The sequence below is a fragment of the Syngnathus typhle genome, linkage group LG1 (genome assembly GCF_033458585.1).
Source record: "Syngnathus typhle isolate RoL2023-S1 ecotype Sweden linkage group LG1, RoL_Styp_1.0, whole genome shotgun sequence".
Lineage (NCBI taxonomy): Eukaryota > Metazoa > Chordata > Actinopteri > Syngnathiformes > Syngnathidae > Syngnathus > Syngnathus typhle.
The window spans coordinates 11,968,153-12,030,147 of record NC_083738.1 but is presented as its reverse complement, the minus strand read 5'-3'; the positions used below and the strand labels follow the sequence as shown (position 1 = coordinate 12,030,147).

At 40.3% G+C, this 61,995-nt stretch overlaps 1 protein-coding gene across 4 annotated transcripts; it reads left to right on the top strand.

Moving 5' to 3' along the window:
* Positions 1-1,514: 1,514 nt before the first annotated feature.
* On the top strand, positions 1,515-36,385 carry klhl4 (kelch-like family member 4). 4 transcript variants are annotated; one of them, XM_061284457.1, is made up of 12 exons: positions 8,921-9,334; positions 11,480-11,846; positions 19,549-19,716; positions 20,382-20,518; positions 20,933-21,129; positions 27,467-27,679; positions 28,241-28,427; positions 28,505-28,729; positions 30,284-30,446; positions 32,884-33,096; positions 34,797-34,968; positions 35,213-36,385. In XM_061284457.1, exons 1-12 carry the CDS (start codon positions 9,244-9,246, stop codon positions 35,270-35,272), a joined length of 2,193 nt encoding a protein of 730 aa, XP_061140441.1. In that variant the 5' UTR covers positions 8,921-9,243; the 3' UTR covers positions 35,273-36,385. The 4 variants fall into 4 exon arrangements, with proteins under 4 accessions (XP_061140347.1, XP_061140441.1, XP_061140355.1 ...); XM_061284363.1 differs by lacking the exons at positions 8,921-9,334; positions 11,480-11,846 and adding an exon at positions 1,515-1,657; XM_061284319.1 differs by lacking the exon at positions 8,921-9,334 and having other exon boundaries at positions 11,179-11,846.
* Positions 36,386-61,995: the final 25,610 nt, after the last annotated feature.

Genomic DNA, 61,995 nt, shown 5'->3' with positions numbered 1-61,995 from the left:
ATCTCTCTATGGTACACGACATTAGGCGCACTTGTGATAACTAATTAGACTCTAATTATTAGAGCCAATACAAATAGTGTATTTGTAATCAATCCAGTGGCATTTAAGTGCAAAACACAACAGCAATTAACAAAAAATATCAGCAAACTAAAAACACAACAGCAATTAAATAATCACAACAACAAAGAAGAAGCAATAAGGAAAAAAAAACAATAACTAATGATACACAAACTAACTAAGCAAAAACAAATCAGTAAACACAACAGCACATTAATAGAAGCTACAGCAAATAATCACACGTAATGATATTTTCCTCCCCTCAGGAGGAATGTGGTGAGATCGCGCTCATTACTGATATGAAGAGAGGGACAGCTATAATTCCTGTTGATGAGCCATAGCTGGGCGAGCCTGCATAAGGGTATATTGTACTGCTGTCCTTGTCCCATTTTCTGTTTGGAGGTCTGTTGGTATTCTCATTGGGATGACACCAAGACTCAGACCTGAGCTTCAAGAAGGGCACATAAAATGCACAGGGACCCTAATTAGTAATACCCTACAGTCAAATATTCTTGCACAATGCACTTTGCTACCACTGCTGGCAAGTACGTATTTCCATAGACATTTACAGTACATATACCAGTGGTTCTTAGGGTTTGGTGAGTCGGTCTCAGGGTTTCGAAAGAGCCTCCACTGAGGAGGTCCAAACAAACCTGATTTATCGTGTAAACTCTGATTTGACAGTATGTATTTTGTTGTGAGTTCATGCATTGTGTTGGTTTTGTTCTTTGAACAAGGTGATGTTCATGCATGGCTCATTTTGTGCGCCAGTAAGAAACATCTATGTCTTGAATTAAAAAAAAAAAAGAAAAATCACTAACGAGGGGTTCGGTGAATTCGCATATGAAGCTGGTGGGGTTCGGTACCTCCAACAAGGTTAAGAACCACTGACATATACAGTAAATAGATGACCCCACCGTGAGTATGTAGTTTCCACAGTTGTAGCTATTGATACAGGCAATGTGAAGCAATTTGTGAAGATGCCTCATACACTTGCTGCTTGGAGATGTACTCTGTATCATCAAGCCAGAAGTCATTGGATTAATGGCTCAGGTCAGTGTACCAGACACTACTGGAGATATAAACAGAGGCTCAGAGGGGTTGAACTTTTTCCATTGCTGGTGCCTCCCTTAATGACCTTCTGCTAAACGTTAGGAAAGCAAGCCCCTTCGCTGTCTGTCTCTTGTCTCAAAACACATTTATATATTCGTTGGCTATCAACTCAGCATTGTATTGTTTTATTGTCTTTACTTTATTAATTTGTTGTTCGATCTATCTTTGTTTTCAAGTTAGATTTTTCTGTACAGTACTTTCTACGCCTCAATGGTTGTTTTAGTGTTCGGTGAATAAAGTTAAATTGCATTTAGCTGCGTGTTCAGTGAAAGAAGCATTAGACCTCAAATACAAGACAATCCTTGCATGATTCTTGTGACTCTATACAGAGAAAGGAAGGAACTGCTTCCTTTGAAAGAGGAAAGTGCCCCCCTTTCCTTTGTGGAGAAGCAAGCATTTGTGTGCTGTAGGAGAAGACAAAGAGTACCGCGCAGTTGTGATGGTATTGCATCTAAAAGTTTGTTTCAAACGTTGAATCCATTTTCAGGTAAGATAATATATTACTTGATAATAACTTCAGAGTAGACAGAACATATGGAGCATTCTTGTCATCACTGCTGGGCCAAACATTGTTACTGTGTGTGGTTATGTACCTTTACCTTTTCACAGATTGATAAAGTGAATTCTAATTATTGGTACTACTATAATGACTAGCCTATCAACTGTACTATGACCCATACCATCTTCGGTTATAAAAAAAAAATGTTAGGCCACCTTTGTTTCATGACTTTTCTGTTCACTTTAAATGTTGCAAGGTAGGTGACAATGACAAGAAAACTAGCTCATAAGACTTTACTCATCGTTTTCCATAGTTTTCTAAATAGCGTTCTTAAAACAATAGCGATGGAGTTGTGGTGCCAATAACATTGACTTTTATGCATTCCATGTTTTGTTAGCGTAGGTGAAGCACAAAGTAGTAATATGTAAGGAGTAAGTAGTAATAAGATCTCAGATCACTTTAGCCACTATCCGACAAAGCGTATTAGTACTATGTTTTCCCGTGGGAGGAATATAGTGTATGGCAATGGGTTTTAGCACATAAGTGTTACATGTGACATCATGTGTCTTGTGGAGTGCAGCCAGATGGTGTCCTTGACTCCTGTGTGCATTGAAGATATGACCCAATGTTATGACTCGCTTCTATATATGAGGTCGTATTTCATTCAAATCGACTTGTGTTGTCAGAATATAATGAGACAAAATAGTTTATTTGTTATGAGTATGACAATGTGAATGCATTTATTGAACAAGTTGACATCGTTCTAAAGGAATAGGGCCATTTCGTTGCATATACAGTTGTGCCCATGCATTGTCTCTGGCAATGAGATTACAGTTTGTTGGTTCTGTCTGTATCGTGTAATTTTTCTGCTTATCACAAATAGATTGACAATATACCCTACCCTTTTATTGAATCATGTTTTCTTATCAGAGAGGCCTTTCCTCTGGTTGCAGAAAATGCTGCTTACCACAATGTGGTCTAACAAGCTCTTTGTTATCGGCTCAACCTTAGCAGAGGTCTGTGCTCTATTCTGGTTATATACTTCAAAACAAGTAATAAAACACATAGGCGATCTGACTGGAATTGCCAAAGTTGCTGACACAATGTGCCTTGACTTTAGTGCAAGCACAATAAAACGTAGTCAAGATGGACAAATCATTACTTTGGGTGCTAAAACCAAGGTAATTACCTTTTTATGGCTGTGATTTAATTGTTTTTGAAAGATTCCTCAATCCTGATTATTTACTCTTCTGCCATTAATTACACTTAATGAGCATGGCACCGCATTGCATCACATAATTCATAACTGTAAGAATAATAATAATAAAAAATACTCGTTTTAGCCTGTGTTGTTTTCATGTCATTGGCGTATTTTATTGCAAAACAGTCAAGATCAAAAGGTAAAGAAGGTAAGGTGAGTTCCACTTGCACAGTGAAAAAGAAAAATCTTGTGCCTGGTAAAAGGAAAGAGTAAAAACCCTGCAGGGATTTAAGCATACCTGGGATACTCACACCCTGTCATGCATTTCATCACTTTCAATTACCAGGATTCAATTGGGAACAGATTGTGTATGTGGTCCCCCTTGGGCTCCAAAATAACATAATAATCTGTTTTCATGGGTAGATAGTGCACTAATTAATAATTTATTGTTTTGACCTTTGACTGCATATAAAAAACATGTTTTTAACCCGGGCACAAACATTTTACTGGCTACTATGAAGATTGTATTACACACACTTATTTAAATTATTCTACTCTGTGAATAATTGACTTAGCAATTTGTTTTTGTCTATACGTATTGTATATTTGCAAGGTATTTTTCAGGGGAAAAATATAAAACTGTTTTATTTTGTGCTGTGACAGTCAACCATGCATACTTTTCATCTTACTGTAGGGTTTTGTGATAGCATTTCTATTTGAAAATGTATTAGAACAAAAAAGTATAGCTTTACAGGGACCTTTTTCTTGGTCCAAGAATTATTAGACCTCTCCAAAGATTAATACATGACATATATTTGGCCTGAAATTTGTAACAATAGCAAGCATCACATTAAATCACCCTTTTTACAGCACAAAACCATTAGGGAGCATAGTTGTGTGGTATCTATAGACTGCTATGATAAGCTACGATGCAGAGCTGGGCGTTCCGTCCCAGTGACGGAATGGTCCGTCTGTCCGTCATGGACAGCCAATTTGCAAGTAAACGACAAGAGAAGAAAAAGTTGAACAAATGGACCGTCTACGGATAAGGTGTTTTTTCGTCTGTCTGGCATGGCACATTTATCTGTAATTGATCCGCCGATCACACAATTAGTACATTTACGTTGACTGGAGGAAAGGTGGTGGGGAGGTGGCGGAGAGCACGGGCACTGGGTATGCACCAACATTTCTGTTCTTCTACTTATTTTTGTCATATGAATGCTGTTTTTTAAGGAGGTTATTTGTAATCAGGAAATAGATGCAATCCACAGACTGTGAACAGAATATGATTTACAGATATTGTCAATGTTTGTATAATTACCCCATTAAATTACCTTAGCATGGGGGCTTAATCCGATGCCAGTGGACACAGGAGTTGGTTACAAATAACCTTTTCGTTGCTAATGCCCACACACTCATAAGGTGGGAGGCGGCGGAGCGGAGGCGGACGAGAGCCTTCGAGGTGGCAAATTGAAGCCGTTTGAGTACAAGTTTGCCCTTTCATCTCTGCTACTAGTGCCTGTTTTTATAGTTCACAACAAAAAAGACTGTTTCCATTTTCATGATTTACATTAAGTAACCTGCACCTCACTATAAAACATAAACATAATGATGTTGATAGGGACGTCAGGAGCAGAAAATGTAGAAAAAGGCTCTTACACAAGTGAAATGCAGTCAGAGAGAGTTCTCGCTACCTTAATTGTGCATTTAGAAGAGCTTAAGTATGCAGTTTATTCTCAACACTATTCCCAGTTTAAATTTGACATACTTGAGGCTGTTTTGAGGGCTATATATAAGGCATGGAGCTCATTTTTAAACATTGACTTGTTAAAAAAACAACAACAACATACATATCTATATATATTTATATATGTATAGCTGGTTAGCACGTCCGCCTCGAAGTTCAGAGGGTGCCGGTTTGATTCCACGTCCGGCCCTCCCTGTGTGGAGTCTGCATGTTCTGCTCGTGCCTGTGTGGGTTTTATCCGGGCACTCTGGTTTCCTCCCACATCCCAAAAACATGCATGGTAGGCTGATTGAGCACTCCAAATTGCCGGTAGGTGTGAGTGCGAGTGAAAATGTTTTTTTGTCTCTGTGTGCCCTGCTATTGGCTGGCAACCAGTTCAGGGTGTCCCCTGTCTACTGCCCAATGACTGCTGGGATAGGCCCCAGCACGCCCGCGACCCCCATGGGGACAAGTGGTACAGAAAATGGATGGATGGATATATTGTTGCAACTTATTATAAGCCGCACCAGCTAAAATTAAGGGAGAATCATGTTTTGTCCATATATAAGCCGCACCGAACTATAAGCCGCAGGTGTTTTAATGTTTACGTAATTACCATTTGTAAGAGAATGTACACAAAGAAGATTGTCAGGAAAGAGATTGTTCTTTGGAGACGCATACCTTTTATTAACAATGTTTATTGACAGAGATGAAGGAGCTCTGCAAACATACAAACGTATAAATCTCAACCAACACGACCATAATAAAATTAATGTGCAGGGAACATTAGCAACACAGAACTAATAATAAATAAAACGGGATCACGTACAGGGGTAAAGTTGGCAATGCGATACGAGCTACACGTATAGCTCCGGAGAAGACATGACCGGGAAATAAATGCTGAAAAGGGTGACACAACAAGATGTTATCAACAATAGCCCAGTGCCCTCTAGTGGCAGGAGGAAACCTCTACAGTACATGAGCAGCTCTATTTCCTTCATTAGGAGCCAAATTGACTGCCTTTAACTTAAAAGCATTATCATATGCATTTCTTTTGTCCCCCATAATGAGGGTTTGTGTATCACTGTCATCTGTTGGCGCTAGTTCTTTGACAGTTTACCAACTTGAGGGTGAAATGGCAGTTAAGGCTGCTTTCTACTAGGAAATCCAGCTTCCTACTAATGTAGCGAGTGGTATGACAAAAAGAATGCCTACATTCATTCTTAGGTCCTAATGGCTGCTCTTTCCAGTTGAAATGGGACATTTCTCACACATACATAGTATACAGTACGCTTGAACCTGATCGTCCCAACAGAATGCTTCCACAAACTTGTTTGTTTTCATGAATTTCATGGTCCTCCAACTTACCTTTATATGCCCCCATTGAAGTGGTTTATTCACAAGAATGGTCGGTTCTTGAAATGTAAATGAGTGCTCTGAAGCTTTGACAGGCAGCTCAATGACCTTGAGTGTTCATCAATTTATTTATTTATTTTTGCTGTTCTCAAAGGGGGCTTCCAAGTCAGTGGAGGGGAATATTTATCTGCATGGTTACATTCACGGAGAAAACCCACAACCTCACTTTCTCCACAGCGACACCACTAACACTCCCTCATGGGACTGTGTTTGATGTGAGAGTCACAGCAGATGTGCACAGATGCATGATGCATTTTGGTTTGTTGCGTTGTGTATACACAAGGCACATGAACAAAACTGGTGCACTTCTGTTATAGAAAAGCCCTTCAATAGTGGTCCCCAAGTTGCTTCTTGGTTATAATGGTGGTCCCTTGGACAAAAACAGTTGAAAACCCCTGACTTAACAATATGTGCTATTGTTAATACTGATATTCATCTTTGTGAAGACACTGGTCATGTAAATGAGTTCTCACAATATTTAGGAAACAGAAACATATATGCAACAATATTTTCATAAATCTCTGATAGTGTTCACATTTTAAATGATTCTAAAACATTCCTAGAAAATCACAATGTCCTACCACTGGTGAGCTATTTTTTAGAACAGCCCGCACTACTCTTGCGGGTTGTATATCAGGAGTTATCAATGTAGCATCCATGGGCACTAGGTAGCACATGGGCACCACGTTGGTAACCCTTGCTAAGCATGGCAAACTCTACAAAGGATGCTGCTATTACCATAAGCAGCCATGCAGTAAGCTGTTTAAGCAGGAAACACCTTACTGTGTTCAGGTGTGGCCTCATCATCCTGGAGTAGAAAGCCTTCTCTCTCTCTCTCTCTCTCTCTCTCTCTCTCTCTCTCTCTCTCTCTCTCTCTCTCTCTCTCTCTCTCTCTCTCTCTCTCTCTCTCTCTCTCTCTCACACACACACACACACACACACACACGCACGCACGCAGACACACACACACACACACACACACACACACACACACACACACTGAGCAGAGTCAGGGGTGACATTACTGTCTACAAGTGTGTACCATATTCTTTGGACTAAAAGTCGCTCCGGAGTACAAGTCGCATCAGGCATAAAATGCACAATAAAGGGGAAAAAACATACTACCGTGATTTTCGGACTATAAGTCGCTCCGGCGTATAAGTCGCACCAGCCATAAAATGCCCAAAAATGTGAAAAAAAACATATATAAGTCGCTCCGGAGTACAAGTCGCAATTTGGGGGGCAATTTATTTGACAAAATCCAACACCAAGAACAAACATGAACGAGCAACAACAGGTTAAACGACACGGTATGCTAACGTGACAAACACAAACGAGGAGCTGAGAACGGGCCTGACGTAACATTGTTATTTAAAAAAAACTATCACATAAATAACACGTTTATAAAACCATCTGTGTCACTCCAATTCATTAAATCCATCGATCGTCCTTTGTCAACAATGCCGTGTGCCGCGCCGCAGTTCAAATTATTCCACAGGCCCATACAACGATATATAAACTATATTTTAAATAACTATCACATAAACAACAATATTATCAAACCATTTGTGTCACTCCAAATCATTAAATCCATCGATCAAATTTCTCGTCCTTTATGTCATACTGGTGACAGAGGACATGTCCAGAGCTTTAGTGTTAATTACTTTATTTGATTTTTTCTCTCTGTTTTTCATGTTTTGAATATGTTCAAGATAAAGATATCAAGGCATGTGAAGTAATCAACTATACGAAAAATAACATGTGAAGTGGTCAACTATACTTGTAAGTAAGTGATGTGTTAATGATCAAGTAAAAATTTGTGAAAAAAAACATATATAAGTTGCCCCTGAGTATAAGTCGCCCCCCCACCCAAACTATGAAAAAAAAACCCGCGACTTATAGTCCGAAAATCATGGTATATAAGTCGCACCGGAGTTTAAGTAGCATTTTGGGGGAAATTTATTTGACAAAATCCAACACCAAGTACAGACATGAACCAGCTAAAACTGGCTAAACGATACAGTATGCTAACGTGACATAAACACAAAAGAGGAGCTGAGAATGGGCCAGACGTAACAATAAAACCATCTGTGTCACTCCAAATCAATGAACTCATCGATCGAATTCTTCGTCCTTTCTGTAAACAACGCCGTGTGTGCAGCGCATCAGTTAGTGAACCGATTCTAAAGATTGAGTTCTTAAAACTGGAATGTCAGATTTTTGTTTTCATGCCCAAAAAATAAAAACAAGGAATAAAACACCAGACAAGTTTTAACAGGTTTTAATGTTTTTTAAAATAATAATAATAATAAAAGTAAATTTCAAACCAGCAATCTAATGTGAAATTGCAGTAGATATATTGGATAACAATATTTAAGCGTATATATGCATACACGTTATTTAAAAACTAGTATAAGTGTTATAAAATCAAGATTACCCAAAGAGAAGCATCATCTCCCCGTTGTTGCATAACGGCACATCCCTTCATGCAATAAAGTTAGCCGTTAGGTTGGAATAAACGTGCATAAAAGAAGTGGTGTTTCAGGGAGTGTTTTTTTCTTTCCTTGGCAAATCTACATTCTGGCTTGCATAGTTCACGCCAGGAGACGCAACACGTTCACTGACTGATCTGTTGATGCACGAGAAGGCAGTTCACCCATTAACTCGTTCGCGAACGGGAAAGTCAGGATTCGTTCCCTCACTGATCCGTTCTCGAGATAAACTGGAAATGCAAATCACTCACTCACTGACTCGGTTGGGAACGGGAAATGCAATTCAAGGCATTCTCTGTCAAACAGACATGCAGAGAGAGAGAAGGGGAGAGAAAGGGGGTAGAGAGAGAAACATGGGTGGTAAAGGGGAGGGAGTATGGATCTTGCATGTGCATTAACTCAGCTCCAGCGGTGCTGCAGCAGCAGCAGCAGCAGCACTAGCAGCAGCAGCAGCAACAGCACAGGAGGCAACGAGAGAGAGGAAGGCATAGGCGGAGAGTTGGAGGGAGGCTGCTTAGAATAAAAGCTGCAGAGGACCGCTCCACATCACTAAAAGAACAATAGAGGTGTAAGAGAGGAGGGAGTTGGGGGGGTGGCCATGAGTGGAGTGAGACAATAACGGAGTAGAAGAGGCATCCTGTAGTCAGTGAGGACTGAAACCGAGGCTCCTGTCTTGTCTGCTCTCCATGTTTTTGGGCACGCACCGTACCATTGCCCTCGTCTCCAAAGCCAGGGGAGAATGTCGGGGAAGAAGGAATTTGATGTGAAGCAGATCCTCAGGCTCCGCTGGCGCTGGTTCAGCCACTCGTCCCAAGGTTCGGCAGGAAGCGGTAGTGTCGGCGGGATAGGAGGTTACATTCAGCAGGATGGCACCGACCACAGGGGGACCCCGGTCCAGGGCCGGCTCAAGAGCCATTCCCGGGAAAGGGGTGGAGGAGGACTTAGGAAGTCAAGCAGCCCGGCCCACAGTATCCTGGCGCCGACGCCGGGACCCACTCCCATCAGTGTCAGAGCGGGTCAGCATTCATGGCAGCAACAACAGCAACACACCGTGCCGGGCCTTCAGGTCAATGAGGACACGTTCAAGAGGGCTTCCTCACCCAGCACCACCAGGAAGGAGGACCCCAACACGGGCAAAGAAGATGTAAAGAGCAGCAAGGAAGAACCTGCAGAGATGGAGGCCAGAGAGAGGTACCATTGTTGACCTCACAGCCCATGTGTTCATGTAGTGCAACTTGAGTCACTTGCATACGCTCACTCCACAACACCTGCACAATCTAATGCATTTTGGTTAAAAAAGCACAGTTAAAAAGATCTGACATTACTGAGATTCAGAAACATGTTTCTTATTGTGGTTGTTGCGCGGAGCGGTGTAGATAGAAGTGTCTTACAATGAAAGCTAATTCTAATATTTTCTCTCTCTACAAGCATGGTCAAACACAAACACAAGTGGTACAGTAAGCCTGTTTGTTTGGAGTCACAGGTTCAAGATCTGGTGTGGATAGAAAAATATGGAAATTAGACTGGTTGGTGGAGGGCAGCCAGTTTACTTTGTGAGACCCCCCCTTGAGTAATGCAGCCTCTTCATTTTGACATCCCTCCACAAGCTACCCTACGTATGGCAAAATATTGTACTGTAAATGAAAATGCTTTTCTGAACTGTGCTGATTAAGTCGAAGCATCAATGTATCCAAAAAGGGCCTTTGGGGAACTTTGATTAGCTGAAGAGTGTATGCTGTGCATGTTAGCTTTGCTTTGAAGTGTTTGGCAAAGTACGTCTAATGAATAAGGCAAGGAGACGCCACTGACCTCGGGACACACTTTCATGCTCCACAGCTTGTTGGACAGGGTAAATCATTGACATATTATTTTAATTATTCAGTAGACATAAAGCCTCAAGTTCATTCCCTTTTGAGCCCAGATTTGCCATCTTCCAATATGTCATGTCTTTACACCGACGGTGTCCAACTTTCATGGGGTTAATGTATTAGGCGAGAAAAAGGCGTGACATCACTTAACAGTCAGTGGGCCTTTTAAACAGAAAGCACCGCTATCACATGAATTACCCCGATGCCCATTAAAGTCACCTGACAAGGCAAATGCCATCACAGCTATTGGCTGCAGCTCATGGTTTGATTTATCATAATGAAAAGTGTTTTCCAAACCATGGTTTCAAATGTCCACATGTTCATCCATCCATCCATCCATTTTCTGAACCGCTTAGTCCCCACGGGGGTCGCGGGCGTGCTGGAGCCTATCCCAGCCGTCATCGGGCAGTAGGCGGCGGACACCCTGAACCGGTTGCCAGCCAATCGCAGGGCACACAGAGACAAGTCGAAGTCAAGTCAAAGTCAGCTTTATTGTCAATCCCTTCATATGTCAAGACACATAAAGAAACCGAAATTCCGTTTCCTCCATCCCACGGTGACGAGACACAGTACACGATAAACATACAATTAGACGACACAAAATAAAAACAAGAAGGCACAAACAATAAATAATAGATAATAAATAAATAAAATGTGATGAATAAATAATAAACAAATAACCCAATAAATAAGAGGAGCAAAACTGAGCCAGTGTGCGTACAGCAGACAAACAACCATTTGCACTCACACTCATACCTAGGGACAATTTGGAGTCTTCAATCGGCCTACCAAGCATGTTTTTGGGATGTGGGAGGAAACCGGAGTGCCCGGAGAAAACCCATGCGGGCCCGGGGAGAACATGCAACCTCCACACAGTGAGGGCCGGAGGTGGAATCGAACCCGCACCCTCCTAACTGTGAGGCGGACGTGCTAACCAGTGCCTCACCGAGCCGCTCCACATGTTCATATTAGTTTTTGGGCACCCACCGTACCATTGCCCTCGTCTCCAAAGCCAGGGGAGAATGTCGGGGAAGAAGGAATTTGATGTGAAGCAGATCCTCAGGCTCCGCTGGCGCTGGTTCAGCCACTCGTCCCAAGGTTCGGCAGGAAGCGGTAGTGTCGGCGGGATAGGAGGTTACATTCAGCAGGATGGCACCGACCACAGGGGGACCCCGGTCCAGGGCCGGCTCAAGAGCCATTCCCGGGAAAGGGGTGGAGGAGGACTTAGGAAGTCAAGCAGCCCGGCCCACAGTATCCTGGCGCCGACGCCGGGACCCACTCCCATCAGTGTCAGAGCGGGTCAGCATTCATGGCAGCAACAACAGCAACACACCGTGCCGGGCCTTCAGGTCAATGAGGACACGTTCAAGAGGGCTTCCTCACCCAGCACCACCAGGAAGGAGGACCCCAACACGGGCAAAGAAGATGTAAAGAGCAGCAAGGAAGAACCTGCAGAGATGGAGGCCAGAGAGAGGTACCATTGTTGACCTCACAGCCCATGTGTTCATGTAGTGCAACTTGAGTCACTTGCATACGCTCACTCCACAACACCTGCACAATCTAATGCATTTTGGTTAAAAAAGCACAGTTAAAAAGATCTGACATTACTGAGATTCAGAAACATGTTTCTTATTGTGGTTGTTGCGCGGAGCGGTGTAGATAGAAGTGTCTGAACCGCTTAGTCCCCACGGGGGTCGCGGGCGTGCTGGAGCCTATCCCAGCCGTCATCGGGCAGTAGGCGGCGGACACCCTGAACCGGTTGCCAGCCAATCGCAGGGCACACAGAGACAAGTCGAAGTCAAGTCAAAGTCAGCTTTATTGTCAATCCCTTCATATGTCAAGACACATAAAGAAACCGAAATTCCGTTTCCTCCATCCCACGGTGACGAGACACAGTACACGATAAACATACAATTAGACGACACAAAATAAAAACAAGAAGGCACAAACAATAAATAATAGATAATAAATAAATAAAATGTGATGAATAAATAATAAACAAATAACCCAATAAATAAGAGGAGCAAAACTGAGCCAGTGTGCGTACAGCAGACAAACAACCATTTGCACTCACACTCATACCTAGGGACAATTTGGAGTCTTCAATCGGCCTACCAAGCATGTTTTTGGGATGTGGGAGGAAACCGGAGTGCCCGGAGAAAACCCATGCGGGCCCGGGGAGAACATGCAACCTCCACACAGTGAGGGCCGGAGGTGGAATCGAACCCGCACCCTCCTAACTGTGAGGCGGACGTGCTAACCAGTGCCTCACCGAGCCGCTCCACATGTTCATATTAGTCTTTTTTTTTTTTAAATAATTTAATGTTTTATGAGTGGCTGTTAAACTATCAAATCTGTTTGTCTGCTTGTGTGCTTTCTGGCTGCACGCTAAAAGGCAAGCACCTTCATTTCAAAGATGAAATATAATTAATTTTGGCTGTGACTTTCTGAGGAGCCTGGCACTATGTTTGCTTCATGTACCTGGTGAGGATTAAAAAAATGACGGCAGTTGCTTTATTTTATAATAGGGTCAAACTGAACGCATACTACGTGTCAAGCGGGGTTCACTGAAAGTCAGGGATAACAGGATGGACTGGGAATTATTCCAAATTAGCATGCAGTTTTGGAATCAGTTCAACATTCTGCTCTTCATAATTGGCAGATATCCATATTTGGTGTGTGGCGGTGGGGGGGATCCCTATGTGTGAAGAGTGCATGCATAAGAGATGTGTCCACAGTCGGGAAAAATGTGTGCTACTCACTTGCTCTCAGGGGGACCGTGAGTTCATGTTGGTCATGTAACACACACACACACCATCATATTTGACAACGATGGTGAAATATTAAAAGGGCTGCACTCCATGGGATCATAAAACATGCCCTTGGCCTTCTTGCCTGGTTTTAGTGACATGCATTTATGGACTTCATAACCGAGCAAAGTAATCTGATATATACAGTCAATTTAATGAGAACGCCTTCCTCTGCACACATTAATTGCTAAACGTCAACACTGATTTTTCACTATTATGAGTTCAACGTAAACTAGAACGACCCTCAGCAGTGTTCAGACCTTTTCCAATACCCCAAATGTCCGCATCTGGATGAAAATTGAAGTTCTTGTACATATACTTTCTTGTAGAAATGAATGATTGACTGAATGAACAATGAAAACTGGAGGATCCGCACCTTTACCTAGATTTGTTCTGTATTAAATGCCTTATGTTCTATGAAAAGTGTTTTAGCTGTAATCTTACAAACAAACGGATGATGAATTTGATGAACATATATCAGGCTCTTTCAGGCTGTTTTTTTACATAAACTGCAAAAAAAAAAAGCCCTAACAAATTAATATGGCTCTGACAGAAAACAGCATTGGTAGTAAATCAGGAACGAGAGAAGGAGGCCAAAGCTTGTTCTCGGGCCAGACACTAATGTAGGAGGAACTAGTTGTGTGCAATGTACAGGTAGTTCTCAGACAAGCTAACAGTTAGTTTTCAGTTTCAGTTTTTTCTTCTAATGCATTATTTTTGACTGTTCTTCATCTTCTTTCTGGATGGTCTGTGGCACCTTGCTACCTCTTCCAGGTCAGTCATTCATGATACTATGGTATACATCTGGTTTAAGGAAGGAGACTGAAGTTAATGGAGTCCGTTGTGTGTGCATGTGGTTTACTGTGTAGGTTGTGTTTTTTTCTCCCTGTCAAGTGTTGTGTGTAATCATGTTTTAAACATTGGTAGAGATGTTAAAATTGGTACATGCACTTGACAATGCCGTGAAAAAAATTGCCATTTTGTAAACGTAATCTTTTGCATACTTTACGTTAATGTTTAAGATGATCAAAAAATCTAACCATCAGCCAAATATAGCCTAAATAAATATCAAATGGTTCTTAAAATGTGATTTGATTTATTAAGGAAAACAAAATTATTCAAAGCTATCTGACACTATGTGAAAAAAAGTACTTGACTCCTTGTTGAATCAATAATTTACTGTGGCTAATCACATTTTTAGTCCCTATCACTGATAGCGAGCCTAATATTAGTATGCCTAAACAGCCAAACATGAAGGTGGTAGTGTGATGGTCTTGGGCTGCTTTGCTACTTCAGGCCCTAAATAATTTATTGTGATTGATGGCACCATCAATTCTGCTTTTTACCAAGAATTCATACTTTTTTCACTTATCTGTAACTGGATGTCAATTGCTCAGTCCATAGAGCTTAAGCATCACCCACTTAGATGGAGCACCAAATCAGAACACTGACAAGCATCTCTCAAACAAGCCTCGTGTTAATAAAAAAAGAACAAATGCAACCCCTCAACAATTTAAAGTTACACAGGAATAGCTGGAACTGACATCTGAATGGGGCGTCCGTGAGGAGAGTTACGAGGCTAAGTAGGCCAGTGACTGTGTGACACAGGGAGAGCGAGGCAGATGTCACTGAGATGTGCACATTCATTTACTACACCAGCCTGATGCCCCTATTACGTCTCGCATCATAAATCCTTGACACATAATTTGTCACAATTCTTCAGGTTAAATCGACAAATGACTTATGTCGGATGTGGAAAAAGTAAAATAGCATTCACCTCCTCTCTCTTCTTGGAAAGTATCACATTAGTGTTAAGATTTTATTTTTCACATATTGTCCAGCCATAGTTTAATGCACTGATTTTCAAACAAGTTGTGATTGTGAATCACCTATTTCATTCTATTTATGCTCTATTAGGTACATAATGACTTTGAATAATTATAGGCCTGCTGTCCTGCGATATGTGTATCCTCAATCAAACTTGGGGAGAACAGTTTCTCCCACCCTTGTGTAAATTGCAGCCACATATCTACAGTATTTGTTCTGTCCTTGTCCAAACAAGCTCCAGAGATGGCACAGAATATATAGCCCATATTAACCTGAAAGGAATACATTTATGTATATATATACATACGTATATATAGTAAATATAGTATATAGAAAATATAGAATATATAGAATATACGTATATACGTATATATCTGTACACACACACGCACACGCACGCATCCGCACACACACACACACACACACACGCACACACACACACACACACACACACAAATAAACCCTTACCTGTTGCACATAAACACTAACAGAGTTTGGAGTCAGCAGTTGTTAGTTTGAATGATATCTCAATTCCCTCTCCGCCACCTTGGAGAAGAAATACCTCCACCATTCCCATGTCAAAAGCAGTAAGTCAGATATTTGGACGCCTAATAACACCACACGCATCACTATGTATGGCACATACAGAGGTGTCCTCTCAGACATGACATGTTTGTGGATGCATTAAGTAGCACTTTGGAGATTCTCAGAAAGAAGGATCGATTGCATTCTGCGAAATAACCCGCCCCCCCCCACACACACACACGCGTACGTGCATATGAGAAATTATATGCTGGTCACATTCCCTTTCCGTACAAATCAGCATCTGCTCTTTTTCCAACCTTGCACATTGAGCTAATTCAAAGAAAATAATCCCTTACACAGCCTTTCTTTTACTTTTTGCTGCTATTAGGAAACACCATGACTCTGTTCCGCAGTATCCCGAGGCACTCATTTCCAGCCATTTGCATTAAAAATCACTGTCATAGATAACTGTAATAAACTGTAAAGAAAATAAATGAATATATTGAAGACTTGTAATTTATGGATGCCATTTAATTTATCGCACATATTCTTATAATAATTCTTTTAAACTTATTTTTAAATGCTGGTTTGCAACTAAAATAGCCCCAATGATTAACATCTGCCTAAAGACATACATTTCTCATGATGGCATAGTACATTAGGAACAGGCAGCAAAGTATGCAATCATAGTTAATCCCCACTAAAAGTAATACAACAGCAACGTCAATTCCTTTGTTTTTGTTGTCTGCTGAAGACATTTGTGTTTCAGATCAAACGATGAAAACGTGACAAAAGTTCAGAATTTCAGCCCGTTCGAATTGCGTGTAGGTGCGAGTGCGGATGGTTGTTCGTGTGCCCTGCTATTGGGTGGCAACCAGTTCAGGGTGTCCCCTGGCTACTGCCCGATGACTGCTGGGATAGGCTCCAGCACGCCCGCGACCCCTGTGCGGACAAGCGGTACAGAAGATGGATGGATATTCATGTTTGCCATCAAGTGAGAAGGGTTTCAAACTTCCATGCAATTATAACCACTGAAAAATCAAGAAACTACAGACAGAAAGACCACTTTCGTCATTGCAGCCTCCCAGTTTGGATCTCATTAATAAAAATACAGTGTATTTATGTATGTATTGTTTTTTTCTCACTCACCCATGTGCACCCAACTCCAACATGCATGACTGCTAGTGCACCGAGGTGGAAGGAGCTCATGAAATATATACAGTATAAAACTGCATGAGGCTTTCGTAAGCTCAAACCAATCTCTGTCTAGCCCTCAGTGGCAAATAATCATGGCTTGACTTTGCTGCCTGGAAAGCATCCGATGTTTCACTGAGATCCCCAGTAACATGACTGACTCAATTTTTTTTTACCCAGATCTTATCTGGGGAACAGTCAGACTGATGCAGCATAGGAAGGACATGTGATGTGGGTATTTAAATCTGCTCTCTATAGATTAGATATCACTGTGCGTTATCTGCTGAGAAAGCTTTAAACAGACCTCATGCCAAATGGATGAAGGCTAAGAAGAGGTTTGATATGAAGTCAAGAGAGAAGATGAAAAGGTGGTTAAAAGCCATATAAACCACTTCCAGGGTAACTTTTTTTTTTTGCATTATCCAAGAACTAAACTCCATTATACTGAGGGAGGTTTCTAATAATGCAACCCCCCACATGGAGCTAAACAACGTAACCACACCAATGTGAAAAGGAATAGATAGCATAAATGTACATACTTTTTCCCGCATTCTAAAGGTGGAAAATGGTGGTGATTGTTTATGAAAAATATTTTGTCCTAGATTATTTGCTTATGTCAGCTTTCTTTGGCTGTAAAATAAAGCAGTGCTCTCAAAGACTTTGAAGACTTTTGAAACATTTTGCCTAATTAGACAACTTTACAGTGCTGCAAGCGAATCATGGCTTTTCTTAGAGACCACAAAATACCCCGATAGCATTTGTGACTGAGTGAATTGGTTTGTTATATGCGATACATTGCAGTGGGCCACAGTAATTTCCCTGAGTTGGGTGTAGTGATGCTTTAGTGCCTCAATAAAATTGGGCTGTATACCTTTGATGATTCCACCCACTCCTGCAAGGGAAATGTACACGTCTGAGAAATTTACCGTCCTCTGGAATGCGATGCCAAAGCAATTAGTGTCGGAGAGATGAGCATGCATGAAAAATCCTTTTTAGCAGGCCTTAGAGCCGATACAAAGGGAATGCTTTTATGGCTCTATTGTTGTTCCGGGTTGTTTGGTGTTTCTATCCAAGATGAAGCAGTCGTTAGGGAATTATTATGACAGCCCTATGTTTTATGCTTTGCACTTCACCATAACATAAAGACAATAAAGACTGACCCGAAGAGTCATTTGAGCAATGTTAAAAAGCTCAGCAAAGAGATTTTCACGACTTTAACAAACAATTCAAAGATAAAAGTCAAACACTAGGCTTAACTTTATAATTGGGTGTTGATCACAATGTTTAATCGACCGCCCTCTCCATTCTTCTTGCATAATCAATTTTTCTATGTCAATACTTTGTGCTGCCAACCAAAATGGGAGTCATTGGTCATTTATTGGAACAAATCTGTAACTTGTCTAAATTATGTTGGTCTTGTGGCAGCATAATAAATATTAATCAGGCAAATCAAGTGAACAAGCTGTATGGAAATAAGGTTCAGTAAAGTATTAACTATTTAAAGTGCTGCTGACCAGCTTTTAGTGGACAAAGGACTTGGTCTGTGACTGGTGTTGGTTGGGTTGTGCATTTCAAACCAACTACTTCTATAGATTGTTTTTAATTAAACTAATTAAATATTTAAATGCGTGGCACAGTGGAGCACCAGTTAACATGCCACCTCACAGTTCTGAAGTACAGGGTTCGATCTGGCTTTCCTGTGTGGAGTGTGCATGTTCTTTGTGTGGATATTATTAGACTGATTGTTACAATACCTCAGGGTTAAAACGGTACTACAGTTAGTAATGTTTTCTGATGGCGATGGTTACTCTCTGTAATAGTTATAAAGTTAAATAGTAACAATTTTGTTTTTCTCAAGCATTATCTGTCTTTACACAGCAGAAGCCTGTTCCTGATGACAGCAAAATCCTTCTGTGACATGATGTGGTTCTTTTTGTGCAAAGAAATAAACAAGCCCAAATGTCAGAATGGACCAGCTCTGTGAAGGGTACCAAGTGATCGGGTTGCATTGTTCGGCACGCATCATAGGGATTACTGGTGAAGCAACGTGTAATCTCGCAGCCCGCGGAGACGCCAATGTGCTGTCTCACAATGCAGCGATGAACAGGCGTCTACGTTTGTTGAGTTCTCCCTGTGATTGGCACACATTTGTGTGAACACAGATAAACATGGGCTGTTCTAAAGGGAAGGCTGTGGATTGTGGTGCTGTGTGTCTCACTGGACTGGGCTACTTAGTTATCCACTTATTCACGGAGTTTAGCCCACAACAGTTTTGATTTCAGCTTGGAAAGATGCTAAAGCACCACAAAGGACAGCTGATTTATGAGTGCCACATGTCCAAATAAGTCCTATTGTTCCCCTCTGCCATCAGTCCTATGGTTGCCTCTTTGTGTCTTGGATAGGAGAGGGGAACTCAATATTTGAAACTGAGATTCAGCTCAGTGGTTATCACCGAGGACTCGCGGATAACATGTCTGCTGAGGTTTGGGTTTGGATCTCATCTTGGGCCTTTCAGTGTGAAGTTTAGATTTACTATATATTCCCTGAACTCGAGCGTGTCGGGTGTATTGATGATTCCAAATGATCATTAGTGTGAATATGAAAGGAATCGGTTGTTTCGTCTATATAGTAGAAACAGATCAAGGTGGGACAAATTAGGACAAGCATTATAGAAAATCACATCCATGTGATTTAAAGTGGAATTCTTTTTCTAACAATAGAGAGCTACTGTAACTTTAATAAGGGAACAAAAGGAGTAAAAGAACACTAATGAAGATCAGACTCCATAATCCCAGATCATTCTCATCTTGTCTTCTCCAGGTTGGCTCTGAGTACCTTCACCAGAATGAACACCAACTCCTCTGACGAATTCTTCCAGGCCACAAATCACGCTGAGCAGACCTTCCGCAAGATGGAGAGCTACCTGCAGCATAAGCAACTCTGTGATGTGCTCTTAATAGCAGGCGATCACAGGATACCAGCTCACAGGTCGGCGCTCCTACCGCCTTTGATGTACTATTCTGTTACATTTGATGTGAAATGCACAAACTTCATTAAGATTTCCAGTGTGAATGTTCGGCTTTGCTCTGGTCTTACCGGCCAGCCTTGTTGAGGACTAATCAAATAATTCTTAGGAGCCAGTTGAGCCAGTAGATGAGCAAACACATTGTTCACCAGTGCGCAAATAAAACCCACTGCTGTGATCTAATTACACCTCTGCCCTTTCACATTGACGTGTTATATTTGAGACGCAGACGCACACTGGGATCGAAAGCACAGGCGTGTCAATATGTGGACATCTTGCCCTCGGGTGACTGGCTGAATGCACCACAATTTGAAACTCATGAAGAATCATTGTGCTACTTTATGTATTTAGAATGCCATATATAGTATTGGCTGTCCATTTCTGCAAACCGCTTCCACAAGTCTCATTTGCACATCCAAAACCAACTAGTTGGCGTCTTAATTACCTTTGCATATTGTTCAGGTTAATTTTTCATAGTAAACTAACATCACTTCAAAACCACATAGTACATGGTTTAATCGTACTCCAACTTGTGCTTCAATGCATAACCAATATTCACCCTTAAGTACACAATACATGCCTGCTGACCTGCTGCCTTTGAGCCTTACTTGAATTTTCTTTGCACCAGACTGGTTCTGAGCTCCGTCTCCGACTACTTTGCTGCAATGTTCACAAGCGATGTGAGGGAGGCCAAACAGGAGGAGATCAAGATGGAGGGGGTGGATCCGGATGCCCTCACCTCCCTAGTTCAATTTGCCTACACTGGTGAGTGCTCATAAAGACATTCACAAGCTCTTGCAAGTCACTATGAGATCCCTGGAACGTGACAGTGATTAAAATGGACCTCTCACTCAATTATTGGCCGTCCTCATTACTTCATGTAACTTTATGAGCACAACTCTTCTTCCGTATGCATACTTTTTGACTGTATTTTAAGTAGTATTAAACAATAAAAACAGAAAATTATGATGATTTGTTCAACTCATATGATGGGGTTTAAAAAACAGTTTGGCGTTTATTACGTCAATGAATGTTATCACCCAGGAAAAGGAATTACGCTCATTTTTATCTATTCCGTGGTAGCATGGCAGAAATTACGAGTGAACTATATCGCCATGACAGTTTTTTGTCGGCGCAGCTACATTTAGTTGTCACATAAAAAACACTCTGACATTGCAGGTGTCCTTGAGTTGAAAGAGGAGACCATTGAGAGTTTATTGGCGGCAGCTTGCCTCTTGCAGCTCTCACAAGTCATCCAGGTTTGCTGCAACTTCCTGATGAAGCAGCTCCATCCCTCCAACTGCCTGGGTATACGCTCCTTTGCCGACGCGCAGGGCTGCATGGACCTTCTTAACGTGGCTCACAACTACACCATGGTAGGGAAACACGGAAAACTACAAAAATGAAATGCACAGGCTCTCAACTCAAAATGCTTTATATATAGTATACTGCAAAATACGCATTGCCTTTGCCATACCAAGGCTAAAAATAATGCTCAATTTTGATTGACAGGTTTTGATAGGTAGAATGTTTACTATTGTGATTAGAGTTTGCAGATGTGTGTCTAATAATGCACACCCCGATAGTTATAGGGCGACAACTTGTTAGAAGCAGCTCTCAGTATGAAATAGTGAGGTACTAAACCATTTTAAATTACAACTACAACAAGAAACATTGTAAAATGATTACCTTTTGAGACCGTGGCCAATTTCAATAAACGTTATTTATATACAGCTGAAATGCAAATGTTGTCTTCCTCTCCATTGCTTTTTGGTCTGTGGTTCAAAATGAAGAGACGTACATGCACAATTGTCTAAAATGATTCAGTGTATTTATTCATGCTATTTATTTATACTATCTATTATTCAGTACATTATTTCACTATATTCTGAAGCTTGACCAGGGACTAAGACTGCAAATTAGCCAATGATAGACATATTTATGCATCACATTTCCCCATTTTTAAAATAGCATTTTAATTTATTATTAATTTTATTTCACAAAATGTAAAAGTCAATCTCATACATTTAGCAGGCACATTTATTTTTCAAATTTCTCAAAACTGGTGGTATATTGATTGTACACTCTGCTTATGTCTCATTCAGCCTTCTCACTCAGGATCTTCATCTGTCTGTCTGTCCTGCTCTGTGTCCAACTAGTGTCGCCCAAGTCCTCTGGCTCTCTGTGTGGTGCTCTCAACTTGCTTCTTCCAGCTCTCGCAACATCATCATCTCATCTGGCTCTGTCTTACTGTCTGTCTGATTGTTATTCATCTTTATGGTGCAGAAATGTAGTCCTAGACCTATTTTCTCTTCATTTTTACCTATCGACAAAAATCAATGATTCACAACATGTGAGTCTATAAATCAATATTCTTGAGGCTACTGTTGCTGGTTTGCTTTTAGTGTTGTGGTGACGTTAACGAATGTGACTGAGAAGAAGGTTGAATGTGCCTACGGAAAAAACGCAAGCCACATGCTGACCACCTCTGTAAAACCGATCCAGAACTACCAATGATACCAAATATTGGCGAGTGTACGGTATGAATGAATACTTAACCACAAATACGCAAATTGATCTAAAAAAGCTGGTGTGGTGAATACATTTTTACATGGAGAGTATAAGCATTTTAAACACCACACACTTCATTTTACATTATTTCAGTCACAGTAATAATATAATGACAATTTGGTGTTGCGTATGAATGATGACGAGTGAGCGTTTCATGAGACCCTCTGCATTGCTTGAGTGAATCGTACATCCTGTGCTTCAATGCAATTGTAAAAAATAGTGCATGCATACTTAAAGACAACATATCAAAATAAAATGTATAGTTATAATGACATTTCAAAGTGCTTATGAAAATATGCAATTCAAACTCTTAAAATAATGGTGAACTCAAGTAATGGCTCTTTATATAAATGAAATGTAATCCGATCAATTTTCCATTTCTACGACAGACTTATTAAGTACATGATAAATAGTAACATACACATGGAACCTTACCTCCTTTCCACCTAACAGTCCTTCGCAGTGAGAGTTAGTAGTTGACACTCTATTTTCTTCCCCACTGTAATTCTGCCACAGTCTCCATTTGACAGCTCAGTGTCAAGCAGCTCCTTTGGCATCCTTGCAGGTTGGCCATGGAGACAGAGAGGCTAAGGACAAATATCAAGGTGAGGAAACATCAGAGGCAAAGACAGGCCAAATTGGTTGAATGCATTGGGGCAAAAATAGTTGCAGCTGACAGGTGATTTAGCTAGACTCATAAATCATACATAGAGGTGAAATCAGATTTAAATAGAACTGCGTGTACAACGGATATTATCTAAACGAGGTATGATAAGAATATATTAACGTATAAAAAACACAAAGAAGTTTGTCTACTAGACTAAACAGCATTTCTGTACTATATACATCCGATGTTAAAAATATCCAAAAATGTCCAAATAGTCCCCAAATACTAATTACCGTATTTTCCGGACTATAAGGCGCACCGGACTATAAGGCGCACCTTCAATGAATGGCCCATTTTAAAACTTTGTCCATATATAAGGCGCACCGGACTATAAGGTGCACCATTAATGCAATCACAATTTAATAACTTGAAATGGTGAAAACAATAACAATATATCAATAATGCTAATATCACACAACACCCAAAATAAACATGTAAAGCTTACTTTAATAAGTGCAAAACAAAATAGTCAGATAGATCGGTAAACTTAGAAAGGTAAAGTTCCATCCATCCATCATTCTCTATTTGGTCCATATATAAGGCGCACCGGACTATAAGGCGCACTGTCGGCTTTTGAGAAAATTTGAGATTTTTAGGTGCGCCTTATAGTCCGGAAAATACGGTAGATGAAAAAAAAAAATACATTTATTTCACAGTAGATTAAGTAGATAAATGTCTTATATTATAAGATAAATGTCTTATATTATATAATAGCGGTTTCACACAGTATGTAGACTCTGCAACATGGAAACAATAAAAGTGTACCTCCGGAATGCTAAATTGCAACATAACGTGAGGTCTTGTATGTTTTCATTAAAATAAGTGCATTTTATTCATGTATTATTGAATTTTATTTCAATTTTAATAATTGAGATTTATGTTTTATATGCAGCACTTTATTACAACTGTGAATGTTGCTAAAGTGTACTAGAAGTTGAGTTGGGATATTTGATAAATTACCATATATTGTTTTCAGTCTACCCCCCCAAAATACTACTGTCAATTCCATAGTCTTTTCATAACAATTACTATTTGAAATAAATGTCATGGAATGCCCGTGCGATCCCCGTGGGGACAAGCGGTACAGAAGATGGATGGATGTCATGCAATGCTACAAATTCCTTTGGAGTTGAGCACTCATCCTCTTTGTTACCATCCCCTATTTTGAGACTAGTTGCATTCAAATAACCTTTCATAACCTGTAAAGAAATGAAATGAAGATGTCTCAGTTATGTTTATCATCTATTGTTTTGTGAAGAGAATTGGTTGACATGCACATATGAATAGAAATGAAAAGTTTGATGCCTTCAGTTGATCTAATTTATTTCAGCAGCTGCCAGTAAGAGATACCGTGTAGCTGCACATTGATTAGTGCAACCAGCTCAACCTGGAAATGGAATTCCTGTTACATTTTAGAAAGAAATATTTGCATTGGATTAAGATTCATACACATGCTTGTCAGATAAGGTCTTGGCTGGCCATGCAGGAGTGACACAGCTGGGTATTTGTTATCTCCTAAAGGACATCTGCTCAGCCTGTTTACAAAGCTGGCTTCCGGGATCAGGAGGTTAATCTAATCATCAAACTGCACAGGATGGCTGAACTTCCTGTTCAATTGCTTTGGTAATGAGGAGAAAAATCTGTGGACTTCCTGGAAGTCTGTATCCTACTTTAGCAGTGAAGATAGTTTTGTTTTAATAACCTTGTTTTTTCCTCAAAGTTTGTATCTGAAGTTTGTATATCAATTTAGAAATGCTCTTTTAATTGTGTCTTAATTCATGCACCTTAACTTTATTATAATTTAAAAGGCGATTTACTCAAGAGCAGGTATTTATCGGCATGTCGAAGACATAAAATACATGACGATAATTAAACAGTTTGTGAGAGGTCCGACCAATTGGAGAGTGAAAACCACTTTTAAACTCTGCCGATAAAAATGCTATTAAAACAGTAAATAAAACAGTGGAATAGCATTATGGTGTAACAAGTCACACTTATAAGCCTTATTCACATTGATACAAAAAATAGTAAGTGATACAAAGTGGGTTATCAAAACTAAAAGTTACTTAGTAGGCTGTGCCGGACAAGATAAAGGCAATGCAGTGTCGCTCTCACTTCATTTAGGCATCCTAAATCAGTATCCAAGTAGAAAAGAAACACTGAAATGCATGTTGTTCATGAAATCTAAACTCATCAATTAATTTCTAACCTTAGAATTTGCTATTGTTACTACTTTTAATGTATTCATAAACAGCGTGATTAAAGGCGGTAATTTGATTCCTACAAATTGTGGCTTGCTAGCCTCATGACTGACTACAGCTTGGCCTGGTGAGGTTGTTCTGATTCTCACCTCTCAATTGTGCTCTGAGGAGAAGCCCCAATCTCTCTGTTTGTAAAAAAAATGGGTTTCTATAGTAATGGTATGGATGCTATTTGCAAAACAAAGTCAAATATGTTCTTCTTAGCAGCAATTATTTGTTTTATTTCCGGATAAGTCTGGAACAATTCGATTTTTAAAGAAGCACTCCAAATATTGCCAAATATTTGAAGCCAAAATTTCATATATTGGAAAACCTATCTAATACGGGGGGGAAAAAGAAAGCCTAGCTCTGTGTCAATGGTGAATGGTGACGTTATTACATTAGTTGGTCGTTTAAATACAATATTAAATTTTTCTCTCGAGTGTAATTAGACCATTTCCCAAGCACTCTGATATGCAAAATCAGCATGAAACTTATTGTATTTACATGTAACTTATGCCTCTTGATTGAGAAGCAAGTCACCTACTTGTTCTTCTTTTCACCTAAGGATACATTACAAGTTATGATTAGTGCACTGGCTATGTTGTATCTTTTGTCCAAAGCAGAAGATATTAAAGAGTTAAAGCAAACAAATATTTTTGTATTATTTCATTCCTTCACCCAATGAAAATAGACAAGAATCAATAATTGTGTTGAAACGCAGTATTGATAATGAAATTGGAATAGCTCAATTTTAAATACATGTACTCAATTCTATCCCTAAACATGAAATTGATTGTTAAATAATCAGTCTTGGAGTAACTGAGGCACCCACTTAACTGCAAATATCATAGGCACTGTTGATTGAGTTCTTTCAAATTGGTAAGAAGAAGAAGAACATTGACACCAGTCAAAGCCTACATCTGAAGGCAATCTCCAGTAGATAGCATAATTAGGCTCGGGACAATTAAGCATCTTCTTTGGTGCCCCCCCCCCCCCCCCCCCCCCGCACACACACTTCTGTTTACTATACATAAAAATGACTGATAAGGTAAAAGGTCTTGCGACAAAAAAGCAAATGGTGATACAGTATCCATTACTTTTACACAGTAATGTCTACGGTGCAGTCAACCAGCTAAATGGAAAAACAACACAAATTCTAATTCAATTGACTTGTCATGGAAAGTAAAGCTTATTTCTCCATTCCTCTTTTGCAGGGCTTTAATCGATGCATATCCTCTCCCGCTACTCTTGTTTTACCCACCAGTGAGTTTGCAAGCCAATGAAATCACATCCTTTAAAATCATTATGAAACAAACACTGTTTAGCTTTCAATCGTCTTGTCAGCCTGGTAATTAGAACCTACTGGTCCTAAAGCAACGTCAAAGAGTCTCTCCATCAAGTGTAACCACAGCTGATCAATGCACATCCTTCTTTTCATTAAAGCTTGTGGTATAGAGCTCTCAGATCCTGCTCTGGTAATGGAGCCGAGCGAAACACTGTAATCTGGACGTTAATGATCAATAGTGGGCTTGTTTTAGAAAACTGTTGAGCAACTACTAAGGCATCTTAACAATGAATGCTTTGTTTCCAAAGAAAATATGTTCGGTTCTCCCGGTTGGACTGAGGCATGGTGCTAAGATAATACAGGGGCGTGCACGCGTGGCGTTTTATATCACATCATCTCTAATGGAAGTGCCCTGCGATAGTGCCCTTGAAAAGGTTGCCGCACAGTGTTGTAACATGGCCCTGGCTGCAGGCCAGAAAATGAAGATCAATCTTTAGGAGGGCAATGGCGATGAGGTTCCACATCAAAAGTTGCAGCGCCGTGATGATAATGCAGGGCTTTTCTGTTGCTCGTTAAAAAAGCTTATAAAAAGACTTAATGGTGTCATGTATGATCAGCGGCAAAAATGCTTTGTAAGCTGATGAAGGTTTTCAAGGGACTTTTTTTCAGCTGGGCCTGCTTGCTGACGCCATCATTTTGTTTTATAAGTGGCAGTTATATCTACGCCTTTGGAATTTGAAGAAACGGAGCATAAGTCATCGCTGTTATCGGCTATGAGAAGACTGTGGAAGCCTGAACTCTCCTCTCTGTGCTTTCATGCCATTGGTCTCCTTGCTGCAGTAATAAAAATAGACACACAGACCCATGCATCAGGCAAAGTTCTGGTCTAATGACTGATGATTATCTAACTCTAACCCTAACCCTAACTCTCGTATCTCTAAAACCAGGAAAACTTTCTGGAGGTCATTCAGAACCAGGAGTTTCTTCTGCTACCCACAACTGAGATAGTTAAGCTGCTGTCCAGTGATGACATCAACGTGCCTGATGAGGAGACCATCTTCCAGGCCTTGATGATGTGGGTGAGATACGACGTCCAGCATCGACAACAGGACCTCGGAGTCCTTCTGTCTTACATTCGCCTGCCTCTTCTTCCTGCACAGGTGACACATCATGTCTTCTTACTTGAAGTTATGTGAAAATACTGTGGATATTTTTTCTTTTCTGCTTTATCATTACTGTAACATTAGGACTAATTTGGAGACTATCCCCTACCACCGATCATTTGCATGATATGTGTGTATTGCAAATGTAGAGGGTTTGATGATGGCTGTTCATAGATTTATGAAAACGTCACATCGGTCTAGCGAAATCAGGCATTAACAATTAACATTAACAATGTCCGGGTGGCGACTATATCGAGCCACCTGAAGTTCAGGGACACTGGCCCGATTGGATCAGTTTATTTCTTGAATAAACAGGATTAAATCAACATGTTCCTGCTTTTTAAATATTCAATATTCAATGTTTTCAGTTGTGGCCACTTAAATTGATCAGTTGTCATTGATCTTTTTTAACCACACTGCGCACATTATTTTGGGCATCAGATTAAATTCTTTAGATGGACTTTCTACCACCAAATTGTGACTTCTGCTGCGCACCGAGATTAATAGATATTTTGTCCGATTTAGTGCACTTGTGTTTTTTTTTTTTTTTTAATGCAGCTTATTGCTGATCTGGAAAACAACAAGATGTTCTCTGATGATCTGGAATGCCAAAAACTGTTGATGGAGGCCATGAAGTATCATCTTCTGCCTGAGCGCCGTCCCATGTTTCAGAGCCCAAGAACCAAACCCAGAAAGTCCACAGTGGGGGCACTTTATGCCGTTGGTGGGATGGATGCTACCAAGGGTACAGTATGACCCATTTACACCAGATATCCACACATAGCAAAGCAGTCGAGCTACAATGAGATTTGTGTCTTTTAGGTTCAACCACCATCGAGAAGTATGACCTGCGCACCAACACTTGGGTCCCACTTGGAGTTATGAACGGACGGCGGCTGCAATTTGGTGTGGCTGTTATAGAAAACAAGCTGTATGTAGTTGGTGGAAGAGACGGGCTCAAGACCTCCAACATGGTGGAGTGTTACAATCCAGTCAACAAAGTGTGGTCAACCATGCCCCCCATGTCAACACACCGACATGGACTAGGTGAGTGGACGTCCGTCTGGTTGGTTGGTCGCTCGGTCAAAGTGTTTTACAACCGTTATTGGTCCAAGACACCCATTTTATACATTAGAAAAAAAGTATGAAATGAAATCAATGAACTTGTCTCAATTGACTCGTTGTCTGTGATTTCCCAAAAAACAATTTGAAATGTGGGCTCACCAGACCACTTGTGGTCACACTTCAGTCCATTTTAGATGAGCCTTTAAGGAACCCAATCATGGGACCCCTGTTTTCAATGTACCTGTTCAATGTTCCAAAAAATAATTTTAGTTTAATTAATTTCATAAATTTATTTAGCATTTATCAACTTAAGTCCTTTATTTAGCGTCCATTTTTGGGAACGTGTTGCAGTCATCAAATTCAAAATAATTCAATAATTCAAATAATTCCAAAATAATTCTATCTATCTTCATTGGGATACATAGATAGACAGACAGACAGACAGACAGACAGACAGACAGACAGACAGACAGACAGACAGACAGACAGACAGACAGACAGACAGACAGACAGACAGACAGACAGACAGACAGACAGAAAAACAAAAAAAAACACCTTTTTTCATGTCATGTTTTTGTTCATTCAACAAAGTTTGAGAGGGATACAGGACATTTTCCGGATGTATGCTCCAACCGGTACCTGCTAACATGCTGTGAATTTGAAATTAAACATATCTTTAGAGATACACCTTTGATATATTCTATTTGCCCGATCAAAGCAATGTGGGCAGTGCTGTCCCGGATCTTCCTCAATCCTCCCTGCCCGACAAATCTCATATCAGAAGCGTTTTGATTCATGGTTGAAAGAGGTCTGGGTAACAGAACATCGAGATCTTGTCAAAGCTTCGTGGGGCCTGGGGTTTTAGTAAACCCGAGCACACTTTACACATCACCTAGGTGTTTCTTTGATGTTTCGTTCAGCCCAAATATCTGCCTGCTCTGATTGTGCCATGCTTATTTTCAGTGGAAATATATTTGCGCTGTACGTTTCCCAGTGTCCCCACAGCTTACAGGGGAAGACAAGGAAAAACAATTCATCTTAATTTCTCAAACCACACTAAAAGAGAGCTTCACCCTTCAAATTTGCTTCTTGACGACAGTGTTGATTTAATTCAGACCTCTCTTAGTTCAGCATTGTCCTTTGGTTCCTCCCACAAAAGAATTAAACTTTCACCACTTAGAAATATGTTGTGCGCTATTGTAAAACAGGCTTCCGCTGTGATTTGAGACCAAAGAAAAACAAGGCGGTTTCCTTATCTTCCTGTTTGAAAAGGTTTGCCCAGTTGCAGCTCACAATTTATATGTTGTTTAGGTTTCTTCTGTGATTTATGGTTGACTTAGGATGCCAAGCAAGCGTCACTGCAGATAGGTGCCACTACTAAATAAAATGTTATGATTATATTTGTAATAGTAGTAGTAATTGAAGAAGTAGCTTGCCATTACAGTGGAAGTTTTGCAAGTATGAGGTACATCCATGTTATCATGCACAGCTCTCAGTTTATTAGGCACAGCATCTGTCTTGGCTCAATATGTGCAGGTATTGCTGTGCTGGAGGGCCCCATGTATGCTGTAGGCGGTCATGATGGTTGGAGCTATCTCAACACAGTGGAGCGTTGGGACCCGCAGGCCCGACAATGGAACTATGTTGCCAGTATGTCGACACCACGGAGCACCATGGGAGTCACCGCACTCAATGGGAAGTACGTTGTTTGGCCTTTTCTGACCCTTGCCGACAGCCTGTGCAGGGCAAAATGCTGATTTATGCAATATGTAAGGAAAAACTTCCTGACCATCTGCTGCTTTGTTTCGAGCCTTGGGACAAAATTGATGGAATTGTGAGGTGGGAAAAAACAACTGGGAGGTGTGTGTGTGGGGGGGGGGGGGGGCTAAACCCCCCCAAAACATACCACATTCAGAGGACTCGAACAGCACTTGTAAATTATTAATACGTAGTGCGGCTTAAGAAGCTACTACTTAGTTTCAAGAGTTGTAATAAATATCGTGTCCTTACAAAGACAAGGATTTTAATCTAATTCCTACATTACATTCATTGACATATTGTGAAATAAAAAGCTCTCTGGTAGTGTCAAATAAAATGATGCATTATTAGTAAATTATCAATTAACTGAGTGAGTGAGTGAGTGAGTGAGTGAGTGAGTGAGTGAGTGAGTGAGTGAGCGAGTGAGTGAGCGAGCGAGCGAGCGAGCGAGCGAGGCTGATTTTCTTCAGGTGGCTTTTTATATCCACTGCATGTCTGTATGTAGGTCCGAGTAATGTTTTTCTATGCATGTGTTGTGTGAGCAGAAAGCCTAATTTGTGATGCTCGAGCCCACAGGTGTCAAACTCAAGGCCCGGGGGCCAGATACGGCCTGCCACATCATTTTATGTGGCCTGCGAAGACAAATTGTGCATCAAATTCGTGTGTCATTAGCAATTCTAGTAATGACTCATTACTAGAATTGCTAATTGTCTTCACTTTTAATAATATCTTTTTTTTTATATTTGACCAATTTTTACTCGTCTGATTTGAAAATGAGTTATTTGTCAGTTTGTTTTGTAGCTTTTACTGTATATAATATAAAGTGCTCATACATTTGTTTGGGTTGACAGTCATAATGGCCCTCCGGAAGAAGCTATGACTACAATGGGGCCCGGCAAAAAAACGAGTTTGACACCCCTGCTCTAGCCAGATTACCAAAATCTAGTCAGTCAATAACAATCATTATCAGATATTAAACCGTTACAAAAGTAAACAAGGACTGTACCACATCGGTTGACTGCGCTGGTTTAGATTGTAGTCTACTTTCAGGAATGCGAGTATGCAGTATTTGCACAATTTTATGTGAAATACTGGAAATGATGCAGCAGTAAACATATTAGATGCGTGACTTTAACGACACATTTAAACCAAATCAGTACTTTGTCTGACAATTCAGCCCCAGTATGTGAAAAGGACTGTAACAATAAAGCTCTCATGTGACTTTAAATATATTGGTGCTGAAAACCAAAAAAACAAAGACAAGATGCTAAGATGTTTTGTTGGAGCAAATGCAGAGTTATTTTGAAATGTAGGTCAAAAAAGACAACAAGGAAACTGTTTTCCAAGTCTCTATTGTCTTGCTGTTGGGCCTGCGGGCTCCCGGCTCTTAAAGCACTCGTGATGATTCTGGCTGGAAACATAGCCGACAAACTCTGCTTCTCGGCAGTGGGACGGTAGACTTGAATCATTCTGCTACTTTTCTTAACATCGGTGGTGGGACTTGCATTTGGTACCGGGGCCCTCAGTGGGGTCTTACCCAACTTAGTCCATGTCTCAATACTGTATTCCTACTAACGTTTCCATTATAGAAGCCGTCAGTACGATCCAAAAATACCACATAACTGGATACAAATGTGTCTTGTGGATTATTATCAAAATCAAGATTTATCCAATAATGTATTTTTTGTATTGATGTATGTTTATACAGAAGGAAGGTCGTTTCTGAATTGCGGTTTACATTATTACACAATCCATAGTGAGTTTTTCTTTTTATCTTGCACTCGCCAAATACTCTTAAAATAATTAGTAACCAGATAAATACCAGTATGAAAAGGTTTATTTCCATGAACCTCTTCCATTGCTTACATTTTCAAATGAACACTTCTACAACAATCCTAAAAAATCACAATGCCCCATCACTGGTAGGCTATTTTTGTAACGGCCCGCGGGCTACTCATGCGAACCTTGAAGGCTACCTGGTGGTGATCCCCATTTTAGAGAAAATTTGTTAGTTTTTATTTTTGTAAAAATGCTCCATTTATTTGAGTTTTTATTAGTTTTAGAATTAGTTTTAATATGTTATATACATGGAATATACATGGAATATTTGTTGAGTGCAAGATAAAAAGAAAATCAATCAAACTAGAGTTTTCAAATACCTGTTTGATCCTCTTTCTATGCGGATGTACTACAGCAGTACCAAAAAAATATATACATTCAAAATGACAAAGACACAACCAAAGTACAATTTCATTCTGATTATAGTTAGTTTTGTAAACATAAGGCGCTGTTGATTAATATTTTTTTATTATTATTATTACTTTTTAATCTCTTTCAGTAACTGAGAGCATTACACATTTGTGCTTTTATATTCCCAGATTGTTTGCGGTGGGTGGCCGGGATGGCAGCTCATGTCTGAGATCTATGGAATGCTTCGACCCTCACACCAACAAGTGGAGCATGTGCGCCCCGATGGCCAAGAGGCGAGGGGGAGTGGGTGTGGCCACCTACAATAATTTTCTCTATGCCGTGGGCGGACACGACGCCCCGGCCTCCAACCACTGTTCCCGACTCTCGGACTGTGTTGAGAGGTGGGAGAAATCATTTTCCTCCGGAGAACATGCACAGAGAAATGTTACACGAACAAAATTTAGATTTGCGCGAGGAATTCACTTATGGGTGTGGACACTGATGACTTTCTCTCACTGGAACAAAAGATGATTTGTTTCCCCAGCTGAGGTCATGGTTTCCATCATTTCGTATATTTCTTGTTGTCTAGCACCACCTGGTGGTCCCTATAGATATAGAAGTGAGCAGTTCCTTGCTCAGCCCCGCTCTCATGAAAATTTTATTTATGATATATGATAATATTCATATATCCAATATTATTAAAATAATGGTAATAATGCTTTAAAGTAGTGAATAAATAAGAATTATATTACCTGCTTTTGGGGTCTCTCCAAGTAGGAGTTGTATGGTTTATATGAAATGAAGTGTTGACAGACTCAAAGTAAATTTTCAGTTTTGTTTGAGTGGCAAATGGCAGCTATAAATTGTTATCTTTGTTATAATTATCCATTTGGCTTGTCCAAACACAAATATTTTAGGCATGTATGCATTTATTCTTTGTCACTTTTTAAATGTTATGACTTTGCACTTTGAAAATGCATTTATCATCTTGATTATTAATTATAATGGAATGCTTGAGTGATCTCCACAGATTGGGAAAGTAATTGAAAGCTGAGGTTTTTCTAGTAACTGTTTCATAGATCGAACATTTGCAGTGTGAGTCACTTTAACTAATTAATAAAATAAGTACCGTAATGTATGTATATGTATGTGAAATGAGATTTTACAGTGCGAACACGCAGCACTAGATATACAACAAAGCAAACTGCATTGCTCACGAAGTTAAAATCATTAAATGTAGTTCAAGTCATAAATCAATGACACATCACATGGGAGGACTTTAGACCGCACAAAACCAACCGTCAATATTATGCTCCCATATTTAATTTGACTCTTTTTGGACATATCGTCTGCCAGCTGCTAGTTCCAAGAGTTTCACTTTTTTTAGAGCGAAAAGACCCATTAGTGAATCCTATGGCCTCTGTGATTAAAAGAAAAGCAAAAAACAAATTACGCAGTTTGTTTTACTGTTTGACGATTAAGGCAAAGGGATTAATTAAAATTTAGATAATGCTTTCCAGTCACTGATGGTGAAGCAATATAGTCCCCTGGTTTGGGTGCAGACAGTGCAGATTCCATTTGCACTTAGTAAATGTGTGACTATGAGTGTGAGTGGTTGATTGTCTCGTTGTGTACCAACCAAGTGACTGGTGACCAGTCCAGGGTGCTCAGCTCACAGAAACCCTTGACATGATAAAAAGTATTCCGTTGTAGCAGTAGATACACAAAGTATCTTGCTGATAATCCTGAAAAGAAATAGTTTATTATTAAACAAAATGTATTGTACTTATACAACCGATCTGTAAGAAACAAATGTAAATACTGAACTAAAAAAAGTTAAATCCTCTGAATTACAGTATTATGCACAAGTTGAATATTCATTCAGTTATTCTTTTGTACTCCAAAAGAGGGAACCCACATGATACTCGTTCCACACTTTGAGAATCATTGCAAAGAAACTTGAGCTATCAAAAAGAGGATACATTTGAAAACATTACAATTTTGTATACTTAATTCCCAGGATTTTGGGAACTGCGTTCAGTATATTTCACAACGCTTGGAACGTAATTTAAAAAAAACAACAACATTTGTCTAATTACAGGTATGACCCCAAGACAGACACGTGGACAACTGTGTCCTCTCTCAGTGTTCCTCGAGATGCAGTGGGCGTCTGCCTGCTGGGTGACAGGCTGTACGCTGTGGGCGGATATGATGGGCAAGCGTACCTTAACACCGTTGAGTCGTACGATGCACAGAACAATGACTGGACCGAGGTACTATACGAATTTACATTGTAGCCATAACAAGCTCGGTACCAATAATTCTGAAATCATAAAGAAAAGTAAAAAATGCACATACTTCTCTATACCAATGCAAATTGAATGACTATTTGTTGTAGGCTTGTTTTAATTATCAACTGTGTTTTTCCAATCTTGTTTTCATCACGCTAGAGGCATAGTGAACTATTTGGATTCCTGAAATGAGAAACTGTATGTTAACCTATTTATTGTTCTGCAGGAGGTCCCTCTAAACATTGGCAGGGCAGGTGCTTGCGTGGTGGTGGTGAAACTGCCTTGAGCGCTTTTTGTCCCACGCCCGCTTGATATATAAACAAATGAAGAAGAGCGGCTCACCAAAACAACAAAGACACGTCCTCTGAGAGACACTTGTTTTTATCCTTACTGCTTTCCGGATTTTTGAGAAAATAAAAAACATGACCAAGTCCCCCCCATTCCATCATTGGCCCATGTGTGGGCCCACTCGGGAGGACTCACTCCCAAACTGGAATGTGCATTCTTGACATTCTCAACCGATCAACACTTTTCATATTCTTGGCCAAGCTGTAAAAGCTTGCCAAGAAGTTGATGTATTGCTTTGTTATTCTGGTTTTACAAAAAAGCAAAGAAAGCTCTGTGTAAGACGACATTTTGGTCACATCATCTGAACTACAGATTTATATGTGAACATTTTCTTATGTTTGTTGTCTCGACTATATATTTTTGGGCTACTTTTTTCCCTTTACAGCAATTCAAGCAAACACGTCACTGTGAATAATAAAAACAAGGATGGTATTATTTTTTTGGGTGGCTAATGTTTTAAAATATGTTGCTTCCTGTCAAGCCTGTCGCATTACAGAACATCAAAGTCATCTGCTTGTCCTTCAAAGTCTGGCAGATTGAATAAAAGTTTATACAATTGTGAATTACACAAAATATATCATATTGATATTTCACATCGCTACAATTGTGTTGATGAGTCCTGTTTAAAGCTGTGTGCTCAGATTACTGCAGTTATTTTTTATTTCTTTTGTGTGCACAAAGCGAAAGTATTAATATCAATATCGAGTTTATTGCGTATGAGACTGTATGAGACATATAGGATCACATATTGTTAGCGCTTGTTGTCCAAGTTTATGATACAATATCCAAGGCCTGACTGCCAAAACTGGGATGTTTTTATTACTGTATTTTATATATCCCACTCACGAGAATAAATAAAAGTAAGAATTTCTATTATTATAGTATGCTTCCTAGAGCAAATGTTACTATCTTTTTAATAATTTTGTACAACAAATTAGCATCTGAATACAATCGTTTAAGTTTACTACCTGTTCAAATCCATGTTTCAAGGTAGATGTGGAAACATTATTGCGGGAACATATTAAACATATTTACCCAAACGGCCTCAGAAGCTATTATGTCAGTTTTGTTCTTGGTGCAGCAATTTATAAACCAAGTATGAGTGCCTCATCAAGACACTGAGAACCAACTCCTCCTGGTTATCTCTTCTCCCTCAATCATTATTTACCTTCCAAATTTTACCTATATGTTCCAAAGTTTTCAAAGCTCCGCTACAAGCAACCTCCTCAAGATTGGGTGATATGGACTTTGCATACAAAATACTATTTTCAGTGTCAAGAAAGAAAATGTAATTGTGAACTTGTGGTTCTTATTAAATACACAAAGTATCAACGTGACAATAAAACCATTGTCACAACTTACAAGCCATGACAAACTAATAGTCAAACTGGTTTCCAATGCACCGACGGCATTTTCTTAACAATTAGGTTGCTGAGCATAGACTAGACCTAAAGCCATCTAAAAGCAGGTCTAAGTTATGGTGCCGATAGTGTTAACACAAATTTGGAGGATTTGATTGAGCCACGAGCAGATGCTCCGCAGAGTTCCGCAGACGAGTGTGGTGGATGTCATCGTATTCCATTCATAAATATAACAGCGTGCATTGAACCCCCTGAATTATTGTTGTAGAAAGTGCTTCATATACCCACTTCACAGGTTGAATATTCTTATCAACATTATATCACCTTGCTGTCATTTATAAAAGTACTGCGTACTGTGCGCATCTCTTTTGCACTAAAGTTTTAAGGGAATGAGAGGAGACACTTCCAATGGTCGGTAAGTCGGCTGTGTTCACTCCCACAATGGCGCAAACGCCCCTTTATACTTGTTTATGAAAATATCAAAAGAAACATTTGTCCACCCATGCGCACAGTTAGACTGCGCTTTACATTAGATATAAAAACATTTAAAATAGTTTTGCTCATTGTTTATCAATATTGATGAGATTCTGAAGAACACGTTCTTAGATCTACAGGAACCCCATGAAAGCACTGCTACACACAGTTAGCAGAATTCAAAGAATAATGTGTGATGAACCACATGAAATTTCATCAAGCTGATAAACAGTACATATTGGCTGAAAGAGTGTCAGTGGACATATCCAGACAGATTGATAGTTTGCATGATTGAAATTCCTGACACTACTATAACATGGTGTTCTGAGCAGACAGACTGGCGTGAAGCAGAGGAGGGCTGACATTTTTACTGAAACTTGACCAAACCAAAAGTAAAGCTCCAAATCTCTAACACACCCTACATTGTGTTTTGGTAGTGTGTTCATACCGCTTTTGTGGCGGAAAGCAGCCTATCTAGAGAGAAATTTGCATTTCAGCTTCAAGAGAATGAGAACGCATGCAAAATACCTGTGGCAGAAAATCTAGTTTTTAAAGGGAGATTATCAAAACGAGGGAAATTTATTAATAACATTTTTCTTTTATTGTTTTTTTTATACTTATTTTTTCATTTTTATTTAATTTCTTTAAAGCCCACCACACACGCGCGCGCTCGCTCACGCACACAATGTGATATTTGGTTTTATCATTACTTATGAGGGGGGAGAATCACAGTCACACGCACATATGGGCGTGCGCACGCACGGGCACACAGTCGCACAACACCCCCCTAGGCACTGTACCACCCCAGCTGTAATGCACTATGAAGTGTGATGATTAAAAAGTGCATGCAATAAACTCAAACGTCCCATGAGGGTTCTGCCTTGCAACATTTACAATGAAGGAGCATTAGACTACGATCACTCATTAATTGAGCGCGCTTCTGCACGGTGACATTGCCATATTGTAAACGATCAAGAGAGGGTGCTGTTGTACCGCAGACAGTGTCACGCTTGCCCACGACGCACACCAGATCACCGCGATGATTACCGTCAAGTGACATTAAGAAAGCCAAGGACGAATACTTGAGCTAATCACCCCGCAAAAATATTAAAATGATGAAATGACAGGAAATTGGAAGCAGAGGTGTCTTCTTTCTTCTTTCAAATGAACATCTTCCTCAGTTTTAAGGAGAAGCCTACAAGCAAAACGACTCTAGAGATGATTTGTCAATTTTTAAAGGGATGGTGATATCACAGACTTTGAAACAGTCGTGTGTAATTGCTTGACAAAAGCAGACAGATCGTGCTATTTTGGAGCTCTGTTCCCAGGCCTTTTTTCTTATATATAACTCTTTTGTCTACCTCTCAGTTTATTTATTTTGTGCGACAGTGAGCTGCAGGGATGAAACGAGGTGTGACAAATAAGCAACAAGACACCACGAGTCGGAAGCAGTTTTATATCAATCGCGAGTCTTGCAAGAGTATTTATTTATACAACATATTTTTGAGCTTGGAAGAAATTAAAAACTAAATATTCCTGTAGTGCAGAATTAGCCAGCCGGCTAATAGTGGGAGATTTGCTAAAGTGGACCTTGTGTTTTGTCTATTTGAATAATTAATGAGGAAAATAAACGGAGTATGAGTTTCCTTTAATGACCTACTGTGAAAAGCACAGTCAAACAGTCCATTTCGGGGCGGTGGTTGAATAGGAAACAAGCTAGAATGGAAAATATAAATCATTTCTTCCAGGGTCATCTTGGAACCATTGTTCGCTTTAGGTACAATTTTAACTGTTTAACAAATGTAAAAAGGCGTTGAATGGGGAGTCGTTCATCTTGTTCCTCCAAACAACACTTTTTTTGGTCCTACTTGTTAAAACTTTCAGTCTGTTTGTCCCTGACACTAGTACATTAGTAAAACGATATGTGGGGAAAAAATCAACTGCCTGGCCTCATGTTTCCCCTTCCATTTGATTAGCAAGAAACCAAGGCATCAGAGTGCCCGTATACTTCTCCGCCCTGGAGTCGCTTATGTGGTGTCTTATTTTTTTTTCCAGTAAAGAACAAGGGTTATATTTACATAATGTTTTTTCTTTGGGGTTAGAAAATTCATATAAACAGACAATCAATCTTCGAATATATTTGAGAACAGATCCATTAGGGAATAAGAATGCAGAACATAAAGCTATTCCATGCAAGGTTAAAACAAAAGAAAATGCATTGAAAATAAAATGTAAGACTGACGGATTGACAATTACAGTTTGGTTCGGTTTGAAGAAATGACGGACTGACCATGATGGATGGGTGCCCAGGCCGTTGACGAATGATGGTACATCTAAAAATGTGGTATATTGCCCACCTGTGAAACCTACCAGTCAGAGACAGAAGGAAGGCATGCCTGACCATTGCTGCATTCATACTTCAAGGCATGATGCCCAATTAGGATTTTTTTTTGTTTCTGTTAAATCCAATCTTTTTATGTTCTCATCCACATCCCAAAACAACTTTTAATGTGAACGGAACTCGTTTGTGATGTGATATGCATGCGTACAAAAGACAAGATAGTGATACACACAAAAAAATGACATAAGTATAAATATTCCTGCATATAGGGGCTCATCTCTGACAGACAGAGGCACAAGGAAGTGAAAATATTGGAAATATTTGGGGGAAATGAGGTGACACATTTTGATATTCTCGTTTTTCATGGAGATGTCTACTAAAAATTGACTTCATTGTCGCGTATAATAAATGCTGAATTACGACTGTCACCACAATTGTCAAAAGTAATATTAAATTAAAGTCAAATACAAAGTCAACACTGTTACTCAAAACAACCTTGCAGATTCACGATAAATTTTATGTAGTATGTCTCCTAAGCAATCTGCCCAATCCGCATTAGGGCATTGATGATGTATAGCTATGAGCTATGTATACTGCAGATGCATCTCATACATACCCAATACAGATCCACCAACAAACAAGGGCCGCGGGTCTGATTTGAATTGTGTTTCAGTCTGTCATTCATTGACTGCCACCCTCACGCTGACCTGTTATGTAGGGCTGCAGAAGTTTTACGGAAACTATGGTGGAATAGCCATCACTCGTTTGCCAACTACAGGCATATAACTAGCAAACAGAAGCAGAGCAAAGGGACCTCAGGCTGCTGGGAGTATTCAAATGCCATGTACAAATTGCAACTCTTTTTGGTTTTTAATTGACTAATTGTGAATTTCGCACATTTCAGTGTGTATATAAAATGTATTTATGAATTTAACTTTCGGGGTACTTAGGGGGGTCTTGAAACACTTTATGATGACCGTTCATCCGTTCAGCTTCCTCCACCAAATCTAAAAGCTACAAAAACACGACTGTGGGGAAGAAGGGTTTATATGTCACAAAAAATAAACTGCATGTAGGGGATTATCTTCACCGCAGGGACAAAAGACAAGGTAGATCCTTGTACAAGTTCTTCAAGAAATTGTCAAGCTAAAAGAAATCAGTGTCATGCAAGCCAAAGTAAGCCCAATAACACAGCACTTTTGACGTGCAGCACTGGAGCCATGTCAAAAAAGATACAGTATGCTTGCCTCTTTCTTTTTGGCTGTTGGCAAATTGATTTTATACTATCCCCGCAATTTGTGCGTGTTTGGGGGGGGGGGGGGGGGGGGGGGGTCAATGTGATTGCATTCATAGATTTCTACTACACTGACATTCGAAATGCATGCTCCTGTCTTGCTATCTACACTGAAATGGGTTCAAGAGCTACAAAAGCAACTCCAGCCTTTAAGCCACACTAGCGGCGATAAAGTAGATAGCAGAGCTTTCATGAGTCCACATACAAAGAATGACAGTTGCTACTCTTGGCTGATCAAAGGCGGCAAACGAGTTCTGTCGAACTTTCCTCCCGCCATCCTTCCCCCTTGGAAGCCTGTCTCTATCTAATGATTGTTGAATTCATTGTCATCTCATTATCTTTGAAGAGGGGAGCGATCCCTCCCGTACGAGTGGGCACCATGTCTCTTGCCATCAGACGGGCCGTGGGATTGCTGAAGCGCGTTCTCATCTTATTAAATTGAGTGAGCGATATCAGACACGTCCCATCTGCCCAACGCTTTCACGCACATGCCGTCATGCTTGAGTCACACGGGCCGATACGGAGATGCTCCACACAGCCCATCTGTAACAAGGAGAGGCTGGTACCATGAGCAGGCTGGGACTCAAAATCACTGCATTTTTGTTCATCTCACTCTCAGTGAAAGAAAACCTTTGAACAGCGGGTGGTCTAAAGAGCTCTTGACATGCATCAATAGTGTTGCAACACATGAGGCAAATGTGGAGAGTGGTTGGTTCTTGATTGCACCATTGGACGTAGGAATACGGGTACGCCTGCATCCCCCATCACAGAGATCCTCTCGAGCAAGGCACTCGCCATGTGTCGTTGTTCGCTTGCTTTGCTCATTGCTAAATGGGGTAAATACAGAGCTCGTATTCAAAGTAACGCATGTTGTATTGTCAATAAGTCTCGCACTTGCAGCTGGATAATAATAAAATGTCCTTATTTGTTATTACCTCAGATTTCTCTAACCAAAAGTACCATTTTCCTCCGATGTCACTAGTTCACAATATCACAGTAGAGACAGAACAGCATTTTAAGACATCTTTTGACAAATAGCAATAAAAATTGATCCTGACTTGTCATTCAATTATGGACTGACACTATTTTCCGCCATCTCACTGTTGTGTCAAAACGCAGTATGAAATGTACCGTAAAAATGCAGTTTGATTCCAAGGAGCGATGAGAGACATGCCATTTTGGGGGGGGGGTGGGGGGCACATGCCTCACATCATCTCAACCGATCAGTGTTTGGACTATATTGTAAACAGGCTTTTCAAAACATAAATAGTATGTACTTTTGACTGAAGTCGGGCCGTTATGTAAAATGTAAATAAAAACTAAATAGAATGATTTGAAAATCCTTTTCAACAGATATTCAATGAAATTGACTACACAGAGGATATATTTAGTGGTCAAACTGTTAGTGTTCTCAGTCCGCAAATGGTTGATTGTTGAAAGGTTTATATAAATATTGGACTGTGAGAGGAAGCTGGAATACCTGGATAGAAGACACACGAGCAGGCGAGAACATGCATTTGAGACTGCGATTCCAACCGTCTTGCTATAAGATGACCATCCAAACCACTACTGTCCATTGCTTTAGTCTTTCAATACATTGAATGCTGATGTTAATTATGGTGAAATGAATGTTAACGTGGATTCGTGACAATGAAAGGTTGGAGGTCTTGGTGTGGTTTTGAACTGCAAACCTATGTGCGACGGACCTTGCTCAACAGGCTTCTCTTTCCTCCTTACAAGTGAAGACAAGAAAAGAAAATCCCTTCCTGCATTTTTTTCAATTTTCCAATTTGCAAATTCTCCCTGAGGGTAAAGAAACTGCACAGACAGCGAACATTACAGAATCTGATGCAATTTCACCGCAAACGCAGAACCTCAACGTGACTCACTCACACTATAAACACATCCGCTGCTTTCCTTTTATCGTTTTTAATTTGCATTCTCCGCAACATTAAGACAAAACTAAGTGAAGTATTTTAATGTTGGTACTTGTGTTGCTATTTCAATTCACACAATTAGCACCCAAACTCAGAAGCAAGTGTTTCAAGAAAAAAGCCAGCTTGGTCCCAGGATGTCACGGGCCAATTGCCTAAACATCTTGTGGTGGACACAGTACAGTGAAACCACTCCACTCATCTACATGACACACGTCAGATCAAAATGAATCTAGTCATGGTTTTACCAGCTTTGGATTCATGCATGAGGAAGCCTGTCAGTGGTGAGACGACAAGGATGTGGATTGTAGTATCTCTCTGTGTTTGTCAAGATTTTACATCCTATCTCCACGACTACATGTTTGAAGCCAGTCATCTGCTTTCTCACAGCTTGCTGCCAACATGCTTGAGAATCCAGGTTCAACATTTGTGGAGCTCTCAGAGGAACGAATGCAATTACGATGCTTTTGTGGCTGTAACAGATCCCTTTGCATGCATCCAAAAAAAAATATTTTAATGGGCCTGAACGTACTTTCATGACTTGTCTATCACTTCTTTCTTTTTTTCTTTTTCTCCATTAATGGCAATCATTTTATGTAGCAGTTCTGCTTCCTTGAAATACTTGGCAATTCTAAGAAAAGTGCACTTTTCAAGGCAGTTTGGACGTTATATGGACCAATAGGAAAATAGAAACCTGCACGCAGAAAATGTCCAACTGCACTAAAGGTTTACATTTTCTGTTTTTTCCTCATTTCTCTTCTCAAATGACTTTCAACAGAAATAGATAATAATCCAGTATTACGATAACATCATGTCCACTTACACTAACGTTCTAAAGTTTAGGGTCACCCAGACAATTAAGTGTTTTCCATGAAATGTAACATAATTGCACAAGGGTTTTTTAATAATCCATTAGCCTTCTAACACAATTAGCAAACACAACGGACCATTAGAACACTTGCTGGAAATGGGCCTTTATACACCTATGTAGATATTGCATTGAAAAACAGATGTTTGCAGCTAGAATAATCATTTACCACATTAACAGTGTATAGAGTGCATTCCTGATTAGTTTAATATTATCCTCAATGAAAAATATCAATTTTATTTGATTTATAAAGACATTTTTAAGTGACCCCAAACCTTTGAATGGTAGTGTATGTTTAATAAAAGCCTTACCCTTGAAAGGCACTCAATAAACATTCAATGGCTGTATTTTTCAGATTTACCTTTGCAATGAAAAGGTGAAAAATACTTTTGTGTTACAATTGTACTACTGGCTGTATGCTTATCATACTGTGTCATCCTTCTCAGCACATTACTGCTGTCCCTGCAATACACGTGTATAGATTGCCTGCAGGACTTAACTGTTTCTTTTGTCAAGCACGACTGCTTTTTTGTCCCCCCTCACTCTACCCTGCTATTGTTGAAGATGAACGGCCGTCGATAATCAAAGGTGTGGACCATTACCTTCAGCTGTAAGGAAAGTTAGGTGCCATGCTTTTCAGCACAAAGGAGAACACTGCGCTGTCTGCATTTCAGGCAGATTTGAAGAAATGCTGCTAAAGTATATGTTAACTGCGGCATGTGCATTAGGCTAGTTCCATTGTGAGTGGTCTGATAGATGGAGGGTTACATTATTGCTCACTCAAAATTAAAACAATTTGTAACACATGTACAGTGCAGACAATTTGTCCAATCAATCTACTTGAACCTCTTGAACATTTACACTCATGCTGTTGCGTTAAATAAAAGCAGTCATCAACTAAATATAAATAAAGAACAACAATATTTGTATTATTCCAAACCCAATCAATTGCAAATAGAAAACAAAACAACTTTTGACAACTAAAAGCGACTGTAAAGGCAATACAAATTCAGTGATCATGGAATTGTCCTTAAGTATACCGTATCAGGGCATTACTGATATACCGTATTTTTTGGAAGTCGGGGCCGGCGCTTGGCCGGGTAGCTGTCCGGGGACGGTGGATGGGGCTCGGACATGGCTTTTACGCACGCCCGGTCCTACTCTACGGAGCTCTCTTTCACCTCCGGGGATGGAAGTCGGGGGCCGGCGCTCGGCCCGGCGGCTGTCTGGGGACGGTGGATGGGGCTCGGACATGGCTTTTACGCACGCCCGCTCCTATTCTATGGAGCTCTCTTCCACCTCCGCGGGGCTGGAAGTGCCACCTCCGGGGATGGAAGTCCACGCCGTAACACGACTGGAAGTCCACGCCGGTGCTTGGTTCCTCGTACTTTGTTAACGCTACAATATAGTTATATACTAGATCTGTGGAATAACGACGAGGCTAACGTCAGGGCATACATGTCAGAAATATTTCCGCGGACCGGCATTTATATAAATAAATAATACATTTATATAAATAATTAAATAAATAATACATTTATAATAAATATATAAATACGATGAAATAAAATGATACGACTGACATAAAAACAAGTACAAATGACAAAAATAAAACTCACCATTACGTTGAATTAGTGGGAGGACTGAGTTTGTTTCTCAGAAACGAGCCGGTCCCATCTAGACGTAATCGGAGACAATGACACCCGAAGTGATTAAGGTTAGTCTTTTATTGCAGGATGCTTGGTCTCCATGTGTTGAAGCAGTTTTGAATGCTTTATTGCCTGGTTAGTTAGCCTGTCGCCACATATTAGCTTTGCGGGCTCGACTGGGGAAACATGTCACGTGACCGGGACGAGTGTCTTGACCTGAATTAATTGATCGTCGATAAAAAAAAAATAATTCTGTGCGGCTTGGCGGCCCGGCACCAAGTGACCCACAGACCGGTACCGGTCCGCGGCCCGGTGGTTGGGGACCACTGCTGTACGTCACCTGTTCGGCAGGGGTGCAAATAGATCTATGGACAAGACGTATACATGTGATTCGTATCCAGGGATAAATAGATGAAAGGGAGGAGTATAGTGGAGCGAGGAGGGAGGAAAGGGATGGACGATGAGGATGAAAGGTTCCATTTGTATCATCTTAATGTTTACCATTGATGTTCATGTTAACAGGGATACCAAGGAACATCCTCTTTTACAAGTACGCAGCTTTTGTATTTCAAGGAAAAATGTTTTACAAGGTCTCAGCTTTCATGTTTTCTTTGGGCCACACGAAACATTTTCAAGCCTTCGTTTAAAAAAAAGCCAACTATTTCACGCATTACTGTATGATTGTGTTTGAAAAATAAAAACAGATTTAAGGAAATTACTTATTTAACAGACTTGGAACAGACTTGCATTCATATGGAATAGCTTAATCTTGGAAGGCAGGGTGGAACGGATATCTGAAGGGAAAAGAAAAGGTTAGAGGTGATTGGGTCGGGCATTGAAAACTCGGAATCGAGTGGAACCAGAACCATTATTCCAGTTCTCCCAGAATCGTTCAGAATTTAGAATGTAGAATTCATTTGTTTAATTTTAGATTCCTAGTTAACCGCGTGGAAGACACACAAACAAAGAAAGATCGATAGAAAATGTGTGTTACTTTTCAGGCTGAGAATTGTTGAGGTAAAAGGCAATTGTGTGCCATCACGGCATTAAAATCTTTCTGTGCTGGCCTAAAAAATATTAAAAGCACTGACCTGTATTCAAAACGTGTATAAAATTTTGTATACATTTATTTCCAAAAGTCTTTTGTCTTCATTTAAAAACATTTGTCTTGGGTGCGCAGCTTAGTCGTTTGTGGGTTGTCATTATGTTTTCTAATTATTGTTTTGTGTCCAATCAGATTTCAGCTTCTGTGTTGCTAATCGCTGTAAACATCACAAGGCCTTCAGACACAGGGTTGCTGGTGCTGTATAATTGAAACAAAACAATAGATTTTTTTTAAGAATGTGAGCCAATCCAATTTGACTGTACAGACCCCACGAGAACACGTCTGGGTTGATTGTCATCATTTCTGTCCTCTGATCGGTTCGGTGCTACTCAAGTGGCGTTCATTGTGTGAAGCTGGGAGCAGACGGCTGTAAATACATGACTGTAAATTAATTTTAAAGGCAGTCTTTTGAAAAACTCCACAGAGGTAACGATTGCTTTCAATACAGAGGGAATGGGCATTGAATCTCAGGCATTCAACTTAGTATAGCAGCAATCCACTAATACTTAAGACCTCCATCATGAATAGTTTTGACAGTTTTGTCAGACCACTTGAACTGTTTGTGTTGTGTTGTGTCAGTAAAATGGCTTTTTGTGAAATTACACACCAACGCTTCAGAGTGGAAGTCTGTGAGGTGACAGCAAAAAGTAAGTGAATGTTTGAGCAGTACATTCACAACTGTATGAGACCACTTAGTCTCAGAGGTTTAATAGAGGGATTAATTAATTTGTCTTTGTGATCAGTGGAAAGTCATTTTTGAGATGTGTTAGAATAGCCGAGGGGGGAATTCCGGGGCGGAGGGTTATAAAGTATCCAAAACCAACAAATTGTGACTAACGCATCTGCAAGTAACTAATTATATGCTACAGAGGCAAATACAGATTTATTTAGAAATTAATATTACATATTGTCGTTAAATTCAATAAAATTCAAAATAGGTTTACACCAGTTCTGCATTAAAATAATCGAGTAATGTTTGCAACAGTGCTATATGACGATATGATAGGTGGAGGCTTGGGGGTGCCGTTACTTGTGACTCTGTTGAATAGAAGGACTTGGGGCTAAAGACAAACTGGGGCAGGGTTTCTACTTTCTGGACCGGGATTTCACATTTCTACACTTCAGTTTGTGATTCAGTGATGTGGCCTGGAGAGAGGGCTAGGAGACGACAGAACTGAAAGTTGGCATCTGGATTCTTCAACTGAATGGGACAAGATCTGAGGTGGACCATCTCCTCGCAGGTGCTGCCATGATGAACGAAGGTGTTTTGCGACAACGCTTCATTTGATTGAATGGAATTTTACGTGACTTTATCTCATGTTGTTTTGTATTACATTATGTGTTAAATATTGCCCACTCTGCAGCCATTGGAGGATAGTCATCCTGCGGTCCCTTCTCAAGTTTGTTCAGTTTTACCCCAGTTTGGATTTCTTTGACTTTTTCCTTACCCTCCGGCGGGTAAAGATCAGGGAATGTTGTTTATATGTGTCAGCTGTAGAAATATGAAGCTCTTTGAGACATTTCTATGATTAAGGGCTATATCGTAAATAAATTAGATTTGATTTGTTGCTTTGTCCATCTAAAGATAAGCCGGATCAAACTCGTGGAACAGTGGACTTTTCTGGTGTGAATCCACCCTAAAAAACTACTTTTACAACAAACATATTGAAACAACGTCAGAATCGAAGGAAAGTCTCAACAGACCAGTGGGACCTCAGCAGAAATAAGGAGATTCATTTCCATTATGTCAGGAGTTATCATTTTTCATATATTTTAAAATTGCTTCAAATCCTTCAAGAGAGAGAAAATGAAAGAAAGAGAAAGGTTTGTTGAGCTACTTTGGAGTAACCTCTCCCTTGACAGTGCAGATATGACACGAGTGCAATGAATTGACAGCTACGTGACAAGAAAGTCTAAGTTCCAAAGTATTACAATACGTAAGTGTAGTGAAGTGTTATTGCAGAAATCCTACTGCCACAGCATTTCTGCTGTAGGCAAGCCTATAATTACCTACAGATGAGATCAGAGCAGAGACACACTAGGGTTGATTTAATAAATTTTTTGAACATTTTTCTTCTTGCTTAACCCCGGGCAATCTGAATCACACAGGCGAAAACCCACACTGCGTTTTGCCACAAGGATTGCCCATGGTAGACAAAATCCGTACCTTTCTCTTCCTCCTATAGCCTGGTGCCAGAATCTGAGGACCCCTGTATGCAGATAACAACTTCAAAAGATTAATTCTTGTCTTACTACAAAGTGTCTGCAAGAAAACCCATGTCTTTTGTTACACAGCCTTTAGCTTGGGAAAAAAAAAAGCTTTGCCTTCAAATTCATCCTGAGGCTCATGCCTGCCTGATACCCCAGTTGGACTTGCTGCAGCATTGAATTATTTAGGTGGAATCTGCGTTTTACCAAGGGATGGAGTTTGGAGGAAGAATACATCTATGATTATGAGTGACTGAAGCCCCAATATTGATCGAGTTGACCTGTTTCTGCAGTGTATCATATTTGGGGAAGCATTTGTGGGGATGCAGTAGCATAAAACAGCCAGGGCATACAAAACCAAGCCATGAATGTCACCCTGTTTATTGTTTTCATTGTATCGGCCAACGGAGGTGCGGCATGGCTACAGTGTGTCGCAGAGCACGAACCCTTGACTGCGCTTTGCAGCACGCCTCGAGATTTTCCACAGATTTGCCAGGAAGATGCAACGCCGTGAAAGGTGCTGCCTCTTACACTCTCATGTGTGGCATGTTAAGCAATGGTAATCTGCTGCAGTGCAGAGAATAAATTTCGCCGCATAACCAAGCGTCGCCATGACATCGTATTGTACCTGTATGGAATAAGATATCAGTGAACTGAGGCGGAGGGGGGCTGCCCTCTGCAGAACAAATATGCATTACTGATGCCGACACACACAAAAAAACACACACACACACACACACAAAAAGGAGAATATTTGATGACCACTCGCTACTTGTTCACATTTTGTTTTAGAGAGGGTGGGAAAATGTGCATGAGTCCTCATCTGGTCAACAAGGGATTGATCAGTGCATAGCAAACATCGAGCTGGCTATGATGACAAATCTGAAGGACTGTGCTGTCTTCCCAGTTCCCCCAAAGCTTAACAGTGTGCTGCGCAGACTGATGCAACGCTTAAACACTGGATAACTTGAGTGCACCAGCACAAGCCGCTTTTGTCAGGGCAGAGAAAAGAAAGAAGGGGAGAGTCAGACAGAAGGACTCAAAGGGCCTGATTACCGCATATCATCTCGAATAAAACTTGTACCGTGCAAATCTCCAGTGAGATCCCAACACTGCGCCAGCATGATAACAGAGAGGAAAAGCTTTCTCTGTCAGAGCTTGCAATGGAAAATGATCTTCGAAACATTCACTGCAGTTAGTAGACAAGCAGAAAGCCATTATGGGAGGACCCTGTGGCAAAGCATAATCCCCAACTACCAACTGTTATTATTTGCAAAGAAGAGACCCGCCAAAGTTTTGTTTCGCTAAATGTGAGGATTTGCCATATTTCTCCTCTGCATTTCTCATCAGGTTGCTTTTTTGTGTGTTCACTTTTCCCGCATACTTTGCAGTAGGAAGTGAGGTAACCTTTTATAAAACACTTCTTTGCATTGATATTACTTATTACAAGGGCCCGTTTTTACATGAGACAGCAATCTTCCAAATGTAATGACAAATTAGATCGAGAGAAACCATTAATGAGATTTTTACCCTTTTGCACTAATCCATTTGTATGAACCCTTCCGTAAATGGGATTGGCACCCTTTGGCGTGTACTAATTATTCTGAATATTTAGATGCGCATTTATTCACACAAAGCGTCGCTTCTGTCAGGGATTTTCATGTAAATGGTAGCGTTGTGAGAGTATACCATTAAAATTGAAGAAGACATGACTTAAACAATGAATTACATTTCAGGCTCATCAATATTGATAATCACACATATTATCTTGATATCCATGAAGTAATTTAAATACCAGTACAGTGCCTGAAACATGATACAAATTTTATGAATTGATCCATGGGCAAACTTTAAAAGCAATTGCTCACATGTGAAATGCTTTACAATTCGGAGACTCAGTAGCCTTTAGTTACCCACCAACGCGCATGATGTTTATTTGGTAAAATTGTAATTATTTAAAATGAATCAATCTTGAAATGAGATCAAATTACTTAAAGGTCTCACAGGAGTGTGTTCCTTTGCGGTATCTTTATTATTGCATTGCGTAGGAATCAGAGTTTTATAGAGAATGAGTCACAAGTCTTCCAGGATTTAGATGTCGATGAATTGTTTGCCCTTCGTGGTGTTTTGAAACGAAACATATGTCGCTTTCCTCAATAAGTTCCACATTAGACTGAAAAGAATATTCATTTGGAAGAAAACAGCCCCAGTGTCGTGTTCCTGTGAAGTACCATACAAACAATGCTTGCTATCCAACGGACATGGTTGATTTTCTATTTCAATTCTGATCACAAGGCAATTGGTTGCGGCCCACACAAACCCTCTTTTGCTATGCATGGCACTCTAATACTCTCAGCCCTTGTGGACAAAAGGCATAACGGTGAGCCAGGGGCATTTCATTTCATGCTCTGCCTCCTCAACCCCAGATGTTCACCTCCAAAACATCTCCAGATACAGGTAGGGGGCTTAATGACCTGCAAATTGCCCCAGGCTCAGGTAGTGAAATGCAAGCCCCATATAATTTTAATTGAGAAATTTGGATGAAAATCAAATGGTAATGTGCTCTATGCATGGAAAGTTTTCAAGTCACTGTGAAATTTGTGTGCAGCATGGTCTATGGTATGGCAGCCCTTCTCCTCATGAGACACTCCTCTCATATTCAGAGTGGATTGCACTGCGTAATAAATGCTTTGGTCATGTAATAGCATCTGGTAAATGAAGCAGAGACATAGGACCCTTTGAATGCACAATGGTACCATACATTTACAATTCAATCTGACAGGGTGCCTATTAGAAGTCATAAAGTTGCTCAACTGTTGTTAAGACACCCTCAATAACCCTCCTTGCACACACACATAGGCATGCACGTACACACGCGCGCGCGCACACACACACATGCATTGTTCTACTTCACCTGACACCTGTATTTGTGGTGGCTGATAGCTTAAGAGTAACTAAACAAGCTTTTTGCCTGCAGTAAGACATTGCTGTATATTAAGGGAACCTACTTACTGTAACTGTACTTCAATTGTTGCTATGCTGATCTTACAAACATTGCAATGAAGCAAACTATATCTTAAATGATTCAAGTCACAACTTTGTTTCAGTCTGTTATTTTCTCCTTTATTTTCATGTGTACTGCACTTTTCATTGACTTTCCTGACACCCTTAAAACTGCTGGGGTAAAAATTGGACCGACCCAGTAAATTGAGTCAACTTTTTTTTTTTTTGAGAAGCTGCTAATTTCTGTGGTTAAATTTCAACCAAGTACATTACCTTAAAATGACCCACCATCTAGTGTGGATGGATGAATGGGTTACATAGTTTTTCTTCTTTCACTGTTGTGAATATTAATGCTGTCAAGAGTGATGGTTTTGAATCAGGCCCAAATGTCTATGAGATGGTGGCTCATTTTAACACCTCCGTACAAATCATCCATCCAGCCATTTTTTCCAATCTTGTCCTTCTTGTCAATGGTCAACTGGAGCCTAGCCCACTGGACTTCAGATGAGAATAGTTGCACACACCGGATTTGTCGGCAGCCGATAATAGGGCACATACTGTGTAAACAAGCAACCTACACAAGCACAGGAAGACAATGCAAACTCCACACAGTTTCGAATTATGTGGCAGATGTGCCAACCACTAACTTACTGTGGTGCCGCTGCAAACCATCTACATACGGGTTTGGTGGAGAATGTAAAACACAGACTGAAGTGCACATGCACACACCTATCCTGCAAATGCACTATAGGCACGCATGAAGCCCTTTGGGAAGCCTTCCAACAGGCACCAGCCAATGGCGCCATGGCCAGCTGCTCCTTCCCCACCTCCGCTCAGCTGTCCGAGCCCAGAGCAGCCTTTGAACAGCCTATTACCCGGACATAACACCAGGGGAAAGCAATCAACTCCAGAGGTACAGCTCTTTCATACCAGATGGTTTGGGAGATGAATCGAGCCATTACATTATTGCAGGATAATTCCTTAGATGAAGCTAATTAAAAAGAAAAAATAAGTACTATCCTCCTCATTAGTACCTTCTTTGTAACCAGAAAAGAAATTCTCCAGATTCACTTGCACTATTTAAAACGAATATGGCTAACATTTGGTTAACATTCTGCACAAGTCCGAATTTGTATCCAATTAAAGAAATCGTGGATATAACATGAGACAATACATTTGATCCAACTTGTTGAAACAAATGTCATAAAGTTCGACCCAAGCTTAATAAGACACTCTTAGTTAGATACTCTCAAGATGTTTCAGTACAAAGTACTTTAAGCTCAGGTACCTTCCAAGCTTGTGTCAATTCTCATTCAATCACTTGACTTCATAATCTCTACAATTTGACAATTTTTAATTTTGAGCAGGTAGCTATTATCAAAGTCATGTCTTGAAAACAAACTTATTTTTTTACATTTTGCGTTGGATCTCACACAGAGTTGAGTTGACACTATGACACTGAAAGGTAACTCTCGATGTTCGTTGAAAATTGTGAATTTAACAGCAGGAAACTCCTACAGTTGATGCAGGTTGAGGTAAAATATTATGTTGTATGTCATGTTTGTGACGAATCGTCACGCATCATGTCATCATAAAATGCCGTTTCATCATCATAGATAACTTTTATTCAAAAAGTATAAAGCAAAATTTGAATTCTTCCAGACCCTATGGACTGTTTTGATTTAGCGCAATTTATATAACAAAAAAAACCAATTATTGTCAAGTTTTACAAACTAACTTTCAGGTTATTTCTTAAGACAAAAAGCTCATCCAAGTATGTTTAATACCTGCACTGGTTTAAGCAGAAGTAGCAGCAGCAAGAAGCTCCACCGCAATGTGCGTCGTAGCTATGTTTTAAGGATTCAGGTAAACTCTCAAACAGTGCTTATTGCACTCTTATCCACTTTTGTCTTAATGAAAAGCATGTCCTGAATCTGTCAAGGAAGATTAGGTGAATATCATTACTATTGTCCTTTTGCCAATGTGGAATCATTGTATCCACAGGGATTACCGCTCAAGCCGCCTGAGTCAGTTTTAACGCTCCACTGAGAGAATGTTGAGCTGAGTACTTCGTATAGACCACCTGTGTTGGAGAATTCCAATCAAATAGAAATATTAGTCATTTGTAGTCAAATACAGTTGCAAGAAGAAGAAAAAAGCATGTGAACCCTAATTACCTGGATTTCTTCACAAATTGCTCATAAATGTGATCTGATCTTCAGCTTAGTCACAACAGAAGATTCTGCTTAAACTATAACCACACAAACAATGTTTTAATGGTTTGATTGGGCAAACAATGTAAAAAGTCACACAGGGCAGGTTGAAAATATGTATTAGCACTTGACGAACTTCAAGAGCTAATCTGAATCAGGCATCAACCAATCTAAACTTCAATTAAAGTGACCAGATTGAACGTATTAGGTAAAGCTGCCCTCCCTGAATGCCATTGCCTGATGTGAATAAACCCTCGCGCAACAGACCTCTCAGGATAATGAGGGCCCTCTTTTGGTTGACAGGTACAGCCATAAAAAGTGTACGTTTTGGTGGCGGGCAAGTCTAGTCTCGTGTTTGGGACCACGCTGCGACTCACTGGGCGTACTGGCACACCAAGCTGCTGTGCTCCTGACGCACTGAGAAGGTAAATTTGGTCAGAGAAAGTAGACCGGGCCAACTCCCTTTCTGTGCTGGAGCAAGTCTTGTTTAGCTTTTTTAATTCGATCTACGTGTTGTGAGGCGTTCAGGCGGACTAAGAATATTTTTCATTACATTCTTCCCGCAAACCTGCAAAGTTGGTGTAAAAAAGCAGACAAAATCATACATTACCAAAAAACGCGTCTAACTCGAGGTGCAGGCGGCGTAATGCAATTTTGGTGTGTTAGGTTGAGAAACAGGCAGATAGATTAGGCATTCTGCGGTTGTGTCATTGTAGAAATCAATTTATTGAAAGAATTAGAATCATCTCCTCTTCACTGTTTTGCCGATCTGATCAGCAACCACATAACGTAGTTGTTGCTCGACAAGGGTCAAACACTTATTGAAAACGTTCACAAATATTTTTCTCAGCAATCGCAAATATGCCAGTTACGAATTGTATTGAATTCCTGTACAACTTTTTTTATGTGCTTTACATATCACATTGTGTACGAATACAGATAACGTTTGAACCTAGCATTCAATATTTGGTGTTACAAAACCAGTTATGGTTTTAATACCGTATTTTTCGGACTAAAAGTCGCTCCGGAATATAGGTCGCATTAGCCATAAAATGTACAATAACGTGAAAAAAAACATATGTAAGGCGCTCCAGAGTATAAGTTGCATTTTGGAGGAAATTTATTCAACAAAACCCAACACCAAGAACAGACATGAACGAGCAACAACAGGCTAAACGATAGGTATGCTAACATGACAAACACAAACGAAGAGCTGAGAACGGGCCTGACGTAACATTCAGAGTTATTCAAAAAACTATTAATAAATAACACGTTTATAAAACCATCTGTGTCACTCCAATTCATTAAATCCACCGATCGTCCTTTGTCAACAATGGGTGCGTGCCGCTGACGGCGCTTGGACTTCAAAATATTCCACAGGCCCATATAACGATATATAAATGATACATCAAATAAGTATTATATTAGCAATAATATTATCAAACATTTGTGTCACTCCAAATCATTAAATCCATCGATCAAATTCCTCGTCCTTTGTCAACAACGCCGCGCGTGCGCCCTGAAGGTCGTTATTCCACAGATCTAGTATATAACTACGTATATTGTAGCGTTAACAAAGTACAAGGAACCAAGCACCGGTGTCGACTTCCAGTCGTGTTGCGGCTTGGACTTCCATCCCCGGAGGTGGCACTTCCAGCCACCGAGGTGGAAGAGAGCTCCATAGAATAGGACCGGGCATGCGTAAAAGCAATGACTGAGCCTCATCCACCATCCCCGGACAGCCACCGGCCGAGCACCGGCCCCCGACTTCCATCAACGGAGGTGAAAGAGAGCTCCGTAGAGTAGGACCGGGCGTGCGTAAAAGCCATGTCCGAGCCCCATCCATTGTCCCCGGGCAGCCACCCGGCCGAGTGCCGGCCCCCGACTTCCATCCACGGAGGTGAAAGAGAGCTCCGTAGAGTAGGACCGGGCATGCATAAAAGCCTTAATAGTTTTTCAAACCTTCTGTGTCACTCCAAACCTTAAATCCTTCAAACTCTTCGTCCTCCGTGTCACTTACAAAGCCGCTAATGATGCCGGTAGTACGTGGGGCCCTTCGTCATCTTCGTCATCCCGTGATGGAATCTTTGTCCTTTATGTAAACAACCGCCGCGCCGCGCTGCTGACGTCACTTGAAATTCAAATTACAGTAATCCCTTGCTACATCGCGGTTTCACTATTTTTTTTAATAATTTTTGAAAGTTCATGAAAAAATTCACATATAAGTTGCTCCTCAGTATAAGTCGCCCTCCCATCCAAATTATGAAAAAAAAACGCGAGTTATAGTCCAAAAAATACAGTACATTTGCACTTGACAAAGCTTCCCCCCAGGAGTAATCATTAGCTGTCACACAAGCTGCAGTATAAGTGTGATAACTGCAACATACATTCCATATCCTAAGACCAAAACAACATGCAGTAGGTCTTTATCCCCATGATGACCATATGATCCACAGTGGCCTTTCCTCATGTGTAAAGAATTTGATTACATTCTTGTTAGCGGAGCAAAAAAGAAAGTCCTTGGTTCAACATCACAGAATGGCTGTCATGGTAACAGTAATAAATGTGTCCTAGGATGAACAGTGGCCTGCCATTCCAGTTTCTTTGTGACTCATTCTAGTAAAATGTTACCTTTGTGTTGTCACAAAGCTGAGTCATTCATTTAGTTTAGGTCTGTTCTACAAACACAACATACAAAAACTCAAGCTTTTCAAATACAAATGGTCTAAAAGATTTTGCTCTGTAGAGTTCTGGAATTCAGACTGCCTGCCTCACTTGTGGAGTTCATATGTTTCAGTTTTATATTTTGTCACTTGGAGTGGGTGCAGTGCTCGAATGCTGAATTATTCATAAAGGCCATTGGGTGCTTGCTAAAACGGACCTGAATCTGGCTCCGTGCCTGTGAGCACATTTCTGACACGCACACGCACGCACACGCACGCACGCACACGCACGCACACGCACACACACACACACACACACAAGATAGATAGATAGATAGATAAGACAGACAGACAGACAGATAGATAGATAGATAGATAGATAGATAGATAGATAGATAGATAGATAGATAGATAGATAGATAGATAGATAGATAGATAGATAGATAGATAGATAGATAGATAGATAGATAGATAGATAGATAGATAGATAGATAGATAGATAGATTCATTGGTTCCATTAGTGGCTCTATAGCTGTCATTTCTTCCATATTTTAAAGAGCTCTGACTAGGGGTGTAACGATTCATCGATACACATCGATTAATTGATATAATGCTCTACGATTTGTTGGCATCGATGCTAAACGTAAACATCGATCTATATCGCCCGTTTTTGACCTCGGACATTAGACACGACTTTATTTTGAAATCCAGTTCATTGTTGCTTGCTTCCTCTTTCCGGGAGCAGTGCGCGGCGTGTTGTGTTGTGAGCAGAGCAGGCACGTGAAAGGGGAGCCGATAACTACGCGGCTCCTGGGCTGGTGCTATGGCTAGTGTCCAAGAAGACGAGGAAATTCGCTCCCCTTTGGGCTTCAAGTCATTCGTTTGGAAGCACTTTGTAATTTCCTAAATAAAGAGTTTGCAGTACCTTGTTTATTTTGCGTATGAATTGTTATAAATCAGGATATTGTTCTATATCGATCGTAGAGCACTATATCGTGATGTATCGTGAATGAATCACAGCAGGCTTCAAGATATCGGCAAATATCATATCGTGATTCTTTTATCGATATATCGTATCGTTACAAAACCCGCGATTTACACCCCTAGCTCTGACACTCCGTTTTGGTATCTTGAAGCTATCTGAGCTCCATCCATCCGATGGCGATGGTTTGAACTCTAACTTTTAGTTTCTTCTTGTCTCCTGTGTAATTTGGGTCTAAAAGTAAAAGAAACATCAATCAAAATGGTAATACCACTCTCAGTATGACAGTAATTCAAGCCCAGCTATTCAGTCAAGATCAGCAACAACAGCCAATCATGCAAATTGCATCTGGAAAACACTTGTTTCAGTCAATAACCCACACAACATACACACATCAGCGTATAATAAACACATACCGAGTAAACAGAATTTCCATAGTTGTCATCAACACTGTTTTTATCCAACAGAAGATTTGGAACTGTAGGAGTGACATAAAATCAGGGGTAATCCATGAAATAGTCATGTACTACTGTGAGGTGTAATTTCCATTCAGGATGTGATTGCATGCACTTGCTACATGATTTCACACAATTGTTTGTTGTTTTTCATGGCTGGTTCCTGATCACCATGTAGATATGGTTTGGATAAAAATGTTTTCTTGGTTCCATTATGCCTCTTACCTCTAAGTCTTTTGCATACAAAAAACATACAGACAAAACCACTGTCTTCAGCGACACAAATGAGACAATGTCCGAAGCCTTTTTCTTCCCAAGAGATTAAAAAAAACAACCACATAAACTTTAAATAGTACATATGCAAAGCTCTGAACATAGTGTAAGTGCAACCTTGAAATGCTAATATTTTCAAGTCTCAAGAGTTTCTCTGACAGATACTCCGAAATATAGTTTGATGTTTATGTAAATCATATCTTGCTGACAGATGTAATGCCATCTTCTCAAGTGCAAACAAAGAAGCAGAGGCAAAGAGGGAGTAAGCAAAAAAGAGCATGCCTATTGTTTCGACAGCTTGTGTCCCCAGCTTCTGGCATCGGGCAGGAACAGCTTGTCAAGATTAATGAAATGTTGCTTTTATTGATCTACAGCATGTAGCATATAAATACATACTTTACAACAAAAAAATGTCTGCAGTCACTTATATGATACCCTGCAGTGAGTGCGGCTTTAGTTTGTAAAGTTTCGCAAGTATTTTTTGGGGCATCCAACTAAAATGACAATTCTGTCAACTGACACACAATTTTAAAACAAATGTCTAGCACCCCTTTTAGCGAATAGATGATCTTAATGCCTGCCATATTCCGGGGCTTTAAATTCCATTCAATGAGGTGAAATTCAAGACCAAGTGAATGATTTTCAGTGTGACAATGTTAACGGGAGCGGGGACACGATGACAAGATCATGGCAATCACTGCTCCCTCACTTTCCTCTCCCCATTTAATTTGCCAATTTACTTCCTCCACATAGTTAGAAGTGAGTTTTGTTCTGGTTAGATAACACACCTAATGAGAGTTACTAGGAACTTGTTGGAATCATTCCCTGATAATACGCACATCTGGAATGCAACGAATAAGAATTATTTTATTTTATTTTATTTTTATCGCTGGTAAGGCGGAGGGCAATTAGCAAGCATCACTCACAGTTCTGTGGTTGGGATTCAGATCTCGGCTTGTCACGGAACAGAGACAGGGCGACCAAATGCAGCACGATCCTTTATTGAAAAGGGGGAACGGGGAAGTGGAACGCTGGACTTGCGATCTGGCTGGCGTGGCTGAGCAGCAGAGCTCAGCGCATAGTCGTAGTCGGAGGCAGGCAGGTGGGTGGGTGGTCGAGGCAGGCGGCGATCAGAAGCGTGGTCTTCAGCTTGATAGTATTTAATTGTCAGAGGTGTGATTGTGACAAATCTTGAAAACTAAGATTTTATGATTATGTTTGATAATGTTTCTGATTAAGATTTCAGCAAACTTGGCCCACTTCTTTTAAAGCCCTATAGATGCAGAAGGTTTTTAAAGGGCGGTTCTGTTTCATGAAAAAAAAACACTACCCCCAAATCCTTTTTGGGGTTTTTTGGTGACGTTAGTTTGAACCCAAACGGTCCACACAACCACAAATAATATACCGTAATTTTCGGACTATAAATCCTTTTTTTTCATAGTTTGGGTGGGGGGGGGGGGGGGGCGACTTATAATAAGGAGTGACTTATATGTGTTTTCTTTCAAAAATGTTCCCCCCCCAAAAAAGTGAAACCGCGATAAACGAACCACGATGTAGCAAGGGATTACTGTAATTTGAATTTCAAGTGACGTCAGCAGCGCGACGCGGCGTGGCGGTTGTTTACATGAAGGACAAAGATTGATCACGGGATGACAACGATGACGAAGGGCCCCACGTACTACCGGCATCATTAGCGGCTTTGTTTCTAAGTGACACGGCGGACGAAGAGTTTGAAGGATTTAAGGATTTGGAGTGACACAGAAAGTTTAGATTTAGAGTGCAGAGATGGTTTGATAATATTATTGCTTATATAGTAGTTATTTGAGTTCTAATTTATATATCGTTATATGGGCCTGTGGAATATTTTGAAGCGCAAGCGCCGTCAGCGGCGCAAACCCATTGTTGACAAAGGACGATCGATGGATTTAATGAATTGGAGTGACACAGATGGTTTTATAAACGTGTTATTTATGTAATCATTTTTTTAAAATAACTCTGAATGTTACGTCAGGGCCTTTCTCAGCTCTTCGTTTGTGTTGATGTCACGTTAGCATACCTATCGTTTAGCCTGTTGTTGCTCGTTCATGACTGTTCTTGGTGTTGGATTTTGTCGAATAAATTGCCCCCCCAAAATGCGATTTATACTCCGGAGCGGCTTATATATATTTCTTTTCACTTTTTGGGGCATTTTATGGCTGATGCGACTTCTACTCAGGAGGAACTTATAGTCCGAAAATTACAGTAGTATTACAACCCTGTTTATCAGGTAATACTTTTATGTGGGTGGTGTACTCTCGAAATAATGTAATATTCAACAGCAATAGATGCCCTGTTGAACTGAACGGGCCATGACAGTGTAACATGTCAACCCTGAATTCATTCTACTTGCATGACACACTGTGGTTATAACAAGAACAAGTGACCCGACCTAGCCTCCTCTACCGTCTGCTTAAAACTCCTTGGTGGTTTAAATGTTATCAGTTTGAAAGATAATGCACTTCCCTTTCACTTCCTGGGGCCAGGGGTATTAGTTACAGTTGAAACAGTGGCTTGGTATTCGGTCTGAAATCCCACATTTGTGTTGGCACCTTGATGTTTGATTGGATCTGTGCAAATAAAATGTAAATGCAAATTTGCTTGATATCAGCTCTTGCTCGGGGTGGAATAGGAAACTTGTTACATTCAGACAATCTGGCTGCATGGACTAGTACCTTCGCTCCCTTGTCGTTTTGAGCGCAGCATTTGCGTGATTTATAAATTTCCAGTCAATTTCAGATCCTGGGCGCCTTCCTTGACATTTTCACACTCCCACATAGCATATTTCTAAGCAGGTGAAAATCTATAATCTGTGTCAATGGTATCACATGGTGTATTCGCAGAGGGGCTCTGCACGTACTAAACTGGCCAAGATTGCAGTGTAGCGGCTCAGAGGAGGTAAAATGTTTGTTCTTACTTCTCCTGTCATACCTGTGCCTCAGGGCCTACAGCAGTTACTCATAGGCTGCAGGAGCAGAGACAATTCAATATTCTGCTTTGCTTTCCACAGAGCTTACCATGCTCCCAAATCTCTTTTCATAGAAAAGTGGTGTGGAGCAGAAATAAATTCACAAATGCTGGAACGTGTTAATCTTCTTCAATAGGGGTTTGATCAGGTCAAATCCTAACTGCTCATGGCACTGTCCACAGTGGTTAACAGGAACACTTTTTTCCAAAATCTTTCAATTATTTGAGTTATCTATTCATGTCTGTGCCACAGCTTTCCTTTTGTTGACCACACAGCTAAGGATTTTTCATCATATATTATCGGTTGCGTCTTTTGTCAAAGCATCATAGCGTTACTTTCAACAGTCAGCTCCGGCACAGGATAGGCGGAGTAAACTTTGGAAACATCCAATAGGACACTTGGGCATATTTTGCGATTCAAACTACAACTCCTCAACTTGCAGGCAACTGGATAATTTTTAGGATTTTGAGTTGTTAACCAAATTTCACAAAGGAGCACTTCAAGAACAGATCTCCAAAAAGCTGGCCAAGTCCTTAAGTTGTTTACTGGCACTCACAATTTAAGTTAACTGGAATACTAAACATGCAACAAAGAGAGTTATGTGTTGTGTATTTACCCAAACACCTGGGGGATTTGTCCAACGCAACTATGCAAGTTTGATGCTGACACACAATGCAACAGATCATAGACTGGATAATGAAATGGCCTAGCTGTGTGGGTGCGGCTAATAAAGAATACCGTAATTTCTGGACTGGATAAGCCGCACCCGAATATAAACCGCATCAGCTAAAATTAGGGGAAAATCCTGTTTTGTTCATATACAATACGTACTGG

Excerpts from the sequence above, each read along its gene's own strand:
- klhl4 (XM_061284319.1), top strand. The coding sequence starts at position 11,332 with ATGTTCATATTAGTTTTTGGGCACCCACCGTACCATTGCCCTCGTCTC. Across the intron at positions 11,847-19,548 it reads GAGATGGAGGCCAGAGAGAG|GTTGGCTCTGAGTACCTTCA; the intron begins GTACCATTGTTG and ends TGTCTTCTCCAG. Across the intron at positions 20,519-20,932 it reads AGTTCAATTTGCCTACACTG|GTGTCCTTGAGTTGAAAGAG; the intron begins GTGAGTGCTCAT and ends CTGACATTGCAG.